The following is a 72,089-nucleotide window of genomic DNA, read 5'->3' on the forward strand; positions in this document are numbered from 1 at the left end:
CTATGAGAGACGCCGTAGTGAAGGGCTCCGGAAATGTCGACCACATGGGGTTCTTTAACGTACACTGACATCGCACAGCACACGGGCCTCTAGAATTTCTCCTCCATCGAGATTCAACCGCCGCAGCCGGGATCGAACCCGCGTCTTTCGATTCAGCAGCCGAGCGCCGTAACCACTGAGCCAACGCGCCGGGCTGCACCTTCAGTTTTCTTGGCGTTTATACTGCCTAAAAACTAGACTTTGTTGACATACAACCTTTAGATCATTATACGAACGTAGTCTTGTTCGTCACAAAATTTTGGCAATTCAGTAACAAAACGATAGCATATCAAAATGAATGGTTTAGCCCAAAATTTCAAATTGAGAAAAACTAGCAGTTCTAAGATCTGTCGAGTTTAATTTATTTGAGACGCTAACATCCTAAAATACGAGCCTTTGCTGCATCAGAAATACCTTCTCCTTCGGTGCGAGGCTGTCCTTCGGTGCGAGGCGAGGGTCTTGTCACTTTTTCTTTTATTTTTCTGTTTTTGAAGTCTCTAGCAATCTTGGTTGTGCACGGAAAGTGGCTCAAATAAACTCGACTGCAAGGGCAAACTTAGTAGACAGCAGCCAAAGGAAAAATTTATGAATAATCAGTTCTAGAAATTAGTCTTGGGAGGGGACGTGTACATTTGTTCTAATTATTGCTTGAGTTTTGTTTTTCCGGCCAATCATGGCTCGCAAGAGCAGGATTATGTCACTCGCGTTTTTAATGCTCCTCTGCAGGAGCCTTAACTGAAAGCCTGAAGAGACAGAAAGAACAAAAATAAATGGCAAGTCATGCTCTGCAAGAGCAAGGCTTGAACACTCTAGAAAGCAGCCGACTGCACTAGCGACTACTTGGCTAACTAATGCAAACACCTTTTGTTGACCATTGCAAACACTTTCTTTTATTCACTCTTAACTACCGCTGAGCCGCTGCCACCACAGGAACCACCGTCTCGTTCACACCGCATCACTGAGTGTGGTGATGTTAAAATACTCCAAAGCATTGCCCAGGAATTGCCCATAGGGCAACGCGGGCGATATTTTATAAGCGAGCGAGCGGTAGCTTTCCATGATGTCAACGGAAGCGGAGTTTGCACACGTCATCCACTGTTGCTGCCTTGGCGCACAAACTGTGTCCACCTCTATTAATCAAGCAACACGGCACGCGTCGTTGTTTTCCGCCGTCCAAAATGAGGCGACGGAAATTCCGGAGTGGCTCTCAAGAGTACAACCCTTGTTACAGCTGCGCGAATTTTAATTAGATGAAACCAACTGGTCGCTAGCTGATCACAACGTCATCAGATGTACTGTCTTGTGGTTTGGTTGCTTTTTAGGTTTTTCTTATTGCTATGTACTTTGTTACTTTTCCGAAATGGCGTGCGATGCCGAAGCCCAGCGATACACACACACGCAAAAAACGTGAGGGCTGTGACGTTCCGTACTTACTTACCATGAGAAATTCCTGGCTTCGAATGCAACACGTGGAGTTTTTTCTGGAATTTTTTCTGTTTGTGTGACGCAAAAAGAAGCACGCACAGATCGCTGGCATTTCTGACCACGACCAGCAATGCTAGCGCGTTAAAAAAAGCTACGATATGGCATTTTACCCCTGAGCGGCGCGTTGAAAAGAGCGTTTCTGGGCACTGGCGGCAACACTTCGGGCACCGCGTCCGCGAGAGAAAGCTTGATTTTCTACTGCGCAAATCAGGAACAATCATTGAATATAGGTCGCTTATGAGTTTTTCGAGCTTGTGTAACCGATATACAGAAATGCTTTTTATTGAAATCCGCGTTTTACCTTACACCTCCCATTAAGACTCTGCACGGTGTCTTACGTAAAACAATAAGAGATCCGTATTTCGGCTTTGTACAGGGCATTCAGGGTTGTTCGCCACGTACGGTCTTTCACAGCAAAGTATTTGCTCACACCGTGCACGATCGACCATTGTCAATTCCTGTGTAGTCCAGGCAGGCCGTTCGTGAATTTCTAACGCCCTAACTCGCTCAGAGGAAACATTTATGAGCCTTTGTTTATTTGAATGTTCTTATTAGCCCCCAGTGCTTATCGGTGTCCTTGTGCGGATCGCAGTTACGTGACATGCCTTTCGACGACGCTCTCCGTCATTAAATTAAGACGTCTTTTCTGTTGAATTACCACAGCTATTTATTTGCACACTTTGAATCGCCGAAAGAAATAACGGGACATGTGCTGCTGTGAACAGCATGCGCCGAGCCCTACTCAGATCCCTCTGGTCCACTACCGCACAGGGTTTCGTTGTAGGTGCTGTAAACGGGTTCACCGCAGACCTGGACATGGCCTTCCTTGCAGGCTTCAACCGTTTCCGCTGCTGTTCCTTCGTACACCCACAGACGGCAACCTGCGAGCGAAGAGTCGTGCTTCGTAGCCTTCCGCCATTTTTGAGGCTACTTGGCCTTAGAACGGCATATACAAATGCTCGAGTATTGTCAGAGTTTTCGAAGTTAAAAATAAGCACAAGAACGCCACCGACAGTCATGTTCAGTGCAACATAGGAATGAACTCTAGTAAGGCCTGAATTCGGCTAGTTGGTTCTTGTGATCAGTCATATTAAAAGTACGCGAAGAAGACAGGACAACTAGAAGGGGCACATGTGTTCCGCTTGTGCGCGCTTTTTGTGTTCCTGTTCATGCCTCTTCTTGTTGTCCTGTCTTCGCGCAGTTTAAACATGATAGGAGTGGATAAAGTTTCAACTGTTACTTGGCATGTCTTCTAGCCGTATACCGGACAAGCACCTCCTGGTCTTAGCGATGTTTGAAGTGATACGCGTATACACCCGCGACAAACATTACGAGCAGGGCTTCGACAAGGCGGTTTTAAAAGCGATTAAAGAGAGGACTCCCACGGTCGCAACTAGCTGCACGCTTTCGAGCAGACGAAATTAATCATAACTTCGCATTGCAGTTTTCTTTCTGTAGTGTCATGTACGGCTGCTCTATCACAACAAAAACAATAAAGCACAGGGATGCGTTTTCGACAGGAGTTGGCTTCTCGCGAGCAATGTTACAACTTCATACTACGTCTTGCTAGTACTAATTACTTAAGCCACTCCAAGGGATGTACCAAAACAAAGGAGTACACCAGACCACACTAACGCGTCTTGCGACGAAAGGTACTCGCTAGCAGACTAAGATCGAAATCGCTCCTTGCTTTTCGTTCAAACGAAGCAGAGAGAGGAGCATAGACAAATGAAAATCAAACGCACATGAGCGCTGACTACATACTGGTGTTTGTCCGTGTTCCTTACACTGTTTGGCTTGTTATGCAGAAACAACTAGCCCGGCATATCGCACTTGTGCCCTCTCGTTTGGCCCTAAGCCGCGCAGTTCGCGGAACTTCTTTTTGCTATTTAACTGTATAGGACTTCAATCTTCAGAAGCCCTTTCTTGCAGAACTAATGAAGATCGGCCAAGAGCTGTCTGGAGTGGATGTTTGAAATAATATGCCACAATTCTACTTGGAATTTTTAACAGGCACATGCCATGCGAACATTACTGCGGTGGTTACTTGATGATGAAGCATGTCGCAACTGAAACAGTGCTTGAACGAGAGTAGAGAAATAGCACACCCTATCGCTGGCGCTGGGTGTCGAAGAAAATGTCCTCTGATTAAAGCAGTATCAAATTAATTGCGTGCGCCATGAAGCAGCAAAATAATGCACGGCTCTTACCGATAGGTGCATCGAACCGAGTTACGAAACATGCTGAGTAGTTGGCGTAGGGCAGATCCACGTCATAAGTGGTGTCCGGATCTGTGGACGAGAAAGAGAACCACAAGATTAAACCAGCTCTCAGCTTCGATGTAGCCAATAAGAAAAGAGTCCATGGTAGAGAGAAGTTGATTCTTGATAAACACAGAGTGAAAAAAGGAGGGGAAAGCCTCGGAGTGCTTGCCAACACTTGAACAACAGGACTTGTCTTCGACTGGGCAAAGCGTTTATCGTTGACAAGATTAAAATAGGGTTTTCACTACGAGGAGGAAGGCCCTGTGATGGCGAAAAGGGTGTGAAGTGGGTAGGACGTTCGGATGGGAAGGGTGGCTGCTAACAATAATTAACCGGTTGACCTGCGAAACTGTGAAAAGAAAAAATTGCAGTAGCTTAGCTCAGCTAGGTCAGGATATGCGTAGCGAGAGCTACGTATGCACGCTTAGCCCTTCGAGCTTCATTCTTACGCTGACGGGCCTCTTCACACCAAGAAACGACTTCGGGGTCGTCCGAAGCCTGCTTCTCGTAGCCGACGTACATGCCGCGCGCAGTACACGCGCTCACCAACTGCATCTTCACCAATGGAGCACCTCACTAGTAATGTTGTTGTTATTGTTGTTGTGACTGAATGAAGCATGAAAAGGAGAGTGCCAGGGTCTGCCCACTGGCTCGTGCAGAGCCACAATCGCTGCTGCGTGCAGACAGAAGTGAGTTGGAAGATGTGAGAGGAAAGAATGAAAGAGGAAAGATCGCAACAACCGCGTCATCTGGAGCGACGACGACGGTTTAGCTAAACCCGGTGATTAGAAGCCCTCGCCACATATGCGAGAGCCCCTAGATCCCAGCCCCGTAAGGCCAAAAGGCTGGCGGTGGTTTAGCTCTGGTTAAACCTGTTGTGACGCGATGGCTACAGCTGGCCGAGTGCAACTTGCTCATTTGAATTTCAAAGTCGGTCTTTCGCCGCTGCGTTTCTCTGGGCGTTCCTTCTTCATCTTCGTCTCATTTGACACGGCGCATGCGCACAGCTGTGGCAGCTCGGTTTCGCCGGCGCGCCACGCCGCCGGCAGCAGCAGCTGCTCCACACCACGTGACCAACCACGTGACAGCGTGGCGGCGCCGTGGTGGTGCCGCCACGCTGAAGGCTCGAAATGCCGTAATGTAGCTCTCGCTACAAAAGCCACCGCTGCCTCCCCACTACACTAACAATGCGCATGCCCTCAGGGCTTCTATACGACAAGCTCCATCATCATCATCATCATCATCATCATCAGCCTGACTGCACACACTGCAGGGCAAAGCCCTCTCCCATGTCTCTCCAATTAATCCTGTCCTTTGCCGCCTGCGCCCACCCTATGCCTGCAAACTTCCTAATCTCCTCCGCCCACCTAACCTTCTGCCACCCCCTGCTACGCTTGCATTCTCTTGGAATCCACTCCGTTACCCTAAGCTCCATAGCCAGGCGCAAGTGCAACACCAGCGGAACGGCGCAGCTGGTTGCCATGGGAACGGCGCATGCACGGTAGTGAGGCGTGATGTCACGCATCGACGCAGCAATGGAGACCGGCGTGGCGAAGCGGCTAACACCAGTGGAACGGCGCATGCGCAGCTCTGGCTCCGGCTGGCCACACGAAACCCGGCTCTGACTAGCGTAGTGTGGCTCTGGCTACAAAAGGCCGGCTCAGCAGAAAGCAATCCGAGGGTGTGGAGCGTGGAGAGATAGCGAGCGTGGGCTTGAAAGGCTGTGTGTCGAGCTGCGACAGGTGGCTTGACTGGCTGTGCTGACTTGAAAAACTCAGATAAGAAATGGGTTAGCATGGCGGAACGAAATACTGGAAATAAATTGAAATAAAGGAAACAGAGAAAACATGGGGTTAGTTAATAGAGCGCGCGAAAGGAAGAGGGAGGAGGGAAGGAAGCCAAGGGTTCCTGAGAAATAATGGGAAGGAATGCTGAGCATAAGCCAAAAATAAATGAAACAAAGAGAAAAGAAAATCGGCCAAAGAAAATTGTCATTGAGGGGGGAAGCCACGACTCCGGGCGGAAGGGTAGGGTGAAACTTTCTGACAATGATAAGAATAACTCTCAGTTATTTATAACGCCTGTTTATTGTTTCTTTCACCCTATCCTTCCGCAGCAGATCCGCATAATGAGAGAGAAATAACTAGAAGAATAAGATGGGGTGGAGCGCATACGGCAGGTTCTCTCAGATCATGAATGTCACTTTACCAGTATCCCTCAAGAGTATTTTACCAGTAGTCACCTACGGGGCAGAAACTAGGAGGCTAACAAAAAGGGTTCAGCTGAAGTTAACGATAACGCAGCGAGCTATGTAAAGAAATCTGATGGGTGTGACGTTATATACCCAACCTATGCTGCACTGTTTCGATTGAACTGCAGTTGTAGCCATAAAAGTTCCTAAAATTCCTTAGAACCACTTCTTTTCCAAACATTTCCCCAGTGCTTGAGGAGAATTAAAAAACAGTTCTGCACTCACCGTTAGAGAAGACGAGGGTGATAATGTCTGGGTTCTCCGTTAAAGTTATAGCCTCTGTGACAGAAGTCCTGCAATGAAGAAATGTTAAAGTTAACACCAGAGGCCTTCTCCCACGTAATAGGCCTTCAGAAACGCTCAGTGTGGCTTCGATATATACTGAGCCTCCTAAGCCACCTAAACACCCAATAGAAATTTCGCGTTGGCGCGTTTTTTTTTTCCTTCTGGCCTCATTAAAATGCGGTCATTGTGGCAGAAATGCTTTATCAGCTATATGTGGGTTGTGACGCACTGCGCCGAGAAACGTTATGTATCTGGTTTTTCGGCACAGTGTGTGAGCCACCCCTGGGACCTTATTGCTATTCGCATCGAACTTATTCGTAAATCTGCTACGACCGCAAATTGCCAATTATTAGAGGCCAATATCGAGCACTCGTAGCTTTGCGATTGTGGTTGTTTCTGGTGGCGCTGTGTGAACCACCCTCCACAAGAGTAGCGGATGTGGCAATGAGCACAAATACAGAACTGACGCCAATCAACTTGAGCAGCGAGGCATTGATCAGCGTGTGACAATTACATTTTCAGTAAGTGGTTTTAAGCCCCTGAGATGTGAACACCGAGAGGAGATTAAATGGCAAGAAATACTCTTTTTCAAGGCTCATGACATTTTACTGTTAGGTTTGAAGGAACACAGCGGCGCCATGCTACGTGAAGAACGACGGAAAAGGCTTTGAGCTGCCATTCGAAGCCCCCAGCGGATGCTTCCGCTCTGTAATAAAAATCGTCGATGTCTGGTACCGTCCTTGCCAAAAGTAACCAAGTTACCATTACCTTTGTGGAGAGGGTTCGCAATGGAGCATAGTGGCTGCGTATACCATACCGCGGCGAGGAGTGCGCGGGAAAGCGCCGCCGCGCAAACCTTTCACGCCAAACCGGTCGAGGTCACTGCTCATGGAGGAGCACGCGCGGCTCAGTTGCCCCCTCTGGCGCGGCCGATCTCGAGAGGGGCGCGCGCGCTCTTTCATACGGCCTTCGCATTCGCCGCGGAAGCAATGCGAATTTTTCTCCGGGAGTTACCCCGCCCGCCGCCGCTAGAGGCGCGACGACCCCACCGCTCGCTTCCCGCCTGCAACTGCGGCGGCGAGTGGCTTTTGCCTGGTTTCGCGCTGTAGCCCGCTGGTTCATGCTGAGCGAACCACCGAAATCAAAGAAAACAAAATGCAGATTCTTAAGCTGCTTATCTGCAACAAAGTCTACATGTGCACAGATTCTTCGTCACTAACTTTTCTTGATGAAAACACTTAAAATGAGGAATCACTCTCCCATTCCTCAGAACTATGCCGAACATTTCTTGTTTTAAATCCAGAAGGAAATACTCTGATCATTTCCTCTCATATATATTATGGTCCGTGATTAAATCACAATTAAGTTAATGCTAAGGGGAAGGTAATGAAAACTCAGAGAATAAAAGTATACTGCTCGTCCCATAAAAGTGTATTATATCGCGGAAAAAATTCTCTACGACGCTTGAGCCGTAAATCCGATAGCGCCGTAGCTGGTGGCTTGAGACGATACTTGAGCCGTTGGAACAGTCAAATAAGTTGCAAGATTGCTGGGAGGTATATATAGTACTCAATTACGCCGATATCGCTTTTCGCACGTCCTGAATGAACTTATTTTCACCCTCATGTACGTCACAACTTCCTTAAACGAGAGGCCTGTGTAGATATCTCAAAAGAATGCTCACTCAAGAAGCATTGTAATAAATTGTTCTCTGCTCGAAGTCAATGGCACGCGGCCTTTCCGTTTTTGTCGTCATAAAGAGGTCACCAGATTTCTCTGGAATGACTGTAGCCGCGTGCTAGTCTCTCTTCATGTTCAAAATTTCTGTAAGCGCCTTAGGCGTCTAATCTTTCAAGTTCCTGGTCACCTTTAAATTTTTCAAGGCCGAGAGCGGCCGTCATTCTGACCTTCGTTGACCGAGCACTTCTTTTATCGCTGCGCCGCCAAACTGCATGTTTTCTGTTTGAGGACACGAGTTAGCCCAATAAACAATTTTCGAATCGGACGCAAGCTTCCTTGTCGCCATCTGGCCTGACTAACGTTACAGAACGTAACAGAAGCAACCAGTACAAGCTGCGTATGCTGCCATAGATATTGACGAGTACAGAGTATTGCAATTTCAGAAAGTATGTATGTCCAATGAGCGACTTCAGCTATCATAATGAGCGACATTTTTTGTTGTCCATGTATATATTCAACCTGCGGCGCATCCTGAAACTGCCTAAAATATTCGGTTTAAATATCATTGTAGAAGCTAACAAGACATCAGATTATGCACTTGAATGCCGAATGCCCTCTATTCTCTTAAATACAGGGACTTTTACTAACATGTAAGCATTGCAAGTGTTCGTTTTTAGTTCCTTACATTTTAAACTAAGCCAGCTGGTATAACGCGCATTGCTGTCAGGTATTGTGGAGCTCCCTTAAGTTTCTGAAAACTTTTTCTGGTGCTACTTTGTTTCCTGAATTGACGTGAGGGAAGTTCATGCTCACAGAAGGTTAATCGAAAGCGATGACGAGGCTACAGATATGCAGGAGAATAATGCAAAGCTGGTAGTCATCGCCTCCCAGATATGTCTGCTCGCTCCTAAAGACCGATTTTAATAAGACAGAGCGTATAGTTCCTAACCAATTTTGCTTTGCTGGCAGTTTGTTCATGCTGGCAGTTACTGTAAACTAGTGACTTATTTTTCGTGTTGTCATGGGGTGGGACGGGCAGTCATGAGACGTCGCCAAACTTCACAATGCCTTTTCAAGAGGAAATCTTGGACGTCGCGTGCTTGCAACGTGCTCTGCTCCTGCAGCCAGGGTTGGGTTCCGTCTATAGCCATTCCTTTCGCGAATGACGTGACGCGTTTTCCTGGGTAGCACCATGAATTTTTGCTAATGCCGCTGTTGTGCAAACTTAAAGCAGCTGCACTTGAAATTTCAGTAGATATATTTGCTGTGCAGAATCATTTACTCTTTGAAATTTGCCATCCAAGCATTACATAATATATATCATTCTTTACACTCATAAAGAACCTGCCGGAAGACGAACTATCAAAGCTGAAAGCCTCGCTTCTTAGTCAAATATAAGTCTATAACGTGTTGACGTCTGTGATCGAAGCATACATTCGATCATACAAAGTGGGGCTCAAGGAGAGAGCATGCAAACGTTAATCCGATTTCTCCCATGGCCAAGGGGCTGACTACGCGGTCTTTGCGTAAATCGTAAGGGGCAAAATATAAATGCTTGACGGTTACCACTGTCGCGGGCCGAACCGGGAGCGAGCGTAAGTTTTCCATCGGAGTGAACGGCGGTCATAGCGGCGGAGCGGTTAGGAGCGGTGGGGCAGTGGCGACCCCACCGAGGTGCGGCGGGAGGCGGAAACACCCCATTGCGAAGGCCGTAAGAAAAGCGCGCGCTCATACTCAAGACCGGCCGTGCCTCTAGAAGGTAACTTTGCTAGGAGCCAAGAGGTGGCAACACAGACAATGCCCACGTGACTAAGCCGGGCACCTCTCATTTTTCTCCCCGCTCCGCGGCACGCGGCAAGCCGCCGTAAATGGCTCCTTGACCCATCCACTGCGCGGCAGATCAACCCACCGCCGCGGCAGGTTTCGCGGCAAGCGGCGTGCCGCGCGCATTTTGCCGCCAGTGTGTCCGTGCCTTTACGGCCGCCAGCGCCTTCGTCTGCTGCAAGGAAAACGTTGGTGGCGTGAACCTGTGTCATCGGTGTCCTCCCTTGGACAATTAGAAGGATCCTGGCGACATGAGAAGTGGTAAGGGCTGCTTGGTTACTTTTGGCTCAGAAGACACGTATGGTCGGCGTAGAAAATTAAACTTCCACGATTTTTAGAAACAAATTAAGAGGAACGTAGAAGAGCCCGTTTCTACGTTCTCGAGGGTAGACTTAATGCTTTTTCCCGCTGCGGCGCATGTGCTCTCTTTAGCGTTTCGACTCACAAGACGTTGGAGACATGTTTTAGCGCAGACGCAGCACAGGACGTCGACGAAGTAACACACGAGTTCGCTAAAAATACGTCTCTATGCATAAAGGAATCCCCAAAACAGCCAGTCATCTGAACAATATGGAGCAGCAGGGGAAGATTATATCTGCTCTTTCTTCACTGTCTGCTAACGAAATCAAAGAACAATTCACGTAGGTCTTGCGCGGAGTGATGTTTGTTTTCTAGGATCAATTACATTTAGAGTTAGTAATATGGTGTGGTGATGCCTATTTCGACTCCGGATGGGAGTCACTGCATCGTTTTGACACGCTTCTTTTATTTTGCTATTTTCATTGCCTGCACCAGCCTCGTAGAACTGTGGACCAACGCGATAGCATGAAACGATGGGTGCAGCGGACATGCCGGAACTTCGTAGCCAGCAAAGCTGCCTGGGGGGGGTCAGGTAGTGCGCTTGTGTACTGATGGGAGGATCGAGAATACCAGTGGGTGATTGCGCATGCCCCCCTAGCTAGGGTGTCATGGGGGAGGTGTCTGCTGGGTGATGTGCGTCTCTTACTGCTGCTATCGCAGTAAAAATTGAATGAAGAAATATCAAGCCATTTCAGCAGCCTAAACGTTCCTTCAAGCCCTAACCCCTGTCATGGGAAGTTCATGAACTAGTCCATTGCCAAGAAAGAAAACTGCTGCGGGCTCCGAAATGTTGAAACCGAATGAGGCACAGCCCGTCAACAGTGTGGCTCGAGACGAATTCGCCGACAATACCAGCCAGAATTCCTTGCCCGTACTTGTTTCCATTAATGAATCTTTTAAACACTCCGGACCAAAAATTCTGCCCGCGAGTATGCCACTCTGTACATTCAAGTTCATGCTAACTTGATAGTTATTTTGCATCAGCCAAAGCAATTTTTTTTTGTGATCGGTAACGGGCGTTGTCAATATTCACGGAACAAGGCATATTAAACCTGGATTCTCCAGCTTAATTACTTTTGGCAGCAAGCCCTTCTCTTGGTGAATATTTATCAAGGCCTAAACGCCGGAGGATAGACTGCACTCAATACCTCCCTTATTTGTCCTGATGAAGGCGCACATGTGAAGAGTATTTGTGCTCATTTAGCATTCAGGACCATTAAAAAGCTACGTCCGCACCCTTGTGAAATCGTTCACATTCTCACTTCTGACATCTACTTTACGTAAGCGATGAATTTAATAAAGACGGATTGCTTCGTAGCGAAAAGCACAGCACATTAATGTGGATGGGAAAAGCGCTACCGAGTATTCCGTCTTTAGTCATGAGCCAACCAGCCTAAAAGCAAACGCTGCTAGGACTAATTTCCTCGTCAATAATGCTTTTCTTCGCCTGTATTTTTTTTATTGGGCTGACCAGAATTGTGCAGATACTTAGTTACCTTAGTGAATATTAGCTTCACTTTCGGCGATTCGAAGTTAGCGAGAGGCGATTTAATCAACCGTTTCCATCCTTGTCCGCCACTGCTAACACTACAGCTATCTTCCCTTCGGACAAATTCCTCTCCCATAACGAAGCAGCCAGTCCTTAATGCAGAAGGCCGAACATCGTGTTTGCTTATTATACTTCCAATATAAGATATTCATACGGCCCGTTGGCAAGGCAATGCTCAGTGCTTTCATTTGCGGTGAAAAGTTTGGCGAAAAGTGATATCCAGTCATAGTTCATCATCGTAAAGAGCCGTGCGCAAATGATCTCACACTCTTATTCTACGGTTGCACAAGTCGACAATGAAAGAGGAACGCTTAGCTGCTTCATCTGTTGTTATATTTTTCTCTGATACGGAATGCGATATGAAGCTACACAGGGAAGAATTTTACGCCATTCCTCGCCCTTTTGTCAGCGCAATTACACAGTTTGAGTTCAAGCTTTAGCGGCGAATACCTTGCAGCACATGAGCTTTGCGAAAATTGCGGGAAATGGAAGGGTCTAGGAATACGACTGCGTTCAAACGTCAGATATAAAGAAGCATGCTCGCTGCATTGCATAAAGGGTTTATTAATCGATTTTGGTTAAGCATGATGTTCACGGTCGTAGTTGTTCTCACAGTTTGCGTCCGCCTGGCCCTATAACCTATGCTCTAGAATTGTAGAATTTATTGCGCACATTCATAGATTGCAAATTAAGAGACACTCTCAGCGTATTTTTCTTCTTATGCTGGTCGGTGGAGCCGGATCACATTACGCACTATCTTTGCCAAAAGTAACCAGGTGTTTCTCGCTCGTATAGAGGAATACTTATGCCTCCTTCTAAGCTCTGAAAATCCGCAAAGTAAAGAGAGCACTTCGCCTCACCTCTCAATACCTTTTGGCATCTGCGGAAGACGTGAGGGTTGCATTATAGGAGTGGGAAGCAAACGACGCAGCCTGTTTATTTTTTTCAAAGGTAGTACATAAACACTTCTCAACGTGCACATTACCATCGATTAATATGCAATACACACCTCTCATATTTAAGTATTTCCCCAACCACACATACACAACAGCACCGTTATATATTTTCTTGAATGCACCTCACGCCGTAGGCATCGGTATCTTTCAGTGTACGAACTGCACTGGCATATTTAATTAATTATATTCCAAACACTGAGCTGAAAGCAGTCAGCTTATACCGACTTCTTAAGAGTCGCAATTTATAAAAAATCATGATGGCGCTTCCACGCCCATGGATCAAAGATGATGAAGACGACGGCTTCCAAACAACAGCGCGAAAGAGTGACAGTAGTGAAGCTGCGTCGATGGCGCAGTGGTCTGAAGCACGCTCGGCGGAACTGATCAGTTCGCACCGCCGCGGGGTCGAATCCCGCTGCCCCGTCTATGAAGATTGTACTTCTTTAGTTTCTTTCCCAGGTTGGACATCGGCCACCAGATTACACCTGCTTTTAGACGCAATGAGGCTCCTATGTTATGGCAAAATAAATCTCTTTTCCTGCCACGGCGATCGCGTTTCGAGAGAGGCGAAATGCTAGAGGCCGGCGCAACTGCTAGGTCAGTGCACGTTAAAGAACCCCAGGTAAGAAAACCTGTTTGATAGTGTCAGCGTTGTGCTTCGTCTTAAAGGCGCTTGTGTCTATTCCCGTGCTGGCGCCACTCAATGAATGCACAGAATGAACATGTAAACGAAGTCTTACGCAAAGAGGCCGCTACAGGGGCCCACTAACGAGATCGCGTCATACCCTTAAGATTATAAAGGAAGGAAAACTCGGGAGACGCCCTTCGTATTCACAATGCATTGATGAAACTGTGGCGGAAGTGACGTCAAAATTTAGGATTAAAAAGTGGGGCCACTAGCAATGCTCCCGTTGTTGCTACGAAGCCTCGGGTCACCAGCAACGGCGTACGGCGTCCTTGTTGCCAAAGGCTGGAGTGCCAGAGTGTGCGTATTTTTTTCTGTTAAGCGATATTTATTCCTCACAGCATCAATGGGCAAAGGTGTGATGAAAGATATAGTAATGATTAAATTAATGAAAAAAGGTTAGCTGATTTTATGCTTTTTTTTGCGGGGAGAGTCGGTGGCGGCGGATGTCCTTTCGGCATGGTGTGTTCGGCCCTGCGTAATGAAGTCTACGTGCCTCGCGTCGTGACGTTACGCACGCATCTGGGATTGTTTTTAAATGCGGCGAATGGCCGTGGATTTGATATTTTGTTCGTCAAACTTGGTGTGGTGGCGAGGAGCGATCGATGCATTGGAATGATCTCGCGAATGATCTCGTCTAGTTTTGAACCTCGCCAAACAGCTCAGAAACACCAATCCACTCTCGGCGATGCTGAGCTGCGCTTCGAAAGCCACACGGTTGTCCCGAGGAGGATGGTGCGCTGCGCTAAGCGGTGCGCGATATCGTCTTTCTAAGCCTGGCGTCGTAAAATGTTCACCGCACCTGTGCGCCGGTCTGTGTGAAGATGTGTGTTTGCAGATAACTAGGTGCAGGTGTATTGCGGTGAGTGGCTAGTTTCGAGATTTCTTCTTTCACGAAGCGCCTGAACAAAGTATCGTCGGCGGGGTCGTTGTGCGTTCGTCGTGCGTTCCGGGCGCTGGCATCGAATCACAACGGTGCATTTGATCCTAGCTGATCTTTCGTGGCCGATTTCTGCGTCGATATTTCAAAGTACTGATGTGTGTCAAATCAAATTAATTAGAAAGTAACAAATTTCGGTTCTTACAATGCACGTATATGCTATTGGTGCGGAAGTTTCGATTGTCAAGGATATATTTGCTGCCTCGCGCAATTACGAAAACAATTAGTAAGCAACTCATGCACGTGCGAAACTATATATAAACCTCTAAAATGTGCGCAGAGTTGTACAGCTACACTGGAACAGAATTTTCATTATTAATACGTGCTTCTTCTGCGGCACATTTAATACAAGACCGTCATGAAAATGTAAACTACGCCCTTACAACCTATGAAGTCCATTTGTTTACATAAAATCTCTAAGCACGATGTGCACGTGCAACCTCTACAGAACACTGCATCACTCGAAGCCTCGTGTAACAAGGGACGCCTTGGCGTAGCGCTGCTGAGCACATGTGGGTTATTTGACTCATGCGTCTTCACCCCATGCAGGGCAGATCCAACGTAGCTTATTTTTCTGTATAGTTCCAAGCGTGGTCACCTATTTTCTGCTGGCTAACGAGTGTGGCCAACTTAATGTGGAAAGACCTAGTTTTGCAATGCATTGGTTGTTTAATATCTTAAGTTGTCAAAGTAATGCTCTAACGCCACAAATGCGTTTTGGTCAAAAACATCTATTAAGGATGTCTACCAACATAAACCGCCACTGAGCACATATGCAGTGTATTGCTACAGTAGCAGTGCGCTACTGCAAATACTGGCACCCCACACAGAAAGCGGAAAAAATGCTTTGGGTAAAAAAGGGCTAAGTGTGAATGTTAATTTTTAGCTGTCATCTGCTAACATTGCTGTCCTGCAGCAAAGTGTGTGTGCATAACAGTGGCCTGCACATGTTACATTATTTGAAGAACAAAACTTGAGAACTTTCAGAGCAAACAGCTTTTAGTACCAACACAACTTTTGAATTTGTATGTGCAGCGCCAGCCTTTCTAGTTCTCAACGTCATTCCTAAAATTTTTAAAAATTCTAATCTTGAACTGACTGTACAAAGTGGCAGACCTGTTCCAGCTCTGGGTGTGTTCTTTTGCTTACATTTTTGGACTCAATACATCAAGTGAGATGGTTTCAATATACCCGAACATGGGATTTCCTCATTTTTCTTAGGACTAATGTCTCCGCTCCACTCCTCTCTGCGTTCCTATATTTTCACGCTACTTAGGCAACTTCGACGTCTAGTAAGTGAGGCTCACTGCTTACACATCTGTTCCGGCCTCAGGGCGTGTGAGAAGGGAGAAATTCGCCTTGCCGTCGACGATCTCTTCACTCTCGCGGACCAGGTAGGTGCAGACGCCTTGGCTCGACTGGGATGTAGATTCCGCCAGATAGCTCATCTCGAAGCTAGAGAATATCTGCAGACGAAGAGGGAAGATGCGCATTTTCGGCAGACAGTCTGGCTTCAAATGGGACGCTTCTAAGATGCTGGTCGCATAAAGTGCCGAATTTAAGACACTCGCACCCCCGCTCACGCCATTTGTAGTTTGCAAGAATACGTTTCCTAACAGGATGGCTCTTTTTTAAGGCTGCCGCCACATTGGCAAAATGAGGCCGAGCATAAATGGAAGCATGCATGGTGGAAGCAAGCCAAACGACAAAACAACAGAGGTTGAGGTAGGCAGGAAACTGGGGTACTATACGCACACAAGTTTACATTAAAGGGTCCTACAGACCTACCAACCTCCCCAGTACTCAGTGTTGTAACTCGAAGTTTCAGGCAAACAGCATTAATAGGAGGGCGTCGGGCAGATCATTGCAGGCGACTTTCTTTCACCCCAGATCTTAGGACCCCTCGAACAACGTGTTGCTTTCTAAAGCGAAAGCCTTATGCGCCTTATCAGCAACAGAGCCCAGCGTGTCTCCAGGTTAAGTGGTACGAAAACCCACGTGGCCTCGTGACGCCATCGACAAAGAAAAATTTTTTTTTCGAATGTGCGGGAAATTGAATCAAGGACCCTCAAATTGCGAAGAGAGCACAGAACTCATGGGTCACAAAGTCTTTTTCATTTTTAAGCATGGTATTTATTACGCTGAGCTGATGCTATGTTTATGTGAATTATTTACAAAGCTTTTAGGTAACGCCACGAAACACATATCAAAAGGACAAAGTAACAGAGCGCTATACTGGAGGTAAGTCTGAGCACGCTACCAAGAGGGAGTGCTCTTTGGCTTAAAGGGACACTGAGGAGAAATTGAAGTTGGCTTGTATCGATATAATACCAGCTCCTGGTCACAAAAACGCTGCTCTTACCGAAAGCAAAGCTCTTGTAAGGTAGAAAATATCAAGAACCAAAATACAGGTATCGCCACCACAGGCCAATCTCGCAAGTACAAGCGTGGCGACGTCATAGGACAAGAGACGCCACCTTGGAGGAAATTTCCTTCCTACATGAAGTTGCGAATCTCTGAGGCTGTCAAAAGAAGGTTGCGCGGTTCAATATTGAAGTTTTGTTTTAAAACCGATAGTGCACTTTTATCACACAAGGAAGAGACAAGACAACCTGAATGTTGGAAGCAAAGAAGACCGATGCTTGGCGGCGCCACAGGCGCCCAGGAAAGAGTCGATTTTTTATGGTGCTTCGCGTCTATGAGCTTTGCGTGCCCCGTGGTTTTGTTTTTGACGCGCCTCGATATACAAGCGCCGAATAGCAGAGGAACTCCAAGGGCCGCTTCAAGTGCTAGTTAAACTTTGAAGAGGCCTGTTAAGGCTGGTCAGATGATCGCCACGGTCGATGAAAAAGTATGATGGCACGATGGTCGGTGATCGTACAAGGCAGTTCGTACTTGTGCCTACGCACGCTCACCCGGCGAAACATTCCCGGATTTTCCAGTCAACTTGAAACTACTTAACGCAAAATCGTTTATTAGGGACGAGAGACAAGGTAAAAGGCAGTTAAGAAAAATTGCTGATGGCCTAGCTCTGTTAGGCCAGCAGATATGTAGCGAAAGAGCGGAGATTTCTGCATCGGAAGAGTGCATTCACTAGATGCGCCTTTATTGGTGGTTATAACTCGAGCCGTCGTGGTGGAGTGGCAGCGTCTCCGCCTGAAACGCCAAAGACCCTGGTTCGATTCTGAGCCTCGTCACAGAATTTTCTTTTCAGTGAGTGGGCGGGGGGCTTCAGTGGCTACCATAGATGACGTCACCGAATACGTTGGGTAGCGTTTGAGCGCAGGCACTGTTAAGGCGCGTCTGTTAAGAGCGTAACGCGCGCGCGCGCTGCACGGCGACGTCACGTCGGCCAAAGCGAGACCCTCTATACTCCAACTGCGCTTGACCGCCGACGCGCTCGGCGGCCTCGGCGCACTCTGACCGCACTGGCGGGGACCTAGAGCATGTCTCTATTTCGCGCTGAGTGCGCCAGCCGCCGCCGGCCCGGCCAGACTGATTCGGCTCCGCGGCGAGGTGCGCGTTGTGAACGTAATTCAATAGCTTCGGCAGTTGGGCGGAGCTGTTCTTTTCGAGCTCGGCTATTTTAATCCATTCACAGTACATATCTGAAGGTACATGCAAGTTGGCGAGAGAGCCAGATCCAGTGGACCCGTTGGATCTCGCGGAAGCCGTTGAAGCGTCGTGCGTCGGCTTCAGTTTCAAGCCGCCAACTTTAAACGCGACCGCCCTTGAGCACCCATCCGTTTTTTGTGGCAAAAAAAATGGATAAATAACTTGGCCCTTTCAACCGTGAGAGACCTCGACGCCGTCTGCTGCATCGTGCAACCAAGCCGTTCAAGGAATCACAATCCGTTGGCCCCAAAGCCCCGGCCAGCCCCCGATGGGCGCAACGCGCCGACCTTGTTCTGTCCCCTCGCGACTCCCTGCACTGGGAGCGGCTGCTCCCTGTCCAGGCCAATAAACAAACATATCAAGAGGCTCATCAACATACTGCACTCCGATGAGGTATCGTATTGTATAAGGAATAAAGTAAATTCGCTTTTTTAAGGTCAGTTGCAAGCCATTCCAGAACAGAATTGCGTCCCTACAGTGTATGAAGCAATGTTCAATTGTTTCAGGAACATCATAGTAGCGGCGGTACGCAGAAGACAGAAAAATGCCCTTTTCTGAAGCCAAGTCTTCACAGGCAATGTTTCTGTATGTAGCTTCTAGGAGAAAGTTTTAGTGCATAGCGAAAGTAACATTTCTTGCACCGGCGTAAGTGCATCCTGTCCCGGCAATACATATAGTGCACTGAGCGGTAAAAAGGAGGAAGGAAAAGCATAGAAATCTGTAAAAATATTTTCCTGACACTAAAAATAAGAGCTGTTTACACCACGTATTCTTCTTGCCGAATAAAAGTGAACCAAGTGTATGCTTTTCCTTATGACTATGCTAATGGCAGGTCTGTCATTTGAAAGAAAGGGAAAACATATCAATTAAAAAACTGTTGCATCACCCTTCAAAGCACATAAGTAGTCTTAAGTGTGCTCCGCCATTTTATAAAGGCGAATAAATTAATTATTGTGGTTTTTCTACTTCAAAAAGACGGAAAAAAAGAGGAGAAAACTGAGCACTTTTTTGGCAGGTAATTTAAGAGGGAAAATTATTTGTAAAAAGCCGTAAATGCACCCAAAAAGTGCTCAGTTTTCTCTAGTGCAGTCTGTCACATTTGGATGTGTTACAACTCAATCAGGAAACCAATAAAACAAAATTCCAGTTACTCTTGCACGCATAAGTAGGCGTTGCTACGTGAGTGTAGTGCCTGGAAATAAAGATTGCTTGATGTCCAGCGCAGTTCTGTCTATTTATTGTTGTCTCAAAAATAGCGCTGTATAAACTACTGTACTGAGCAGTCTCCGACCTTCAGTCAAATGTTTAATAACCGTATTTGTCAACTTTTGCAATATCGGCTGGTACCGTAGAATTAAGAATGTTCAGGACAAACATGGCCGATTTCAGCAACAACCAGGCCTACAATGCTGATACTAGGAACGCTCCATTCCATTACTGAAACTGTAAGAATTGTACAGTCTCCAGGTCTCAGCGGTGTGATACGCGTGATCACGCGTTTATGCACCCTTTCGACCTCTTGCGTTCATCATGAGCCATTGAAACAGAGCCTTCTCTGCCGCTTGTGGGAGACGGCTGTGCTCAAAAAATTCATCATGTGGTCTTTCTTTCTGCTCGCATGAAGCTGGTTGTTGGATAGTTTATTCAAAATGCCTAAGTTTCGCAGTCGCAGTCCGAAGTACAAGAAAGGTTAACAGCGGAATCCAGGAAGACTGAACACAGACAACAAAATTTCAGTGCTTTTTTTTCGTAGATAACTTCTAAAGGGCGCTCTGTGCTCTGCGTTTGGCGGAGAAGAATAAACTATGCACAACTGTGTTTTTACGAAGCTCGCCATGCAGTTGTTTGTAGGACACCAGCAGTTGGAAAAAAAAAACGATGAGATTCGTCTCCTTTATTGTATGAGCTCGTTTTTGCAGTTCAGAAAGCTTTGTGGCATCTTAATACTTCCAGTGTGAGGAAAATAAATGTCTCTTGCTTGCCCAACATTCTCGGACAAAAATTTCGAAAATTGAGAAATTGTATAATACTGCTATAAAAGATTGAAAGTAATAGTCCATCCTTCTTATATGTAGCAAAATCTTTGTTTTAAAGTGTTTCCATCGATCGCATCGAACAGTTAACACTGCCATAGACAACCAAATGGGGAACGCTTTTGATGAGAGCAAGAACGTTAATAGAAAAACAATTCAATACTACCACCCGAATATTTGCGATTATATTGACTGTTATTGTGAAGTATTTCATTATATGAAAGAAGTGTGTTCATAAACAGTTTCTCACTCAAAAGTGCTTTTGTCTGGAATTGTTGGGTACGGGGAACCGGGTCAAGCTATATTTAGTAGATTCATCGTGGACTGCCCGAATCTCGCGAAGCGATTTCGTGCGTGTGCCCTTCAACCCCATTTTCAAATGCAATAAAACTCGTCGTTTCGCTTTAAAGATGCAGGTCAGGTACCGCATTCGCTTGCCCACCAACCTACAGCCCAGTGCTCTTCCTCTTACCTGTGTAGCGTTGCAAGGCTGGTTCGCTGCCGTGCCGCATACTTGGCCTCTGACGTTGGCTAACAATACAACGGAAAGCAAGTACGCAAAAATGAAACTACCGGCCATTGTGTCAGCACCTAATTCCCGGTACAAGGAAATTTCGTTCTCTACTGACTCTGTCGTCGCGCTTTTAAAGCACCTCTGGCAGGCGCACAGCAAGAACCCTAACCAATCAGAGTGCTTCCTGTGTACCGACATGTGGGCGATATTTCGACCAATTAGCAAGAAAAACAGTACACAGCGTTTCCTGTGCAGCTAGATTTTTGCACGTGACGCAAGTGTTCTTCATATTCCTTTTGCGCTGCTGCGAGTGGTCCATTTTTGAAAACAGGCTGTGTAGTGTTTTGTTATACACGTGCCTAGCTCCACTATAAAATGGGCTTCCGTTTCATTTATTGCGCTGAAGTGTGACATAGGTTGCGGGCTTATGGAGAGCAGTTATTTTAAATTCACGGTGAAATCTTTCCTCATTTCGACGTCAAAAAAATGTGGCACTTGGACGGTTTTCGCTGTGTGTTCTGGAGGTCAGACGCTGTTAGTGTGTACCAGTCCTGTGTGTTTTTTTTAAGGGGGCTTGTGGGACAGGATAGCAGCGATGTCAGCTGAAGCAAGTGCCACCATTTCAACTCTGTTGCTATACAGCTGCAGCTGACCTTAGAGCAAAAGTGCACTGCCATGACATAGAAGTGCTGCACGTGGCAGGAATTTTACTGCCCACGAAGGACAGTGAGCGCTGTTGACATATCGCGCTCATTTAATGAATGCGACATTGGGCGCAGATTTTTACGACAGCGTTCAAATTGTGTGAGAAAAACAAATGCACTCAGGACAGAATATCGATCTTATTCACGCTTTAACGAAACCACTGAAAAAAATATGTAAAGAAGAGACATCATCTGTTTGGTCCTATCGGGTGCAACTTTTGCACAATCTTGCACTTCTTTTGTTACGTTCCAGCCGAACTATATGTATTTTTATTACATACATAGCGTGTTTTGGAGTATATTTTCAGCGCAACGGCACAACAAAGGGCAGCGCTTCAATATATCCTTCAAAAGAATATGAACCAAGAAGTCCAGCTTCAAAAAGTGTTGAGATCGGGCCAGTTGGTACATAGACGAAAAACAGTCAAAAACAGGCGAGGGACAAGAGGAGGAATACACACAACTACGAATGGACTATCAGCTGTACTTTATTGAAGAAGGCACTTTCCGAGTACGGCTCACAGAACATGAGCAGCAAAACAAAATCCATCACCAGACAGCGACATCCAACCGAGGGGGCAGGTTCCAGAACAGAGGCAGGTTCTTGGCAGAGACTACTCGGTAAGTTTCTTCAGCGACACTTGAAGTCCCTCACAGTGCTGGACCCTTGCACTGTGGCTATGTAGGTTGGCAGAGGTATATAGGTAAAATACCTCTGCAAGGTTATCGAGGGGGCCAATGCGGCTTTTTCGGCCGACATTGGAGGTTTTTTCTACAGCATGCCTCACGACCAACTTTTTCTAGCAGTGCGGGAAGATATTAAAAGTTCCGATCCCATCGGGTGTCAGAACGCGTTTGGGATGCCAGTGTACACTTTTTTTTTGAAATTCTGTTCTTTTACCTGTCTTCCGCCATTGTTGATTATAAGGGCTCCTTGCACGGGCAGAAATGAGGAATATCTATTGGCGCTAGCGTAGCTCATGTCTTGTGTAAAATTTTTTTAGCCAAATTTGACTTCCGGGCTAGCGTGTATGGAGAGCTTTTAGGCACGTTGACGATTTCTTGATACCTTTAGTGCTTTCATCTAATGAAGGCTTTTTTCTAATTACAGAAGAATTTTTAAACGATTTTAAAGCTTCTTAACTTCACCCATGAAATTCCTAGCCACCATTCCATAAGTTTCTTGGATCGTCAACTAACCTTCTATGACGAAGGCCATTTATGCTGGATATTTGCACCTGGGAGGAAGAAGGCATTGTTTCCTTTCTTAGCCGCACATTCTAAGATTGTGAAAAGACGAACTAGGTATATTAGTTTCCGCAATGCTCTGTAAAAAAGCTCCCACCACGCTATAAACAGCAGCTTTGAGAAACAACTCCTTCGTTAGGAGGCAACGGAGTTTCCAAGAGTCCTCCTCAAAGGGGTTGCTGAATCCCTACTTCAGGGGATCAAGAAGAAAAAAGAGAATGCGAGGCTGATTGATGTGTTTGCCGCTGAAGAAAAAATATTTAAAGTGATGCCCTATGTGCGTTTACTAGCCCATAACATTAAGAACATTGCCGTTATGCAGGGCGTTAACGTTAAATTCTCTGCTCCTTGCAAGCTCTCGTGGCTGTGCCCGCGTATATTACGAGGCAATTCCAGAAATCCCAGTGGTACGACGAAGCATGAAAATATTTTCACAAAGAGTTCCATAGCCCTAGTGTATAAGTTTCCCCTCACATGCGAAAAGGTTTGCTTGCGCCAAACTGGCCGGTGTATCATTGACCTGCTGCGCGAGCACCACAACTCATTGGGTTCTGCTGATGGACAAAACTCTCCTCGCCACTGTCGCGAGTTCGGCTGCTACCCGCTGTTTGGCAACGTAGGCATTCTGGGCAGAGGCAGGGGGAAACAAGAACGCGAAATTTTAGAAGCCTACTTGATCAGGTTGCATAGCGAAGATTGCATTAGCACAGTTTCGGTACGCCTGCTTGAAAAAGAACTCGTTTTTTTTTGGCGCGTGGGCGATAGTTGTGCTGCTTATCTGTTTGATATCACTGTCCGGTGATGGATTTTGTTTTGCTGCACATGCCCTGTGAGTAGCACTCGGAAAGTGTCTTCTTCAATAAAGCACAGTTGATAGTGCAGTCGTAGTTGTGTGCGTTCCTCCTCTTGTCGCTCGTCTGTTTTTGACTGTTTTTTTTTTCGCCAATCCCGCTTGAAATTTTGCTAAAAATTGTGATTCGCCTAACCTCTAGCAAGACTTCAAAACGGTGCAGTCTGCGTTTGCGAGCCCGTTCCAAACATACGATAAAAAATTCGTCATCCTGTCTTCGAGACACATCTTTCTATAGTACTGCGAAATTCTCTGTTGTGGCTACAGAACTGACTCTGTCGTTAGGACCGGAGACTGCACAATACCGCAGAAAATCTCTCTGTTACTACAAGAATTTTTGTTGTCCGTTTCCAAAATTCTACAGGAAAATCTCTTGCTGCAACAGTAAATATTATTTTTGTTGTTTTTTTTCGATATGGATACCTTGAAACAAGACATTGGCCTGAAAAAGAATCCATAAACCGAATCTTGCCCCAGGTGCTAGACACACGAAACAGAATAGAGCGTGAGTTAACCGGGCGGCCTGATTTTCAAACGGCTATAGTTCTAGGGTGCAGTGAATTAAAGGCGCGAAATAGCGCACGTTTATTGCACTTGGCACTTGGTAAGCTGATAGGATGATTTTACAGTTTTAAAGCTTTACGAAGGTGACGCCTGGAGAACCTCAGAGTTGTTTACGGCGGGAACCTTTGAAGGGGATCCAGAGGTACACTGCAGGATGGCAGGCATGGAGTTGTTGCAAGGCGCTACTTTTCCGCAGCATACACGTGCGTTAGGAAGCCAGCGATAGAATGTGTACGGCGTCATCACTACATGTGTGGCCTTACTCCACGTGCGCTTGACACAAACACAAGCGCACATGTCAAGGTATTCGCGTATGTCGAACACTTCCTCCGTCCTCATGGTATTTAATGTCGGTCAAGGCCGCCGCGCCTCAAGGACAGAGCGAAAAATCGGCCAACTTTTCATTTAGTTCTTTAGTGCAAATTCGACCCAAGTGAAAAGTTCAGTACCTCGAGCCTCTTCTTCTAGAAAATTAAAAATTAATTTTAATTGGAAAATAAATTTTGCTCGCCTCCATATCTTACAATACGGAAAGCCCCAGTCTTGAATGTGTATTTATTAACCGCTACGTGGGCGAACAGAGCCGCAGTTATTATTATTGTCGCTGCTTATTGATACGGGTCATTCTTTCTTTAGACTCATAACAAGTTGGTTTGTCACAGGTGTTCTCGTCTCCTTTTTTCGTCGTCGTTCTTTTGAGCTCGTTAATAATGAATACGTACCATCTAGCCCACCTTTCCACGTTAATGAATTTAGTATCTTTTTTAATTAATTTACCCTAAATAATTAAAGGTAACATCATGCAGGAAAAACAATGAACAAAATACAACAGTAATATAAAAGCTATATATTGTTTCCAGATGTTTCAGTGAAGGCCCCGACTATTTTTTTAATCCTGCCTTTTTATTTATCAAGATGGCTTTCCTGGTACAGCGATACCAGTGTATGGGCCTACATCAAAATATAAATCATGTCAAACAGTGGTGTGGTAAAAACATTTCGAATGGCTAGCTTTGCCGCAGCGGTGGCCTAGCGGGTCTGAGCATTCGCCTCAGATGCGGGAGGCGCGGGGTTCGATCCCCAGTGCCGCCGGGTAGCCACCGGTGAAACAATGGGCACACGCTACCCCTGGTCTGGTGCTCGGCTCCTTAAGGGTGAGCTGCTTGGTAAATGTGTCGCTCACCCCACCTTGAGTAGAAGAAAATAACTTTGTGTCATGGCGCTCTTTGGCCACAGACGCCCTTGGGCCATAAAAAAAATCCATCATCCCCTAATAGCTATAGGCAATGAATGTTGTCAGCCAAACGCAGGTATCTAATCGCGCAGAATGTGTTCTCGCGTTTGCAGCGGCCCAAGCGGCTGCCAAAAGCAGTTTTGAGTCACCGCATGGAACAATTGCAGTGCCACTTTGGCAGCGCAGGTTCCCCATGCCATGTGAGAAGTCAAGCAGATGGCTCACAGAGCCGCAGACCAGCTGATGTGAACGCAAACGCATGATATCGTGCGGGAAGGCATGGAGAAGCACACGGAGTCTAACGAAGTATGCCCGCCAGCATTCTGCGTTACTTTCTGGGAAATTGTCGTGTTCTAAGACGCGCGCTCAATCCAAGCGCAGTTCTATGTCGCACTGTTAAGGCGCACGCCGCACTGCCTTTTTTGCGGCTTTGTTATCAAGGGTAGCAAGAAAGAGAGGGACTCACGCTCTCTCACCGTACACTCTCGAAGCCGGTGCGCGCCCAGGCCCGCATGCGATGGCAGCGCCGCGGCAACAGAGAGCAGACGCTCCTGGCTCGGTCGGAGCGGCCTGGGAACTTTTGTCCTCCCCTGTATGTCTCTCCCTTTACCTAGCTCTTCCTATGTGCGGAAATAATATTTTTGTACAAGGTTTAAAACACGGAGCGGTAACTACAACACAGTATACAAGCACACATGCGAAGGATTTAAAGTGCACTATGTTGTGGCAGCGCATTCGTATCATCGCTCATTTGCGTGTTAATTGCAAGGTGATATAATGGGTCGCTACCGTATTTCCGTCTCCTAATTCGCCAAGCAGTTGCTGTGTACAGCGGCACTATTTGTAAGACATTCATTAAAATACAGAGCCTTGTTCACTCCATGCCGAGTACTCAACGTATCGCGTTTCATACAATCCATGCTCTGGTGGCGCCATCTCTCGGCGTCGACATGATATGCTTCACCATCTGCTCCTCCCTAAACCCACAACCCACATTCTAGTTCACTGTAGCTTCGGTTTGTCGAATCCAAAATGGCGGCCATTAAAATTGGTTGTGCCCTCCCATCCCTTTGTGATGGGATGTGATATGATGCATCCGTGTATAATATGCACCCTTCAGGCAGATACGCGGCTGATTTCGACGGAGAAGCAGTGGGGCGATTGTGAGCTGGCAATGCAACCACGGAGGAAGTGTCTTTAAACGATGAAGTTGGAGAGACTGTTTTCGAGCTCTGTTTGCCAACCGTTGGTCGACGAGTTCACTGAGTGCGTTAAGTGCGAACTCCTTTAGCACAGGTATGGGTTTAAAGGGGGCAAATATGTTATGGCGCTCATAGCCTCACGATTGATAGCTTCAAGGGAGCCCCACTGTCTGCGGGTGAGGCGTTGAAATTGTGCTTGATATACTGTCCGTGGCTGAAGGATAGAGCGCACAAGCTGGCATATAGCATATATATATATGAGCGCGCGCGCCACCAGAGCGCATTGCTACGCGACGAATCAGACCTAGAGTAGCGTGAGCCGATTTACGAGTGACTGTCAGCCACGGGGTGTCAGTCCTAGATGTATGAGGAGCAGGCCAAGAATGCGAACAGTGTCTACCTGAGGAATCGCAGAATTATCTATCGTAAAATTTAAAGGGGGAGCTTTCCGTATGCCGGCTTCATTTCCAATGCGAATGAGTCATGATTTAGAGTGTTAGACCCAGTGGTGGGAGGCGAGTTGTCAATAAATCCAGTGCGTGCTGGACGACGGACTGATGGATAGGCGCATCTTAATGACAGCACCATAAGATTACATAATCGGCATACACACGGATAGAAGGGATGGTCTCTAGGGCTCGAACAATAGAAATAAAAGCCACATTAAATAATGTCTGGACGAGAACGGAGCACTGGGGCACTCCTCTATTTGAAGTGCAGTTACCAAAGGTTTTTCCGTGTACACGCACACTGAAGGTTCGATTTGCTAAAAAGGCGGGAATAGAGAGGAGGAACCGGTCAGGGAGACCAAGAATTTGAAGGGAGTTAAGAATGGCAGAGTGAAGGACGTTATCATATGCCTTTGTTATGTCTGCAGCAATCACAATTCGAACAAGGTGACTCTGGTGAGAGTGTTGAAGCACGTCAGCGGCCTAAGTAGCAAGACCTTCCTCCGTTCCAATTTGTGGGTGGAAACCGATTTCGGAATCTTGGTAACAGTCACGAGATTCCAGCCACCACGACAAGCGTGCGGCGAGCATGTTTTCATAAAGCTTACAGATGGCAGGCGCGAGGGAAATTGGACGAACGGTCGAAAAAGATACTGGAGGCTGACCTTACTTGGGTATTGGAACTACAATAGAATGCTTCCGCTCTCCCGGCGTGACGCCAGAATGCCACACTTCATTGAAAGTATCAAGTAGGCTTTGGAAAGCCGTCCCTTCAAGTTAAGGAATGAGGAGCTATTTATGGCGTCGTGCCCGGAAGTAGTGGTAGTTTTTATGCGTTGAATGGAGGCCAGCAGTTCTGCCATGGTTAGGTCAGAATAAATCCCATCGTAGGGCTCTGTAACCGATAAGTCAGGAGGAGACGTAGAGGTACAGTTATGGTGTGGAAAAAACTGACGGGCCGCTTGTGCAATTGCATCCTCATCCACATTCAACCCGAGGCGAATGCTCTCTGTGCAATCTGCAACCTGAGAAGGGCGCTCCATGGCGTGAAACACTCTGCAAATATGCCGATTGCCCTTCTTAGCGACAGGCGGGCAGACCATTAAACCCAGCGTTGCCCGCCTAGCCGCTTTGCATAGCGCCGCGCACGTGCGCTAGTGCGGTGAAGAGTGGGAGGAGCCGATGGGTCATCGGGGTGACGAGTACCATAAAGATCCGCCTGGCGACGAAGAGCCCACCGGATTCAGGAGGTGTATATCCGGGTTTGGGTCGTCTTCATTTACAGTAGTGGTAATAGTGTGAGTCGCGAGAACAGCAGAGAGAGTAACAGTGCTGAAGACGGTTGAATGTAGATAAATGATTGTCTGCGCGTGCAGAGTCCCATGATGTTACGCGTACGCTGCGGCCGATTTGGATGATGATAGTGAATTTTTATGGCGCAAGGGCATCTGTGGCCAAATAGCGCCATGGCACAAGGTATTTTCGTTCGCTCAAGGTAGGGTCAAAAGCTTATTCCTAGCATTTCACCCTGATTAAGCCGAGCATCACTCCAGGGGAACCTTGTACCCATTGTATCAGCTGTGGGTACCAGGCGGCACTGGGGATCGAACCTCGCCCCTCCCGCATGCAAGGCGGATGCTCAACCACTGGGCCACCGCTGCGGTACGGCGTATTTTCCGTAGACGTGTAGGAGTGAGGGAGATAAAAATAGGGCTTTGGTCACTACCCCAAGTATCTGAATCAACAGCCCAACGAGGGTTACTGGGGCCTAAACACAAAGTCCGATCAGGTAAATACGAATACCTCGTGGGCGGGTAGAGGTGTTCGGGTGGTTTAAGAGTTGAAAGGAATGATCGGAAAAGCACCCTTGGATGAGTGCGCCTCTTGAGGAACCCGATGGGTAACCCCACGCAGTGTGTGCGCCGTTGAGGTCAGCACCAACTAGAATAGGGATATCCGAGTCGGTAGAGCGTAGAAAACGAACCCATCCCAGATTCGGACATGCAGAGCCAGGACGACCATAAAATGAAACTAAAGTAAGGGGTGTGCGTGCAGGTTTTACGGGAAGGGCGACAACCTCTTGACGTGTGTTGCACCACCGTGAAAAGTCGAGCGGTGTATGCGGAAATGAACTGTGAATAAAAATTGCAGATTTACCTGGGCTGAAGGAGGAGGCGATGCGACGGCGATCAGGGGTAGAGGGTGTATGGTACGCGCAGAAACCTGAAAGGTGCGGAAGTGGATTATGCTCTTGGGGTAGGAATACCCATACCTTCAGCTTTCCGTCGCGAAGGCGGATGTTCACTTCAGAGGCCTTATTAGCGAATCCTCGACAGTTCCACTGCACCACCACCGATGATGATGCGTATCCATGACGAGGCCGAAGAGCTTCTACAATGAGGGATGTCACCTGTTCATGAGCGCTAATATCTTATCCACTGTCGGTGTAGTCACGGCTAATACGTGGTCGGCACCTGATTGTGGCCCAGTGCTTACTCGAGGTGCTTCCTGTGATGATTGCTCCCGAGTTATTAGAATTCTTCGAGAGGATTGAGAACGACGCTGTTCCCGGCGCTGGGTGAGTTCGTCTAGACGGCGGCGAGCCTCCGCGATTACATTGTCTAAAGCTTTGTCTTCATCTGTGGTATCCGCATGTGATGGATGCACTAGTCATTTTGGGGTACCATTTGATCCGGGAAGGTAAGCCGCCGCTTGTGCATATGAACGCTGGTGAGGAGAGGTAGGGTGAGCAGAGGGATCAGATAAAGGAAGTTCAGGGAAGTCGTTATCGTTTTGCCACCGCTTGGTGCGGCAAGCGATACTACGCAACCATGGCGGCAGGACGTGTGTGAAGTTCCTGTGTAATCTTTTTATAATCGGAATACATAAGTTAAGTTACCTACCCACGTAGGTGCTTTCCTTGGCCAGAACAGCGAGTACAGTTACCTGTAAATGGTGCCACGCACATGCGGGTACCACAGGCAAAATATTCCGGTGCATGGCCCCAGCATGCATGTACATTGAGATCATTGCATGCATTTCTTGTAACAAGCACATTATGTTCACATTCGTGCTGCTTTTTTCTTGGCTAGGCAGTAATCTACCCAGTTCATTCGCGACTCATAAGTGATCCTACTCGCGGTGGGGGCACACGCTGCCGCCGTATGCATTTATTATCGCTTGCGCCTCACAAATAATCCGAATGGAGCGCTGCTTACCCAAAGGTAAAAAGCAAGAATGCACGCATAATGTGTTTGTTTCAGGAACTGCTCACAAATATTGTATACACGTGGGCTGAGCCCGTTCACCGGTAGGTTTCATTTGTGGCATCCATATGTGCGGGGTACCATTTTAAGCTCATTGAGCTGTGTTTCAGTGCTTGGCCATGGAAGATGTCCAAGAGGGCAGGTAACACATTTGTTTCAGCAAAATGATTGCACATAAACGTCCGTGGCAGCAGCCTCTGCTGATACGCGTGCAAATATCGCAGTGTAACAGTCCCTCACACATTGGCTATTTCACATGTAACAGGCGTCGACTGCACCAAACAGGACTGCTGTTCAGAGCTGGATGGTTTTGGCAAGAGAGTACGGCAGCGAGGATTGTTGGGTGGGATGAAGTGAGGTGTGCAAGGCTGTGCAGTGACACGAAAATAAGCAGCAGCGTTGAGATAGAGTGAGAGAAGGGGTTGGTTTCTTACACACACTGACTTACTTCGACACACTTCTGGCCTCGGAAGCCGTGAGGAGTAGAGCGGAGATTTCGCAGAAGCAGAGGTGTGAGAATAACCGGCAGTGTTCAGTAGAGGGTGGAGGGAGGTTGAAAGATTATAATGTGTGGAGTTTTAATGGCGCAAAGGCAGCTTTGGCTAAGCAGTGCTTTTTTTAACACAAGGTGAGGTCACCTTAGCGAAAACTAATATGTTAAAATATACGGCGGGATGTTTATAATGTATTTTGAACATAATTTTCATTCATAAATTCACTAAAAGTATGCCGGAAATATGTTCTAGAATTTTGATGCTTGGTATTTGAAATATATTCTTAAAATTTTACAAAAATACGTCCCTTAAAACATGCCTCGAGCACATTTCAAATACGTTAAAAATATATATGTGGTTTTAGTATCTTGTCAGTGTGTTAAAAGTGTACTTTCGTAAACATGAAATTAATTCCTCTGAAGCATACTTCAAGTTTAACAAACGAGAAGTCCTTTTAAGCATATTTAAAGCACACTTTTAGCTGCCGTAGAACAATCCAGTACTCGAAATCTCGTTTCGGGAAATGGCCTTAGCATGTTGCCAATGTATTGAAAGTCTACTTTCGCAAATACGACAATAATACGTACAAAGTATACTTCAAGTACGAATGGGCTGTCCGCGAAACATATTTTCAGCCCACTTCAAGCTGCCGTTGAAGAGTTAGGGCTCCAAATCGCGTTTCGGGAAATGACATATTAATGTATTTTAAGTGTGCTTTCGTAAATACGAAATTAATTCGTCCAAAGAGTACTTGAATTATAACGAATGAGCTGTCCGCGTAAACATATTTGCAGCACACTGCAAGCTGCCGTTGAACAGCCTGGTGCTGGAAATCGCGTTTCGGGAAATGGCATGTTGGTAATGCATTTAAAGTGTACTTTCGTAAATAAGAAATTAATTCGTCCAAAGTATAGTTCAGTTCAAACAATTGGATAGTCCACGTCAGCACATTTTGCAGCATACTTCAAGTTGCCGTGCAGCAAACTAGTGCTCGTAATCACGTTGTCGGGAACAGTGAAAAGTCTCCCTTTTCTGGCGTCCATTCGTTTATGGTAACTTCTAGCAGGAAGGCAATCATTAAATTACGTGTTGACAGCGTGATAGCAATGTACCGGCAAGGGCGCAATTCGCGCCTCCGGGCCCAAACATGCCAGCAGAAGGACCCCGACTAGCGGGGCCGACCGGGTTCTATAGACGCCCATGTACTTGTTGGTTGACAGTTAGACTCCTGAACGATGCCTGATGCAAGTTACGACTAGCAGTTCGGTTGTACATAGACCTCAGATTTGAAAGCAACCACACTGACACTTGCGCTACAATTTGGAGGCCTGCAGTCTTTGCGCAAAAAGCGCCTCACCGGGCAAGACAAGCCAAGTTTCAAGCTTGTCGAAGCAGTTCCTGTTTGGTGACGTCACATTCCGTCGACATTCACTGTGTGGCGACATTTTTCACGTTCAGGTCCAACCACCTGATCTTATATTTTCATAGACTTCTTGGTGACAACGCGTTTTCTCTTGGATTGTCTGTCCCCTGATGCGTACGGGCAGGCACACTTTGCTTTTAGTTGTTTTTATCGTCCCACAATAAATTTTGTCTCCTGATGCTTATAACGAGTTCAGTGACTACTTTTGCTGTTGACAACGTTGATCAGTATTATCCTGTGAATCCGACTAATACACATTTTTCAAGCCGAGCCAAAGTGAATATATTTTTAATCTATTAATTCGATATTTTAGTGTCTTTTTAATGTACTGTAATGTATTCAATGTATATTTTAGTGTATTTTTAATGTTCTTTAATGTACTGAATGTACATTTTAGTATTTTTTATGTATTATTTGTATATTTAATATATTTTAATGCATTAATTATATGTTTTAGTGTATTTTAATGTATAATAGATATACTAAGCGAACAGAAAATGCATTTTTGACGCATTTGTAAGAATATTGAAAATATTATTGCTAGCATACTTAGAAAACACAATTAAGCATAGGGACCAAAAAATGCAAAATTAATATGAAATTAATACAATGTGTCCAAAATGCATGTTTAGCACAGACCATGCGCTAAATATAGCGTTGACTATCACCGTTGCCATACTCCTGAAAAGCAACCGCTGAAGCCTCTCTTCCTTCCCTTCACGTCTATCTCGGATCCAGGAGGTGCTGGTTTGAATCCACAGTGCCGCCGGGTACACACCGGTGACAAAATGGGTACAAGCTTTCCTCTGCATTGTCGCCATGGGGTGAAATGTTTCGAAAATAGGTCTATTTTCGAAACATGTCAAAGGTGTCCCAATGAAGCTTCCAACTACCTCTGCTATGTCAATCACCCTTGTCGTGCCTGTGACGTCCATGAAGAATGACGGCACCGTAAAAATGCGCAGCTTCGGGTTGGCTCAACAGTAAAACTGCATGCAAGCTCCTGCTGCCTGTGTGCAATACGCGATCTTTCGTGTTGGCGTTGTGATTTGTTGAAAGAAAATTTCAAAGGCGAAAAACATGAAAGAAAGGTCGCCGGCAGCGGCAAATCTATCTTAAGCATCAGATGCTCTTTTAAGCACCATAGCTGTTGCCGATGGAAATCAAAAGTACAGAGAGAGGACAGGGAGGAGAGGAGAGAGGGAAAGATAGCGAGAAAGGAGAGGGGAGAGCTATGTGCACTATTTTTTTAAGCACAAAAGCGAAACAAGTTTGCGCCGCTGCATGCTCCGATCTGAGTTATTTTTGACCTCGTGTCTGGAACGCATGACGAACCTTTTCGACTAATGAAAAAAAAAGCTGATGTGCCCCTTTCAGAGCAGGAAAGCATCCAAATGCATTGCATCAGTAACGACTCTTTTTATTGCTAGTTTTATGTTTGACAGGAATAAAGCTCCCGATCCACGCTGTTTTTTTTTTTTTGCGGCGCTGCATGAATGGCTACGAAAGAAGCCGTCTGCAGCTTGGGCTACCATGGAAACCGCGTTCAGCCGCTGTCATCCTACTGGTGGCAGATATGTACTAGCCAGTAGATTTATCCACTACTAGTAGAGGCATGTAGTAGAATGTACTCGTAAGTATTGTTTTACCATGAAAAACGTTTAAACTTCGAGAACATCAACAATGTCTGTTTCAATGAAAATGTTGCCCGATTTTTTTGTGCGTACATGACTCAAACTACACTAGAAGCATCTGATATACGTCGAGCTTTTTAAAGGTGCAATGGCTTTCATGTGTGTTTTTATTTCATTCTTTCTTCTTCAGCGTCATGCCTTGTGACCAGCGATAGCAAGACATGCCTGTATGTGTAGAGCCAATGCCTTTCAAGATTTCCTCCTTGCTTGCAAGGGCGACGTACCTATTTTCTCTCTTAAGGGTAGGTCAAACTCAATGCCTCAAAAGAGCGCGGGTTGAGACGCTCCTCTTATTTACTACAGGGGCCAAGGCACTGTATCTGTGAACATCCAAAGCCAGCTGCTGGGCACTTGGCTCGAAAGTTTTATATCCAATTAAAGCATTGTAAGTAAAATCAGTGGCTATAATTTAAATTAAGCATGTACTCTGAAAAACAAAGCTCTAAAATAAGGCGTGCATAGGAGTAGTAATTCCACTTTATGATGATAATGATGGAGTATTTATTTACTCCCAAAAATAGGAGAAATAAGAGGAGGTCGGCAGGGATCCCTTGCGAATTTGCGGCCTCTAGTGCGCTCGAGATCACCTGGCGCTGCTGGGCCAGCTCCGTGGTACGCAGGAGGGGCTCCCACGCATCTACAATAGTTGAACTGTCAGCGTTGCGTTGTGTGCATTTCGACATCATGTGAAGGAATGTGGCCGGCTGTGAGCTGTGTTCGCCGCGTCATAGGAAGCGGCAGGCTGAGGAGAGCCCTCCGCCCCGTAGTTTGGTTCTCGGGCTAAAGCACGCGTTCATATCAGAAGACGAGGGGTAGACGGTAAGGGGAAAGATCGGAAGATATCGTGTGCCTGTCGGAAGATACGGCCAGCACCAAAGTTACGAATGACTTGTTCAGAGTCACCAACAACTACTTTGTTGTTGGGGTCAGTGGCAGCTGGCGCGATGGCAACCTGTTCCTAGTCGGTAACAGTTCTGGGATTCAGGACGCTTAAGGCATGGTGTCAATTTCTGTATAGTGCCAATGCGACCAGAACCACATGAGGTGCCTTATGAAGTGAAATATACTCCTCTGGGCGTAATAAATGCTACCTTGTAATAGAAACAATTACTCCTTCCAAAAACAACTGCACAAATTACTTAGTCATATACAAAGCAGCATATAGCACTTTTGTTAGTTGTCTTTACTTTCCTCAAAGTAGGCTCTGCAGGGCGGCAACACTTTTGAAACTTCCCTTATACTTCACCCTTAGGAGTAGAAGGGGTGCTCCTTTTCTCTAGTGTATACGAACCACTCTTTCAGGAGTGCGCTTCACCACAAGCCGCTTAATCCTATTCTGATCTATCTGTGCTTGTTGTACGAACTGCACTGTTTTATTGTCTTGAGGTATAAAAGTTTGATAGCTGGTAGAGCATTACAATAGTAAAAAATAGAAAGTAGCCAAATATCGGACAATAGTACAAAAGAAAGATATTAACTGGTGGTCATGGCTCCCGGGTGTCATTGCCGTTCACCTGTTTACAACGTGAACACTGTGCGTGTCATTAGTCGAAAATGCTAACGAACCATAAAGTTGTGATCACCGGCTCTATTAAATGTATAACCTTTTCATTGACGATGTGCATGGCATCTACGAAGTGGGTGAAATGGAAACGGAGCCAGAAGCAGGGCTCAAGACAAGTTTGTATTTTTAAAGGCAAGAATAGATGCTCCGTGCACATGAACGGCAGCAACAATGAAAGTTTGGGTCATCGAAGGCGCTGGCCACTTTTTTTTGAAGATAGCTTTATTGCTTGCTTCGTATATGACATTCTTCTTAGCGGAAATTCTATCCCCCAAATGATCGAGCAATGTAATTAATACTGATTCTTCTCTATATGGAACAGCTGCACGCTTCACTGTGTATTGCGCTATCAAAAAAAATACAAATAGGCGTTTTGAGAAACCTTTCCGCCCACACGAAGAGATACCTAATACAACTAGGTATAAATTTTGTTTTCAGTAACTTTCAACTGTTTGACTTTTCGTGACTTGTGATGAAATGTCAGTCGAATTTATTGGAGATAAATTGCTATCTAAATTTTTTGGAGAAAAATATTATGTTCTACAGAGGACACTGTCGGCTTGGATCATCTTTACAGTTCTTCCATAGAAGATCCCTGGTTCACGAGGCTGAAGCCATGAAATTTGAAGCATGAGAGCTTCGATGTGCTCACTCGTGGAACAATAAAGCCTCGGCTTCCCTTGAGAAAGCCAGGGCCACGACGGTGGACAAGAGAGTGGCAAACCTGGAGGCAGCTTCCGTAGCTTAGTTGCTCCCAATCAATGAAAACAACTTGTTCAAATAGGCGTCCATCCACTTTAGAACTGGAAGAATGCTGACCCCGTCACACACTTGTGCCTTGTTTCGAGCCTCCTCGGCGCAAATGAAGAACATAGCCTCTAATCTGTAACGAAGACCAAAAGCACAATAAATCTGTGCTCTTCATGAATGGCGAATGAAAAGTAGAGACGATCTCTATTACATTGACATTGAAAATCAGGTTCTGAGACACCTTCTCTCTGGCGACAGTCAACGGTGGCACTGTTAGTCGCAATGTGAACTTCAATAATTTCTCATAAGCAGAGAAAATTGCTGCTTCAAAGCCTGGTGTCAGATCAATTTGCACAAAGAAGCAAGGAGGAGATAAGAAGCTCATACCCCGATCTGCTTTCAGGCCGCTCTGTAGAGTCGCGATGTTTAGCACAGCTGCCCAACGTTTCTGCATCCCAACAGTTCTTGATAAGCACAAGCTCTGCAAACAACAGGTGACATAGGTGATTGAGGCTTTTATTAGCGTGATGGAATTAAGGCAAGTGTTTGGCAGAAAGTCCAGCGTCATGTTAGGGTAAAGTAGTTGGCACAGCTGCACCTAGGCCACATGGCGTTGTGGCTCTATCACAGTGTGTCCACTGTGGCGGGTGGCAACGCGGCCATCGGATCGTGAGCACACTTCCCACCGTGTCAGGCGACAGTTAAGTTAATGATTTCTCTCGGCAGGTTGCTCGGGGAGAAAACCCTGGATCTCAGAAACCCCACACATAGTTCTGTTATAAACAGCTCCTTGCCGGGGCAGTATCACGTGCCTTAACTGCTGCACCATTGCGCCAGGAGTGGTATGAGGTCGGCCCGTGATCTATGAATGTATAGAATGGCCATGTCAGCGAACTGATACGCAAAGGCGTCCCCAGGCCGCTAAAGGGACCTATTAACGCTGTCGCGTCATACACTTAAGCAGAGCATAAGTGTACGCGCAAGTTTTTTTCACCAGCATGCAGGGTTTAAAATGTAGCAGATATAAGAAATATTGTAAACTGGGAAAACTCCATGCGCATGTTCGGAGCGAAGACAGGGGGAGCTGAGGTGGACCCAAACGCTTGTGGCATGGCTGCTTTATCTGCCCTTCTAAAGACGCGCGCGCAGAAAGGTGCAGAAAAGGAAATGGGTGAGGTGAAGCTAGTAGCCGACACGCTTCTTGGCATGCCGTAGAGCACAGAAACGGTATGGTCATGTATTCTTGTGACGTAAGCAAGATATGGTGACTCTGCGGTTCCAGGAGGCGGTAACGGCGGGAATACGGCTAAAGAGAGTGAATAATGACATAACTTTTCAGCGTAGATTATTAATTTATGTACCCATAGGGTTGTCCTTATGTTGTGAATGAGAAAGCATTGGAAGTTGTTACAAAATTTATGCACTTTAGTGGTGCCACAGTGCGTGTCCCTGCTACCCCTGGAGAGGTGTACCGGATTGGAGCGCGGCCCACTGAAACAGGTGAAATGGAACAGTTTTCAAAAGATTGTTGACATTTAACAGTGCTTTTATGAAGACTACCGCTTGTTAACGGCTGGCGAGGTCCTTTAATAAGAGGCTGAAAAGATATGCAACGTCGTGTTGACGATAATATTGCTTTACAACGTGGTGATAAATGGGTCCTGTGGTGATGAACATACCCGAACAGACCCAGGCGCTACTAATCTGGATAGTTATTCGAATTGATCAAGTTTGCACTGTCAGATAAGCTGTCGCATGTGTTACATATGCTCGCAAACGATTTGGCAGCTATGCATGGAAGGCAGTTCTCAAAAGGCATGGCAAGCAAAACGCGCACTGAACAGACGATGTCGCCACCTTCACATGCGGCTAACCCGAACGCCTCCGGCGACCGCCAGTGCCAACTCTATATTTCTAAGCAAAATGTTCGGCTATAGAATATCTACAACAAAGTGAGGAAGACTCTCCTGGAACAGGCAGCTTTCAAGCAGTCAAAGTGCGCTACAGAATTTAACACATTTGTTTTCATGATCTACAAGAGAACATCAGGCCGCGTTACTTCCACTTCTATACAGTAAAATAATGATGATGATGATGATGATGATGATGGTGATCGGAGTGGTTTCCTTTTTTAATGGCGCAAGGGCATCTGTGGCCAAATAGCGCCATGGCACAAGATAATTCTCTTTTACTCAAGGTGCGGTCAGAGAAAAATTTCTTAAGCGATTCCCCCTAAATAAGCCGCGCATTAGACCAGGGGAAATCTTGTACCCACTGTATTAGCGGTGGGCACGCGGCGGCGCTACGGACCGAATATCGCCCCTCCTTCATGCGAGGCGGATGCTCAGACCGCTAGGCCACCGCTACGGTATGAAAGAAAATGGGCACAGCAGTGTGGGATGGCGCATGAAGCATGGAAGGCACAAATGAAAAAACAAATGACTAGTACAAGAACTAAATAATCTCAGAGCGAGGGTGCAGACGTGAAGGCTGTATCGTTCCGTACGGATGTGCTTCGAAAGTGGCATCCTTAACACGGCGCCACACACATTGCGAGGAATTCGAGACAAGCGTTTCTGGTCCCCTTGGCTGCCGTCGCGTGCTGCATGGGTTTTAACACGAAACAACCGCGTACTGGATTCCTCCGTGACGAAAGAAAGAAAATGATCGAATGTCTGCAGAATAGAAATGAATTGGCCTCTAGGCCTAGCGGCACTGGCTGAGAATAGTCCCAAATTCCAGGTACTGTTGTACGGCCCCGACAAACAGCGCATCAGTTTTTGAAAAATTCTGGGCGGCGTACGGTGATCCATACCCACCCTTGGATTCCAGGATTGTGAGTTGCATGTCCATGCTAAAGATCGTAGTAGCGTGCATGCGTGCCCTACTGCCACTCAGTATGAATGCGGAAAAGATGGCGTGCATTCCCAACACGGTGGGAAGTTTTTCGCTATTATGCGTTAGCGGATTATCATCAGTGGTGCTGAGAAGCATGTCATTCAACATCTTCTGAATATCACGTCCATAGACGAGACGCAATGGTGTTGTTTAAGATGGGGAAAGAGTAGGCACTTAAACACTCAGCTCTAGGACGGTTGACGGAAAAGGGGTTTTAATGCGTTCATTTTAGGCAAATATGGTCTCCAGAACATCCAGGCGTGGCTGTCCGCGCTTCTTTAGTTGGAGCAGTAAAAGGGGCGATGGGAAAGATTTAGGTGCTAACGAGTCGCCTCCTGAATGGCGGTGCTGTAGGCGTATGTCTCGCAAGAAAATAGCTTATCCCAGCATTTGTGGTACGAGCTATAATATAGCAGGTGTTTCAGCGAACGCTTTTAAAAATTTTCAAAGATAGGTTTTTGGGATAAAAATGTAGCGTTTGCGGCCTAATATTTTCAGTTGTCGGACAGCAGAAAACCAGTGAATCGTCTTCAGTAGTAAGCTGGGTAATTAATTTTTAGAAATCAACTTTTAACTATTAAACTTAGGCGCCTTGTTGAAATTAGAGATTTGTAGCCGGTCGTTGGTAATAGCCATATCAGTCTTCAGAATTTCGTAAACGCGATTACCGTTGGCGCTGTGGCTCGACGAAATTTGCCTTTTTCGACTAGTTAAGTGCACTGGAGGAGCTGCTTTGCCTGCATGCTTTCGAAAGAGCAAGTATGTATGTACATACTTTCGCACAATGCAGCCAAATTTTGTCGACCCACAGCGGCGAGAGTGATCGCGTTTTCTGAATTCTAAAAACTGATATGCCTATTACAAACGACCGGCTACAAATATCTAATTTCAACAACGAGCCTAACTATAATAGTTCAAAAGTCAATTATTAAAAATTAGTTAACCAGCTTACTACTTAAGACGATTCACCAGTTTTCTGGTGTCTGCCAACGCTAAAAATATTATGTCGCAAAAGCTACATTTTTACCAAAAAATCCTATCTTTTTAAATTTTCTAAGTTTTCGCTGAAGCACCCGGTATATTGGGATAATGACAGTGAAAGTTCTGTTGTTGCTCTGGGAGTACATAGGTCTGGGGGTCATATGCAATCGTTTTGAGATGAGTAGTATGACTAAGTTTGAAGACGTTTTGCATGATGTTGTGCGTTAACGGCTTACCTCTCTTGGTAATCACATGCGACCATGCGCCATGACGTGCATTAAAACTGGGTGATCTCAAGCGACCTGCCACGCTGCACCGCCTTGGTTTCCACATGCCGTGTCAAATAGCGGCCGCGGCTACAATCGATTTGTTTCCGGCTGGTGGTAGAGGGACAGGGCCCAGGAAGTCGCTGCCGACTTGGATGAATGGCATCCGAGGCTAGACAATAGTTTGGAGCAAACCTCACTCCTGCCCTTTTGTTGCTTTTTCTTTGTCGTTGTATCCTGCCAGGACGACGCCTTAAAGGGACACTGAGGAGAACCCTATCAAAATTTTTTTTGTTAGCAATATCTGATAGTTCGGCATTTCATGGCTTTGTTGACGCTTGTCCGGGAGCGAAATATGCATTTATTTCAAAGAAAACTGGATTCGAAGTTGAAAACTTTTTTCCCGCCGCTCCGATTGAAACTCGAGAACTCTTATGACGACACAGAACGGAGTGACGTGAAACGTGACGTAAACTGAGACTCCGTGATTTCGGCGGCTAGCGGTGCGGTCTAGCAGCTGCCGAAATGAAAGCTACCGCTGCCTCACGTTGAAGGCATCTATCGGGGGTCGCCACTGTCGCTTCGTTTACGTTTGCACCGGCGTCTTGCCAGCGTTACGATGGATCCCGTTCCCGAACCCGACGACGTAGTTCTCGCAAAAACTCTGGCTTGCATTTCAGCGACCTCAGCCCCACAGTGCGTGCGAGGCATTTGAGGGAGCACAGTTAGGTTAGGCTCCGGCGGGTGGTTTCCCCCTTCATCAGAGAGCAGCCGTTGCAAACTAAATATCATAACTCCAGTGCGGGGAGTCGCGAGGGGCGAGGACAACGCCGGCGCCTTGCGCCCATCGGAGGCTGGCCGGGGCTTTGGGGCCAACGGATTGTGATTCCTTGAACGGCGCGGTTGCACGACGCAGCAGGCGGCGTCGAGGTCTCCCATGGTTGCAAGGGCCCAGTTATTTATTTTTTTGGCACAAAAACAAATGTGTGCTCGAGGGCGGTCGCGTTTAAAGTTGGCGGCTTGAAACCAAAGCCGGCGCACGACGCTTCAACGGCTTCCGCTAGATCCAACGGGTCCACTGGATCTGGCTCTCTCGCCAACTTGCATGTACATTAAGATATGTACTGTGAATGGATTAAAATAACCGAGCTCGAAAAGAACAGCCCCGCCAAACTGCCGCAGCTATTGAATATAACGCGCACCTCGCCGCGGAGCCAAATCAGTCTGGCCGGGCCGGCGGCGGCTGGCGCACTCGGCGCGAAATAGATGCATGCTCCAATCTCCCCGCCAGTGCGGTCAGAGTGCGCCGAAGCCGCCGAACGCGTCGGCGGTCAAGCGCAGTTGGAGTATTGAGGGTCTCGCTTTGACCGACGTGACTTCGCCGTGCAGCGCGCGCCTCGCCGCAGCATAAACGTGCCTTAACAGAGCCTGCGCTTAACCGCTAACCAACGTATTCAGCGGCGGAATCCATGGGAGCCACTGAAACCCCCCGCCCACTCACTGAATAAAAGAAGTCTGGTGTCGAGGTTCGGAATCGAACCAGGGCCTTCGGCTTTTGAGGCGGAAACGCTGCCGCTCCGCCACGACGACTCAAGTTACAGCCGTCAATAAAGGCGCATGTAGTGAATGCGCTCTTCTGATGCAGAAATCTCCGCGCTTTCGCTAGGTATATCCTGGCCTAACAGAGCTAGGCCATCAGCAATTTTTCTGAACTGCCTTGTACCTTGTCTCCCGTCCCTAACAAACGATTTCCGTTAAGTAGTTTGAAGTTGACTGGCACAGCCGGGAATGTTTCGCCGTGCAAGCGTGCGAATACACAAGTGCTGCCTTGTACGATCACCGACCATCGTGCCATCATAGCTTTTCATTGACCGTGGCGATCATCTGACAAGCCTTAACAGGCTCCTTCAAAGGCTAACTAGCACTTTAAGCGGTACTTGGAGTTCCTCTGCTGTTCGGCGCTTGTAAATCGAAGCGCGTCAAAAACAAAACCACGGGGCACGCAAAGCTCATAGACGCGAAGCGCCATAAATCGAAACTCTCCTGGCCGCCTGTGGAGCCGCCAAGCATCCGTTTTCTTTGCTTCCAACATTCAGGTTGTCTTTTGCCTGTCTTCCTTGTATGATAAAAGTGCACTACCGGTTTTTAAACAAAACTTACTTCAATATTGATCTGCGCAACACACCTTTGTCAGCCTCAGAGATTCGTGAAACCAAGTAGGATGGAAAATTCCTCCAAGGTGGCGTCTCTTGTTTTATGGCGTCACCACGCTTGCACTTGCGAGATTGGCCGGTGGTGGCGATACCTGTATTTTGGTTTTTTTCTATTTTCTACCTTACAAGAGCTTTGTTTTCTGTAAGAGCGGCGTTTTTGTGATCAGGAGCTGGTATTCTATCGATACAAGCCAACTTCAATTTCTCCTCAGTGTCCCTTTAATGTCTGTTTCTTTTGCTCCGCGCTGAATTCTTTTTGTTTCTTTTGAATTAATTTTGAGCACCGCAGAGTCTTCCTGGTACCGGCTCCCTCTCTCTTTTATGTCAGTCTTCTTTTTAATCTTTGAGGAGACTGATGAAATTGGAAAACGGGGTTCTCATGGTGGGAAGGAGTATGGCACATATGCTCGAAAAATTATGCAGGGCGTGCTCCAAAAACATTCGACAGAGACATTTAAGACCCCTTACTAACGAGAATGCGAAAGCATTAGTTTTTTTTTTTAATGGGGGTTTAACGTCCCAAAGCGACTCAGGCTATGGGTGACGCCGTAGTGGAAGGCTCCGGAAATTCCGACCACCTGGGGTTCATTAACGTGCACTGACATCGCACAGCACACGGGCCTGTAGAACTCCGCCTCCATCAAAATTGGACCGCCGCGGCCGGGATCGAACCCGCGTCTTTCGGGCCAGCAGCCGAGCGCCATAACCACTGAGCCACCGCGGCGGCAGCATTAGCTATTGCACTGCCGAATTTCTTCTTTCGATTGCAACGCACGAGTTTCATTTAACTTCTCTCTGCGAGGTGGTTCTTCGGCGTGGTTCATTGTGGACGAAGGGCGGCACACGTTCGTAACTTGGAGGTGCACACAGTGACTCTAGTAGAGTACAAGCGCGATATAGGAAGAGCAGGTGGTGTCGCATAGGGCGACATTCGCGGCAAGGACCCTTCGTGGCCATGCGCTCTGGAGCTGTCAGCATAGATGAGAGTCCACGACAGAGCGCCTTGCGCGCGGGCGATCCCATCATGCCTCAGACTCAGGGGGGCACCACTACACGTGCGATCCTGTGTCTCCTCACCTGCCGCCTCCCCCCCCCCCCCCACGAGTCGGAGCAGGAGTGCTATCGCCCGCGCGATGAGTCGGTGCCTTAACGTCCGCCGAAATACATGCGCCATTTATGAGCGCAACACGTGCGGCTTCCTTGGGGATGGCATGATGACGTCATTTTTCAGGGACCATCCCTAGGGATCAACAAAAATTACGTCCGAATGGGGCAAATAATGCTTTCGCGTAAAAAATGTACTGCGGAAGGCAGGGAGGCAGCCCTGCAATAAGCAGTGTTCCAGCAGAATAGAGGGCGAGACACTTCAACTCCTTCGCCTTGTTGCGGCACCTGAGCACACCATATCGCAATAAGTACGCTTCATCAAACGTTTATAAAGCGCGCAAGGCCTTGGAAAAGTTCCACCACCTCCCCCCCACTCCCCCTCCCCCCACAAGGAGCCGTCAAGCACGAAAGCAAGCCAGCGGTTTTAGTACAACATCACTGTCATTCACGTGTGATTCTGACGCCATGGGCACAGGCTGTAACCAACTTTATTTGATTTCAACTGTTGTCCACAGCATACTTTTCGTGCGCCTTCTGCGCTAGAACTGAGAAACAACATTATAAAGAGAGCAAATTAAAGAGTAGCGTCCGGAATTATGGTAACTGAGGCGTTAGGTATACTCACGGGGGCACAACTTCGCAAAACGCCACATGCCGTTAATTTGACCTTCAAGATCAACAAAGGTGAGAGCGGGACTGTACATTTCGCTAAAGTCTAGCTAGGTGTGTAAGCATTATATGTCACGCGATCAAGCATAAGTTTGGACCTTGAGTTTCGACCACTGGTTAATTATGCTGTTATGTTGACTAATTACTAGGCAAATTAATTAGCATTAATTAGTTTTTACAATTGAAACGAACGTTTGCGCTATAGCACAAAGTGCTATATACCGTTGGAAAGCTTAGCTCAAGTGCAAATGCACTGTGCTAATTAGCGACATGAAATAATTACCATCTTTAGTTTTCTGTAGTTAATACCAATACCAACCATAGCCAAAGAGCTAAACCTCTACTAAATAGTGTTTAAGGAGTTAAACCGTAGGTAATTTTGGTATTTTGCACCGAAGTTAGCACGCATGCAGGGAACATGCACGGAAGTTTGCCGTGTCGATAAAAGCAAAATAATACCCCTGTCACACGGGCATTTCGAAGGCCCTCGAACCGATAGTCTATCGACTCAAAGGCGATCGAGCGCTGCCACACGGGCAGTTTCAATGGCGATCGAGTCAATAGCCTATCGAGTCAACGGAGCAGCGCAGAACTCCATCGAGATTTCGAGGGCCTTCGAGCGCTGCCCAAGGTTGCTAGCGTTGCTTCGAGCGGCGCCAAGCGCACTTTCGTACACGACACATTCACGATGCAAAAGCATGAACAAACATTATTCGCATGAAATTTAATGCAAGCAGCCTGTAAAATTATTTTAAAATTATATTAGACTGGTTTTAAGCGTATTAAGCGCATTAATTTTGCGTTGCAGTCTTTGCGTTGCTTGCGTACTTAACGTTGACAACATGGCGGCACCCTGCCCGCCCGCTTCACGGCGATAACAGCTTCGTCGCTAATCCCTCAAAGCAATATCGTGTTCTAAGCTGTTGTATTCGCCTTCGATTTGCCCATTCTTACCCTCGCATAAAGTTTCAAGAGGCAAATAGCTCTTGTTTTTCAGATATCACGGCGATTTCCCAGGTCTTAAGCCTGACGAAGCAGCGCTCCGACGCAGTTGGACTGGCTTGGTTTTGGCTCGTATTGTATTAGTGTGGCTACAGCAGTGTATGCATTTGTCCGTCGCGTACGTGCAATTAAAAGGGTTTTGAACGACTTTCGCGTATGCCTGTATTTCAGCATTTAGTATACATTTATCAAATATTTTTGTTATTTTTGCAAAATCCAAAGTAGCGATTGTGGCGCCACACATCCGTGGCGTAAGACACGAGAACCATTTGAATGGCCATTGAGATTTGCCGTGTAGCAGCGGCGAGTTCGATGGCGATTGAGAATCTCGAAGACCCTCGACTCGAGGGTGATTGAAACTGGCCGTGTGACAGGGGTATAACACTCTGCCTAGCCGGAGGAGGACGCAGTTTTTGGTGCATTATTCGTCGTGCTTTTCCACGCCACCTTAACGCGCTCACTGGCATGAGCTCATACGCTCTGTCGAAGTTACACCTGCCACCGCGCGTCGGCTATCTGGGCTACACCGAGAGAGGCGGAGCAATGAATGCTATCTCCAAAACGCCGGCATCTAATCATTGAGACTGTTATCTTGCGATTGGTGCGGCCCTAACGGCTGGCGACAGTAGGCTTTAGTCGTCGAATGGAACAAGTGCAGTGCCACCTGGGCAGTGCAGTTCCCCCAGCTCTTCCAGCTATAAAAGTCTGTTCTACTTTTTTTTCTTCACTGTCCTATCGAAAGGTCGCGGTGTCAACGTAGAGGATAAAATACTATTCGCGTGAGTACAAAATGAAGGATAACTGCTGGGCGCCAATCACAGCGGCGCTTGCGCCGTAAATGCGCAAGGAAGAATTTACTCCATAGGCGGTTTACGTTATTTCAGTCAGGCACTTCATTTTACAGAACTGTTCATTTTCGTGCCTTCAACTCTTTCCATACTTTAAGAAAGATGGCTGTACTTCATGGGTTTCTGAAAGAAATATTGGTTCAAGAATTATGATGTTTAAAATTTAATGCTATGCACTAAAATGCAGCCTATTGAACAGGCCATTTTGCAATAAGTGCTTCATTGAAAAAATTCATCAGTTAAGTCATCAGTTCATTCATCAGGTAAAGGTGGGAAAAAGGATATTTCATTTCTCAATGCTCCAACGTACAGAAATTACTTTCGTCTACATTGCGCAGTCTTCCATTTATGTAAAACTTAGAAAGTTATACTTATAATGATAAAGTATACACACAAATAAACAGTGCAATATTCATGATGTCTCCCTGTTCAATAATCGAAGTTCTTGCTCGCACAGTTTTCAAGCATGAAACAAAATCACTTAGGGCACTATAATTGGGCACGCAGTTGGCAGTAACGGTCGGGCGGACCCTTCGCATAGCAAGCGGTATCAATTTCTGCCCGTGTGGTGAAACTCTAGAAATCACACACGTAACGAGGATAACGTCAAGATACTTTACAAAACGGTCGCTGAGAGCATCATAATCATCATCACCAGCAGCACGAACAGCAGCAGCAACAGCCTGAATATATGATACGCCAACTGAAGGGCAAATTCTCTCCCATGCCTCTCCGATTAACCCTGTCTTTTGCTATCTGCGGCCAGCGTATCCCTGTAAACTTATCTCATCCGCCAACCTAACTTTCTGCCGCCCCTGCTACGCCTGCCTTTTCTTGGAATCTATTACATTACCCTCAAGAACGAGCGGTTGTCTTGTCTTTGCATTACATACTCTGCTGCCCAGGCCCATTTCTTCCTGTTTATTTCAGCTAGAGTGTCATTCACCCGGGTATCTTCCCTCAACCTCCCAGCCCGCACAAATAAGAAACTAAGCGAGTCACTGTCAGCAATGTTCTCAGCTGGTCACTGGTATTTTTATCGCTCCCTGAACTAAGGTTTGATGACGAGGCAGAGTTCTTATTGCCACTTCTATCTAGATGGACAACAAAATCAACCATGCACGCAGTTGAACTACGAGATTTTCAGCCTTTTAGGGCGTGTGCCACGTTGGCGGGGAGGGCCATTCTCAACTCCTGCACTCTGCACGGAGAGCTCGGTGCTCACCTTGTAGGTTTGGTTTATAAAGTTTAACGCCCGAAATGTGCTTAGGCTATGGGGGCTCTAGTGAAGGGCTCCAGATAATATCGACCGCATGGGGTTCTTTAACGTGCAATGATATCGCGCTGTACACGGTGCTTTAGCATTTCGCCTCCACTGAAATGCGTACGACGCGACCGGGATCAAATTTTCTTCTCTCGGGTCGGCAGCCGAGCATCATGACAACTGAGCCAATGCGATGGCTTCCTCACCTTTTAGAATGGCCGCATCGTTGACGCAGAGGGCATCAAATATGGCGAAGGTTGCTTTTTCTATCAATACCAGTTCTTTCTTCTTCTCTTCGGGACAGGATGGTTTAACGTAGATGCCGGTGCAGGGATTTGTCTGGTGACTGTAAGAACTTAAAGAAGTCAGCGAAGAAGTCCTCAGTGCCGGTTTTTTTTTCCACTGCGCAAGCGGCATTAACCCTTGCGCATAGAAAGCAGTGCTCAAAAGCAAGGGTGCTCATAAAATACCGATTCGACGAAAAGAAAGCACGGGCGCTCATTTTTCAAACAGCAGTGGATGAGAGATTGGTGAGACGATCCTTGGTTAAGCGAAGAACGCTGGCCTGCTCCTGCCTGCTGGCTGCAGTTAAAATTCAGGGCGCGGACTTACCTGCAGAAGAAAGCGACGGAGGCAGAATCGTTAAGTTGTAGGCGTAATTGCTCAGCAAGTATTTTGCCGTAGATTCTGAAGCATGTCCTCACTTCAATCTCCTGGCACCCGTCGAACTGCGGCACGACAGCCGCACCTGCGAATTTTGTTCAAAGGGAGCAATTTCAGCGCCAAACGACCTCGCCTCTATCATGCCTTGCACTAATGAAAGCGCAGTTGACCGTAAAAATAATAAATACTGCTTTTCGGAACATTAAGCCTATGTACGTGTCGTTGTTTTTAATAACTAGGACGTTACCTCAAGATATGACTAACGACGTGGTCCAGGCAAGGTTGATAGAGAACAGTTTTCGCAGAGCTGCCGCCTTCTCCACTCGATGCCGTTCCACGTGGCATTTTAAGTATTTCGGAAAATACCGACAGAATCGCTGTCAAGCGCTTCTGTTCGTGTCGTGTCGTTGTCCTTTTGCGCTAGTTCTTCCGAGATTCTTACAGTATTGCGGAACAAGACTGAGCCTGATGCACACTCTCAAAATTAGACTGCGTTATCAAAAACCCATTCTAAAAAATTCAAGGAGGCGCATAAGACAACTTACGCGCGGTAATGCGAAAGGATTTGCGCTTGCATTATGGCAACATCTGCTGGGCCAGCGTCGTACACAGTGAGGGGGGTTTTCAATGGATGCCGCATGAAGGCGTTACGACACGCCAAGCAAGAATTAAATTTACCAGAAACGTACTTTTGTGCTCGGTTAAATGCGACATCTGCAATTTGTATGCTCATAATTACTCATGTGCGCTTCTAAGACAAATTTACATTCGCTAGCCACGCCATTATTTAGCTGGGAACGTCGAACTGTAGTGTCGCAGAAAAGAACAAGAAAAAAAACTTGGCTATTGAAGCCTCAGAAAGAATCGCGTATTTGAAGAGACATCACCCTCATGAGCTCGGGAGTACTTTAGATTGGCTACATGAGTGAGAAGAGATTAGCCCATGTGCCTGTGTAGAAGATATCACTACCGGAAAAGGAGACTTACAAACAGTTTGAAACCGAAAGATACAAGGGGGCCTTGATAAGCTCTAGACCATGTAGGTTTCTGGATGAGAAACCATCTCTTCCGGCCCTGAGTGATGAAGGGCAGACTGCTCTTGCTAAAGCGATATTGGACATTCAGTATGGAGTCTGCGCATGCAGCAATGCACCTGGTGTTATTGGTGCTTTCTTTGACTCTAATCGGAAGCTGTTTGTAGGGTGTGGCCACAGAAATCGAAGATCAGATTACATTTGCTTACTCGAGGCCTTTCCTTGACTTGACGATAAGCAGGATGCTTTAGTATTGACCTATAAATTTGGACGAAATTAAATGTGCCATTTCTGACCTAACGGCTCAGAAATCTTCTAGTCCAGATGGCATTACTAGCGAGTTCTATAAAACATTTTCCATTTGCCTTGCGCCTGTCTTGATGGAGGTTTTCCAGGCTTCTTACGATGTTGGTTTCTTGCCCCGCACTTTCAATTCTGAGCATACTATATTAATTCCAAAAAGTACACATACAAATCGGCTGCAAACAGTTGAAGGATATCATCAAAGTTCCCTCTTTAATGTAGATTACTAACTTCTTGCAAAGGTTCTTTGTAATTGTCTGCACCTAATTGTCACTGACTTACTAAGCTTGCATCAGGTCTGCGGTATCAGGGGCCGCTGCATTCAAGCACATAATTATATTGAACGTTCGGTATTGGAAACAGCATCAGTGAGCCCGGCCAAGTAGCTCTTCTTCAGATTGACCTTACGAATGCATTTTATGAAGTTCGTCACGATTTCTTGTTCGTGGTCTGAGAGCAAGCAGATATTGAAGATGTGGGGCTCAGGGACAAAAGAATTTGCTATAAGGAGTCCTGTATAAGGCTAAATGTTAATCAAGAGCTAACTAAACCTATACCAGCAAAATTATCTGCTCGCCAAGGCTGCCTACTATCACCTTTGTTGTTTGCAATATACCTTTAACTTCCTTTGCCTCAGTATGATTAGTATATCCGTGGCTTCACCCTCGCACAATGTGAAATTAACACTTAAGCTTATCATGATGATGTCGCCTTCTTTTGTTCTGACAAAAGAGTGTACTTGAGGCGCAGTGGAATCGTCCCCGTCTCGCACGCCGTGAGCCCGGATTCTATCCCAGCCTAGATCCAAATTTCCTTCTTTCTTCATTCACAGTTCGTGCTGTTTTCGATTTTGGATTGGCTTGTTTGATGGCTATGGGTTAGATTGTGGATTTTCTATGAATTGGTAAAAGCTTGGCACGGTATATCCACGCCACTCATGCGCCTTAAAATGCTTCCGCCTTAATAGAATGCTGGACAGCCGTCACCTTAGTTCAATTGGTAGAGCACCACAAGGTACGTGAGGAGATGGTGTGCTCAGTCCCCACCGTCTGCATGTGGTTGTATTGTTTCTTCGGTTTCCTGTTAAACAGTCTCAAAATAAAAAGTCCTTACCCTACATAATTCTATCGATGACCGTCACGAAAAAGCTACCTCTTATGCACTCTTCGGTTTCACCGACTGTTGGCTTCATTCCTATCGTAACGCAGACGAGACCTTTCTACTCCGGATTTTTATTTTGGCTCTTTTATTGTTCTGTGTTTTTACAATGTCTCAGGGCCCATAACCATGCACTAAAAATTTGAAGCTCCTAGTCCTGTATTAATAGATGCAGAGGCATGTAGTCAAAGTAGGTCATCAGGACACCGCGGCTGTAAAATGTTAAAAGGGCCGCTTTCTGTACCGCAAATTACATCAAAGCAGTGAAGGAAAAAAATGCTTATTTTCCAGCGGCGAGAACTGTCAAGAAGCATTTTTTTTTACTTTTTAAGGGATACATGGTTCTTGTTCTCGAAACACAAGATGCCGCTCTCTATGGTTCACATTACGTTATTTATAATTTTTCCTCGTTATGTCGCAGACAAGTTAGAATTCCAGCTGATAATGGGTCACGTCAACAACAAAGATGCTCACTACTCAGATAGCTTTCCTGGAAGGCACCTGTGGACAAGGTGAAGGCTTTCTCAATATCTGTAATTCACTATTCTATGGAGCTTCATTAAGTGCTTCAGTAAAACTATCCGCGAAGCCAAGCCCATCGACGGGCTCAGCAGGCACGAGGAACAACGCAGGTGGCTCGCGCCAGTTCTCAAACCTGGTGTTCAAAATAGATGACTTCTTAAAATCAAAGATAATCGATAGATGATAAAAGGTATTCAAAGACAAAATGCAGTTCTTTCCAGGCGACAAGAAATTACATCTCATCCAATGTCCTAAGCGGCACGGATATCTCTCAGCCAGGAAGAAAACAGTACATGCGTATATATAAGCACACCGAATAAAAAGTAGCCAGAAACGATGCATTGTTCCAAGGATCGAGATCAGATTACCACATCCCCTTATACACTCGGAGAGCTCAGAACCCCTCAAGGGGCGGCCCTTTCTGCCATTTTCTTTAACGTTGCTTTCATCCCCCTAGCTCACAAACTGGCTCTAATCCCACACCTAAAGCATACCCTGTACGCTGATGATATTACCACGTGGACCACTCATGGCTCTGACGGGGAAATTGAGGAAACTCTTCAGTTAGCAGCAGACACCATCTCCTCTCACGCGTCATCCATCGGGCTCGAATGTTCCCCATCTAAGTCCGCGCTCTTCCTAATTAGGCCAAAATCTAGCGCTAACTCGCCCATTCAAATCAATTTAAAAGGATCCCCTATCCCCATCACACCCGCCCTCCGCATCCTTGGCCTCCACTTGCAGGATTCTGGACGAAATGAACATACCCTTAAAAGGCTGAAGGCCTCCACGCAATCCGTGTTGCACCTTCTACGCCGAGTGTCCTCCCTTAACAAGGGTTTAGACGAAGCGGACAACATGAAAGTAGTGCACGCATTTACGCTTAGCCGCATTCTATATGCAACCCCATATCTCAAATTGAACCGCACGGAAACCGAACGCGTGAACGCAATGATCCGCCTTGCGACTAAGGCAGCCCTAAACCTACCTCGCAGCACTAGCACAGCCAAACGTCTTGCACTAGGCATGCATAACACCATTCAGGAACTAGTTGACGCACACCTTCAGACACAGTACCTTAGACTTGCCACGAGCGCCACTGGCCGCCATATACTCTCCTCCCTTCGCATCAACATACCCGCTAACCAGTCAACCCTTATAGCCATCCCTCGACACATCCATACACCTCTCGTTGTGAAACCCCTTCCTCGAAACGTCCATCCCCAATATCACATCCCTCGCCACGTAGCTCGCGCTAATGCCCTCCATAAGTATTATGGGCAAGCCCACGATGCCGTTTGGGTAGACGCCGCATGTACAGCGCATCAAGCTGTAGCAGTTGCCTACAATCCAACCCTACCTCACCCCCTAACTCACCGTCTTCCGTCGGGCTCTACGCCTGAGGAGGCAGAGGAGACTGCCATCGCCCTAGCCCTTGCACATTCGGACGCCCAATACATCTTCAGCGACTCCAAAACGGCTCTGTCCAACTTTGCCAGGGGCAGGATTCACGACCCTGCCTGGCAATTGTTGAACACTGCTACCTAAAATTTACCGCGCAGGGTAGAGCTTCAGTGGGTGCCGGCTCACTCTGGGAACCCTGGAAACGAGGCTGCCGATAAATTGGCCCGAGGTCTGATTTTCCGGGCTCAGGACAGTCTCAATCCAGGATTCTCGAGGGAGCGGGCGCACACCTTTGCGGAGCTCACGCAAATACCCCGTTTGGACCGTCGGACTTACCCTCCCCCCACCTCTCTCTTACGCACTCCCAACAAATCCTCTTCAGACGCCTCCAGACCCGCTCTCTGTCATCCCATCAGCTTTTATCCCACTATTGCGGCACATCCCCTGCATGCTCCCTATGCGGTGACCCCCACGCCACTCTCCCATATCCTTTTCGGCTGCCCTGCTGACCCTCCCCCGCGGGGACAGCACGCCATCTCGAGCTGGGAGGACTGGGAGGTCCTGCTCATGTCTGCAGACCCGACATCGCAGCTGGCTGCGGTGACTCGGGCTGCCGACGTCATGTCACGGCATGACCTACTTGATGCAGTGCGGGACCACGCAGTGGCCCAGGGACCCAGCTGGGTCTAAAACTCACGTGCTCAATAAAGTTTTTCTGTCTGTCTGTCGAGTGCAGGCAGGAGCTTATTGGTTTACATTCTTTTTATGGCAGCTCCACCATACTATTTATATATACATACATATATATATATATATATATATATATATATATATAGTATGGTGGAGCTGCCATAAAAAGAATGTAAAAGAATGTATATATATATATATATATATATATATATATATATATATATATATATATATATATATATATATATATATATATATATATATATATATATATATATATATATATATATATATATATATATATATATATATATATATATATATATATATATATATATATATGTCTGTCGAGGGCACGCTACACGTGCTGCATGAGTGGCGGTGCGCGGGTTGCTTTGTGCATGCCCCGGTCGCTTCCTGCAGCTGCCTCCCGATAATCACAGGAGGAAGAAAATGGTATAAATAAATAAATAAATAAATAAATAAAAAGTAAATAAGTAAATAAATAAACAAACAAACAAAAGCTCAAGGTCAGGAATTCATTTATTCCCACTCCTGCTTTGATGCTGTTGCTGTTCCCGAACGTCCCAACTCTCACGTTTTACGATAGCTGAAATTTCATTTACGGTTCATCTCAAAGGTAACCGAAGAGTTTGTCTTTGTTTCTGCTAGTAATATTCATGTCGGTCGTCCAGCAAACTCATTAATATAGGTGCACCTGCAAAAAAGCTAGCGGATGTCCCCTAGAAACGTTGCCTTTCATCAACCACGGGCAACTGTTGAGCCCTGGTGATGTCAAAATTGCGCATGTCGAAATCGAGGTGAAGAGAAGCCTCTAAGCATTCAACAATATTTATAACGCGGACGTGAGCTTTCATAAGCGTTTCACAAAACATTTAAAAATCTTACCGTAAAAGAATGAATGCACAGTGGGGTATAAATCAACAAATTTTATTATACCTTGGCATCTTCAGCCTAGTGTACCCGTCTGTTGCTTGTCATTCCTTCGACCACACAGCTTTGTGGTAGTGTCAGAAAAGTGATGCCGATAGCAACAGGGATACCTGAGGAATTCTTGGTATTTTTCCTTGTTACTGAGGCTCGAGTTCAACATTTGTGTCCCAGGGCTGAAAGGGCTACTACTTCAAGCCCAGGTCCCCAGTTGCATACCGCAAGCAATTAATTCTCCCTAGTCTGGGCAATGAGAGTTCTTCTGGAGATGTGGCGCTGGGAATGGGCCCCGTCAATCCTATTCCTTTCTCGCACACGGGTTCGTTTTCGTCGCGTTACAATATTATCGGCAGGAACGGAAGTGAGACAGAAATAAAAAATTCCTTTTGGGCAACCTCAAAGTATGGTCGTGCGCTAAAAAAGCATACCTCTGTTAAAATAATGTTACAGTGAAACTAGACTGCTTATTGCGGCCCACCTTGCAAACTAAGTGTGTGTTGCGTCATATCTGTGCACCAAAAGCTGGCAGCTTTTGACGCTAGCATAGTGTTGTAAAACATCTCGCGAAGCAGCGGTTTCTCAACCAGCTGAAGAAGAGGGAAGCAGGGGGAAGGGGAATGAAAAGAGGGAAATATATTTTGAGACGTTCAGTAACAAACAACTGCATTAGTACTTTGTAACCTATTAAGCTACCTATGTACAATAACCATTTTCAGATTGCGATTACAGTCAGACTGACATACACAAATACCGCAGTGTTTTCCAGTCTACATTGTGAATTGAGGCAGAACGCTAATTCCTTGATATTTTTTATATAGCTATTGTTTTGTTAATATTGTGAGGCAGATGAACGCACCAGCAAATTCACCTTTTTACTCCTGATCCCAGCGTCCTCAACGCGGCACCCCCTGGAGCTCCGTTCCGGTCGTGTTCTTGGCGGCACATCAACCGCCATGGCGCAGTCACATCCCCCTGCTCTCACCGTTCCGGCGCCTGTAGCTACCGATGGGCATCCCACGGCTGCCCATGCCACCTCTGCACCACTGACGTCCCAAGGTGCACTTGCTCAGCACCATTTGACCCACCCAACTTGGTCAGTTACCTCACGTCAGCGCGACCCTCCGGTTTTCGCCGGTCTCCGCGGTGACGACGTCGAAGACTGGCTACAGCAGTACGATCGGGTGAGCGCTTTTAACGGTTGGGACGCTTCTATGAAGCTACTCAACGTCTCATTCTACCTGAGTGACGTGGCTAAGACGTGGTTCCTCAACCATGAGGACGCCATTCCTGACTGGCCTCAATTCACGACACAGATCCGCCAGATATTTGGAACTGTTGGTGCTGGTCCGACCTCTTTTCAAAAGAAGCTAGAGACCCGTGTGCAGCTTCCAGGAGAGACATACACATCATACATTGAGGACGTACTCGCCCTTTGCCGGCGAGTTAACAATGGCATGGTCGAGGCTGAACGTGTCGGACATATTTTAAAAGGAATTGGCTCTTTTGCCTACGCAGCTCTAGCTGCCCAAAATCCCGTCACGGTGGCAGACATTCGTGCCACTTGCCAGCGACTTGACTATCTACAGTCGCGCCGCCTCAACAACACCTGGGATCCGAGCCAAATTCCCGAAACTGATCTGCGCACCATCATACGATCTATAATACGGGAAGAGCTCCACAATGATATTTCGTCGGTTCCTGCCTTCTCACGCCCACCTGCTCAATCTACTGGGTTGCGTGGCATTATCAAGGAGGAGCTTACTTCACTCAATCGTCCCATGGCTACAGAACCACCAGCCCCTCCCTACGTTCCGACGTATGCTGAAGTCACTGCGGCTCCTCCTCCTTGTCCTCCTGTCCATCACGCGCCCGTCCCACCCAGCCTCGCCGCCCTGTCCCCGCGACCACCGGTGTATGGTAATTGGCGGCCTCTCCCACCTCGTCCAGTATGTTTCTACTGCGGAATCCGCGGCCATGTAACACGCGTTTGTCGCCGACGACTGCGAGATGAACGTGCGAGCTATGGGTACGTTCGACGTGACGACGCCTACCAGCTTCCTCCTCGCCAGTACTACACCGATAATGACCTCCGTCCCTCTTCCTCCCCGTCGACTTCTCCTGACCGGTCTAGGACAGCACGGCCATCGCGTCGTCGCTCCCCGTCACCCTTTCGCCGGACTTCGTCGCCCCTTCGCCCTCCATCTTCAGCTTCTGCCCGCCAAACGGAAAACTAACCTGTGCAGTTTCCGGAGGTAAAACTGCACCGCCTGTCGTCGCTCCAATTCCTCCTCTGCTCCCATCAAACATGTTGACTGTATTCCTTGAGGGACATGAACTGGAAGCTTTAATTGATACCGGCGCCGCTATTTCTATTATGAAACTTGACTTGTGTTTAAAACTGCGAAAAGTGCGCACACCTTATACCGGTCCTCCTTTACGTGCTGCAAATGGACAGAATATTAACCCTTGTGGAGCGTGTACAGCCCGAGTCACCATTGATGGCATCTTGCACTTCATTGAGTTTGCTGTCCTATCCTCCTGTGTCCATCAACTCATCTTCGGCTGGGATTTCCTCCAAAACGCCTCAGCAGTCATTACGTGTTCCCCTCCCACTATTGAAGTCACTGAATGCAACATTCTTGCCGATAGAAAACCACTTTCTTCCCGTGTAGTTATGCTTGCCGATCACGTCCTCTATCCGGGCAACGAAGATATTCTATCTGTGACTTCTGACGCCGTCACCGATGGCGACGTCCTGATTACACCCAGCCCTCGTCTCCTGTCAAGAGGTATTATCATCATCGTGTCCCTTCTTCGCTTCTCCAGCGGTTCTTCTCTTCTCGCCGCATTCAACACCACATCAGAGCCCATTCTTCTGCGACGCGACTCTACTGTTGCATCAATTGCTTCCGCCCAGCCTGTCACACTTCTTCCCATTTCCACCTCCGATCGCTCTGATTCATCCCCTGCCTCGCTCAGTGCAGCACTTCGCCACACGATCAGCACCGACCTGACAACAGACCAGACAGACGCATTGCTCGCTGTATTGAACAAGCACGCAGACTCGTTCGACGTCAATTCCGGCACACTGGGTCAAACCGCTGCAGCAACGCATCGCATACTCACCGACGGATCAAGCATAGTTAGACGCCGGCCTTATCGTGTTTCTCCAACCGAGCGCAAAGTTATTCAGGAAAATGTTGCTGACATGCTTGCACGCAACATCATACGCCCATCGTCTAGTTCCTGGTCATCGCCTGTTGTGCTAGTGCAAAAAAAAGACGGTTCGGTTCGTTTTTGTGTAGATTACCGTGCTCTAAACAGAATAACTCGTAAGGATGTGTATCCCCTCCCTCGAATTGACGACGCCCTCGATTGTTTGCAAGGTGCCCAATTTTTCTCCAGCCTTGACTTAAGATCAGGCTACTGGCAGATCCCCATGAATGAAGATGATAAAGAGAAGACCGCCTTTGCAACACCGGACGGTTTATACGAATTCAATGTAATGCCTTTTGGACTCTGCAACGCTCCTGCTACATTCGAGCGTATGATTGACACAGTTCTCCGCGGCCTCAAATGGAAAACATGTCTCTGTTACTTAGATGACATCGTCATTTTTTCTTCGTCATTTCCTGATCACCTTACTCGTCTCGATGAAGTTTTGACAGCACTTTCCAGCGCTGGCCTACAGCTAAACACGAAGAAATGCCGTTTTGCATCAAAATCCATTAAAGTTCTTGGCCATCTCGTAAGCAGCGAAGGAATTAAGCCTGACCCTGAAAAAATCGCTGCTGCGCTGCACTTTCCCCGTCCAACTCGGGTCAAAGATCTCCGCAGTTTCCTCGGCTTGGCATCATACTTCCGCAGATTCATCCGCAATTTCGCCTCTATTGCCTCACCTTTACATGCGCTTCTTCACAACGACACGCCTTTCATCTGGTCTCCTGCTTGCGAAGAAGCATTTGAAACTCTGAAGCGTGCTCTGACTTCGGGTCCCGTCCTCTGCCATTTTGATGATAAAGCACCGACAATTTTGCACACCGACGCCAGTAGCCATGGCATTGGCGCTGTCCTTCTGCAACGCCAAAACACCTCTACAGAAAATGTTGTTGCCTATGCGAGCCGAACTCTGACTTCTGCGGAACAAAACTACACTATTACCGAACAAGAATGTCTCGCCGTCGTCTGGGCTGTTCAGAAGTTTCGTCCTTACCTGTACGGCCGTCACTTCACAGTCGTCACTGACCACCACGCCCTATGCTGGTTATCCACTTTGAAAAATCTGTCCGGTCGTCTCGGGCGGTGGATCCTCCGCCTTCAAGAGTACGACTTTACTGTCACTTACAAATCGGGCAAGAAGCACAAGGACGCCGACGCTCTCTCTCGTTGCCCTATTGCTTTGCCGTCGCAACCCATGTCCTCGCATTCCTCTCCTGTCCCAACGGAGTCAAGCCATTTAAACCCTACAGTTATGCAGTCTTTGAGCGCCGCCTCTATTGCTCCCATGCCAGATATACACTGCAATCTTGCTCACCACCAGAGTGCTGACCCTTACTGTCAAAAGCTGATTGATAGTCTCAGCGGTGTTCTTAGACCTCCAAATGCCCGTCTCCGTCGTCGGCTCAAAAATTTCAAGTTACAGGATGGCACATTATTTTGGCACAACTACAGCCCACTGGGCCACACATGGGTTCCCGTAATTCCTTCTTCCCTGCGTCCTCAAGTTCTACAAGCCTTCCACGACGACCCCACCGCAGGTCACCTTGGGTACCACAAAACCTATGACCGCATCAAACGTCGTTTCTTCTGGCCTGGCCTTTCAACCTCAGTATTAAAATACGTAGCGTCTTGCATCCCTTGTCAACGACGCAAGCGGTCTACGTAGCCTCCTGCCGGTCTCTTGCAACCTCTCCCATGTCCTTCCACACCTTTCGAAGTCGTCGGAATCGACTTGTATGGACCCCTGCCCTTGACTCCAGCTGGCAACCGCTGGGTCGTTACTGCCGTTGACCACCTCACCCGATACGCTGAAACCGCAGCACTTCCTTCCGGCTCCGCTTCCGAAATCGCCAACTTCTTCCTCCACACCATACTTCTTCGCCACGGCGCCCCTCGCCTCCTCCTTAGCGATCGTGGCAAGTCGTTCCTCTCCACCGTCCTCGCCGCAGTGCTTCATGCTTCAGGCACGGTGCATAAAACTACATCTCCTTACCACCCTCAGACCAATGGCCTCACAGAACGCTTTCATCGCACCCTTTCTGATATGCTATCCACCTACATTCACCCTCAGCACAACAACTGGGACTCTTTACTCCCCTTTGTAACCTTCGCCTACAACACTGCCGTTCAACGAACCACCACCTACTCTCCGTTTTTTCTTGTTTATGCCCGCCATCCTACCTTCTCCCTCGAAGCATCTTTCTTCACAGCTTCTACTCCTTCTGCCGCGCCTTCCCACGAACAGTTCGTGTCTCGTATCGCCCACTGCCGTGATCGTGCCCGCCTTCAAACTGAAGCCACTCAAGCTTCCAGGAAAAGCACGTATGATGCGACTCATCGCTCAGTGTCTTTCCGCCCTGGAGACGAAGTGCTACTCTGGACACCTACTCGCATCCCCGGCCTGTGTGAAAAGTTTCTGAGCCGTTTTATTGGCCCGTACACGGTTCTGGAACAAACTTCCCCTGTAAACTATCTCATCACACCTGCATCGCCTGTTCGCGATCGTCGGTGTCGCGGCACCGAGATTGTGCACGTGTCGCGCTTGAAACCCTTTAACCGCCGACCTTAAGATTTAATTTGCGACCAGGATGGTCGCTTTCGTTCGGGAGGGGGAATGTTGTAAGCACTGTGAGTGACCTTCATCTTCATCTCAGCGTAATCATCATCGGTCATCGGGTCGTGCGAAGAAGACGAAGTGTTGCTAAGCTGTGACTAGTCGGTAGCTGCTGCTTCGGCCTACCTGAAGTAAAAAGGTGAATTTGCTGGTGCGTTCTTCTGCCTCACAATATTAGTATTTTAAATTTGATTCAAATTTTGTTTAAAGGATTGAACTTGCACTGTAATTTATTCGGTGACCAATGCTACCTTGTATGGTTCCCCGGACAATTTTGAATGTGCCACAAAAAAGCTTTTCCCCGGGGGGGCCTTCACCCTCGAGTTGAAAATTGATTTGCACTAGCAATAAATTTCGAGCCAGTCTTCCGTTAGGTGAGCCTCACTGACTTGTCAGCCGACTGATGGAGTGTCCTCTTTCGGCTTCATTTCCGCCTCAATGACAAATAGGGACGTCACCCGCATCGAAATATGCCTTAATAGCTTGATGTAAATGATGATGTCTGGCGCCGATCACCAACGGCGTGCCATGTCATGCCAAGCTACGATGGAACCTGTCCGTAAGGAGTACTAAATTAGCGAACATTGCGACTAAAATTATGCTCTTGTCGTGCGTTCCAGGGACATCCAAGGGGAAGACTAAGTCAGGCCTGACTGACGGGCAACATTCACCTGGTAGCAAAAATGCTATTTTTACCGAAAACAATGCTTTTTAAAGCAAGAAAATTACATAAATGCGAGTTACCTGTGACGCCGCCAATGGTAGCTTCGTGCCGCGGAGAGGAGTAATGTGTTGGTGAACGAACGCTATTTTTTCGCCGTCTCGGTGGGCAATTACCGTCGAGACACGATGAAAGTAGCGCGGAGAGCTCAGCCACACAGCGCGAAGGTTCTCGTAATTAAACTAGCCCAAAACAGACCACGGATATAACAGTTATTTGCAGGCAAGAGCCCTGAATGTGTCGCCTAGGATTCAGCGCACTCTGCCTGTAGCCTTTGTACGCAAAAAATTCCGAACCACAAGCTGCCAAAGGCATTCACGATGTGTATGCTTCCTAGGCGGCTGGCGAAGCGGTTTCGTTCCCACTTCAGCCGTCGAGTCGGCTACTTTGTGCAAGCTGAGGGTGTAATGATATGGCAGTGTTTGTTTATTAATGTTATGCATGCATTTATGCAGACACGCGGGTGCATGCACGTCGTCATTGTGTAAAGCGCGGTGCGAGTGCGTGCTTTTCAGTGATTTTCGTGAAATGGGAAGAAGAATACCATTTTAGATAGCCCGAAAAAATGTCTTAAGCGTGCTACATGTACGCATCATCACCTCTCAAATGTCTCACTAAAGAAAACGTTTCCCATCACGGGTGATCATGCGAGCGGTATGTGAGGCGCCGACACGGCGCAGCAGGGTTCTCCGCGAGAAAAAAAATAAGTGGCTGCGGCTGAACTGAGCTGAGCCAGGATATACAGAGTGAAAGCTCTGTTTAAGCATGGTTATACACGGTTTAGCTTTGGTTCATCTTTATTGTTTCAAGATTTCAGCAATAGCAAATTGTTTCAGCGACAGGAAATCACGTGATGCATCACGTGCTGCTAGTGCAAAAGCGAGCGTCCAGATCGGCGGTCGGACATGACGGCCAAGATAAAGAGCGAATCAAGTGACACATAACATGTCATAACTGGCGAGGAGCGGCCGAGGAGCAGCTAGCGCACAGGCGGACGTGGCTGCCAAGCGCCAAGCTATGGCGTCCATGATGTAGATCGAGACACCTGCCCCGCGCGATTTTGCACGTGCGACGCGTCTCCCGTTAGAGGTCAAATCTAAGAGCCAGACGACCTTCAGGCTCAGCAGGAGAAGGGTTATGCGTACGCCCCTGCCGAAAGCTATAGCCGGCAGGTACAGCTGGGCGGAATGTACCATGCTTCGTGTCTGCTTGCAACATATAGGAAGCAATTCACGAACGTACGAATCGCGATGACGATAGAGGATTGAATCACAAGGGTTGCCTACGTTCATTCTTATTTGCGGCGCAGTTTGTAAATGAACACGCGGTAATCGACAGCATTGTGCGCTGTTTAATGAGAAGAGCGCGTGAAATTTTCCACTCATATATGCTACTGAAAGACTACGTTAGAGAGCGACAGCTGCTCGCTTCCTTTTGAGTATCCCTCGAAAACCTACGTGTACATTTGAAGTCACCTCACAGCGTACCGAAGCCACACTTTGGCGTTCTTGCCACCAATGTATGCATGTTTGAGCGTGATCAGCAAAATTTTCTGCAGTCTGCGGCTGCCCACCATTACATCACGCAGCTTCTTTCGTATCTACGGAGCCTGCGACGACACGTAGACGCACAATATTCAGCAGAGAACCAATGACGAAATAGTCGAGAACAGAGGCGCCCTGCATTCCACCTCACCGCCTTGATCACTGATTGCTGATTTTCAGTTTTCAATTTCCGGCCGTGTTTCCGGTCTTTGATACTGGACCTCTGATGCGGCGGATTGCAAAGACTCCATCGCCGTGGGAGACGTCGGGGCAGTTCATTTTCTTGGGAGCTTTGAATTCGGAAGGGTTTCGGGAGTTTCCATAGAGGTTATCTTCCTAACGCAACCAAATTTTCGCATAGAAAAAACGCCGTTCGTGTCCCCGAGGAATAGACTATCCGTTTTGCCTTGTGTGATTTTTTATTTTAATGCTGCTCTTAGAACCTTCGCTTTCTTCGCAATCGTGCTGGACCATATACTTCTCTTGTATATGAAGTCTGACGGAATGAGAAATGTTTTGCATCAGCGTTCCTCTGTAAAGTGAAAAAGAGACAACTTCAGCGAGCCTCGTGTTAGAGCGCATCTCTGTACCAGCCATCAAGAGAGGAATGCAGTTTTAAATGCTTCCTACAAGAATTAATGCTGACATTTCAGCATCGGTATTGAACGATGCCATATTTTGCCCGAATTTCCGAAGTGCACCTGCTAAGAGTGGAGCGCGAAGTATTCTATTTTTGGCTTTTAATAACTTCTTCCTCTGCCGCAAACAGCTCCGAGTAAACCTCCACCTATGGTATTGATCTATATGAGGCTACGTGCGCAAACTGTCCATTTTTACACTTCTAATGACTGCATGTGCAGTGCCTGGTGTAGGCATCTCAAATTGGTGCTTCGTGGCTATCTTCAGATTATATGAGGGCTCTCCTTTTTAGATAAAATCTATCGGCTCTGAAAAGAAGGAAAGAAAAGCGCCCAATATTGGCTACTCGACCGATCGAAAGACATACATTAGGCGATCGATTATCCGATACGGTCCTGTTGATAAAGGACTTCATAGCATAGTGAAGTTTACAATTCGCTTTGCGTCTGTGTGGATAGCTACTGGCTTAGTTTTCACTGCACCCGTACATCCACTTGTTACTCGGAATTTTGATGCATGCACAAAAGACACTAGACTGCCCCGCCGTAGGTACAATAAAAATCTCGCAGTCAATGAAATGACGCAAGTTTTGAACAACGAAGAAGAAACGGCTACATGCCATCGCACGTTATGCGAGTTCATGACCATTAAAAGTCGCCTGGAGTGCTCCACCGTCTGCGCTAGGTTTACGCCATCACCTCCACTTTTTCTCGACTGCAATAAAGAATATATTTCAATCAGTATTATGTTAGTGTATTTCTGCTGCACGTAGGCTGAGCTTGAGAGTCCAACAGAACCATCCATCACCGTCATCATCATCAGCCTGACTACGCTCACTGCAGGTGAAAGGCCTCTCTCATATCTGTTTAATTAACCGTCTTTACTTTCCATTAGTCTCAATGGATTTTTTCGTTGTGCACACACACTAATGAGCACCTGATCACCTTACCTTTACCCGTAGAAAGTAAGCCTCTTTGCTGGCAGTCAGTGAACAGCATAGAAAATGCGAGGGAGCTCACCTGCGAAAGAGGCAGCGAAGGCAAAGATCGCCAAGACGCACAGGGGCCCAACCTCCATGGTGAACGCTCTGAAATGCACCTTCGCTGCTGCAGCCGCCAGCTATATAAGGCCTCCATGCGTAAAGGCCATGGGGGGCGGCTGCATGGGCCGGCAAAGGAAAAAACCGAACTTTGAACATGTTTTTCTCATTAAAATGGGCGGCAAAGGAAGATATCACACAAAATGAACACTATACGGGGTTTCTGATAAGCGCTTTCTGAGTGTGTCGACGTTAAGAGACTGTTCCGCTTCCATTGACGTCAAGGTGGGTAAAGGTGTCGTGCAATAGCTCAGGACCATCTGAAATCTCCACCCGGAGTTCCTCTATTGCTGAGGGGGGCTCTGCAAACATCTCACTGAGAGTGTGAACTTGTTATCCGTACATCCGAAGTACCCATCCATAAATTCGTCAACACGGCTCAATTTAGCTTATAGAGTTATTGACACCCTATCATTAGATTTTTTTAGAGCGAAAAGCTCTTCTCTTATTAACACACTATCATTAGATTTTTTTTTAGAGCGAAAAGCTCTTCTCCTTCCATGCTGAGCCTGAAAGTCAACTGTCTCTTCGATTTTATCTCTTACGGGAGGGGCGCCGCATATGTTCAAAATCGCACGAGGCAGGTGCCTCGATCCTCATCTTCATCTTCACCTTCGTCGCCACAGATGCGCGTTTGGCAGCCACGTCCGCCGCTGCGCTGGCTGCTCTGCCACTACTCCTATCAAGTTGGGGAATGAGAGGTATCACGTGATTCACTCTTGGTCTTGGCAGTTACGTCAGCCGACCACCGCTCTGGACGCTCGCTCTTGCGCTTGTGGTACGTATATGCATCACATGATTTGCCCTCGTTGAAACAATTTGCTCCCACTGAAGTGTGGAAACAATAAAGATGAACCAAAGCTAAACCGTGTCTAACCGTGCTTAACAGAGCTTTCGCTCCGTATATCTTGGCTCAGCTGAGTTGTGCCACAGCCACTTTTTTATGATAACGGTGCGCAGGCCCTTATGAATTAGAGAACTGTGGGCGATGTGGCCTTGAGCGCGTACATACTTGATCAAACGGCTTTATTCTTTCCTTCACTTTCAATGTCGGATTCACTGGCCGTGCCGTCACGTTTTGTTTGTTCCTTCTTGACTTCGTCATTTCGCGCTGTGGTTACCGCCAATTACCCATGCATCAACTGGCCCAGACAAAAGCCCTTACTTGAAGCAGACATAGCGCCCGTGAAGAAGCGCCAGAAGTCACAAGTGCTCAGAAAAGCGGCGCGTTGGCTGCTCCAAGACCGGCTGGAAGGAGCAGGCCCATTACGTGGCTTCGGTGCAGACGTCCTCGGCTGCTCATTCCCGGTACTGGGCGTGATGGCATAACGGGGTGCCACATCTCGACAGCGCCCCGATGAGGCTGGAAAGAGGACCACGTGTGTTGCCCTCTTCTCTTGCAATGCGTTTCAGGCCGTTTGTTTTTCGTTTATGGTTTCGTGGTCATGAAGCATTAGATAGACGTTTTCGACCACAAAGCACCTAGCCACGAGAAGGAGCTGCCGCCATGACACGGTGAGTTTTATCTGCCGTTAAAAGGATGTAGCTACCAAAGTTCCTCAGATGTCATATTGGTGCATGCATTTGTGCAATCGAATTTTTTTGCGTCTTTATTTTTTGTATTATGCTCGTCTACTTTGATGCACCTTCTTTATTTATTTATTTATTTATTTATTTATTTATTTATTTATTTATTTATTTATTTATTTATTTATTTATTTCAGTACCCTCAGGGCCCGAGGGCATTACAGAGGGGAGTGGGGTACAATAGACAAAATAACGAAGGAACAGCAGTCACAAGTAACACAAAAATGTGAACAAAAATATGGCGCGCGCCAATCAGTTGGTTACAGCAAATACAATCAAACAAATTAACAGTCATTTAACACGAAATTATGAGCAAAGAATAAAAGTAAGCATAAAAGTAAGCATACCACGCAAACAAGCATACCACGCAGACCAGGTCTGTTTGAACTACCACATAAGCTGAAAAGAATAAACGGCAGGGCGCAAGAATTACATGTACTATGTTACCATCAAGTTAGTTAAAGCCGATTTAAACACAGAATGGTCGCTTATTTCGACGACCGATCGGGGAAGGTGATTCCATTGTGCCAATGTGCTGGGGATGAATGAGTTGTAAAAGTGGTTTGTTTGGCATGAAAGAATACCAACTTTATGACGATGATCGATCTGAGCTGAAACGTAGCAAGGTGGCGTTATAAATTTTGTCTTAAGGATGGGGTTATTGTAGTAACTCTTATGGAATAGACAAATGCGGGATATATTTCTACGTTGGGACAGTAGTGGGAGTGATAAGCTTGATTTCATGGCACTGACACTGGAGTTACTGTGATAATTCGAGAGAATGGAACGGGCCGCACGGTTCTGTATAGATTCGAGTTGGTATATTAGTGTCTCTTGATAGGGGTCCCAGATAGATGCAGCATATTCTAGTTTACTACGAACCAACGACTTGTAGAGAAGCAGTTTTACGGAGATAGAAGAAAGATTAAAGTTACGGCGTATGTAGCCCAGCATGCGGTTAGCGTTATTGCTTACATAGTCTATGTGTACTTTCCAAAAAAGATTATGGGAAATGAAGACACATAAATATTTGTAAAAAGGCACAGACTCAAGGCTGAAATTAATAAGGCGATATGAAGGCAATGTGGTGTTACGACGAGAAACCCGCATGTACTTGCGCTTTTTTATGTTTAGTTCCATGTTCCATTTGTTATTCCATTCAAGAGCATGATCAATATCCGATTGAAGAAGAGCTATATCATTGTCACTGTTAATTTCGCGGTATATGACGTAGTCATCAGCAAAAAGATTTATTGTTGAACATAGATTGTCAGGTAAGTCATTGATATATATAAGAAAAAGCAGACGAAAAACATGACGAAAATTTCGCGCATAACTGCATCAATAATACATTGGTATCGGCAGCTCTCGTTATGAAAAGGCAGGATGATCGGTGCTCGATTAAGGTAACGGAGTGGGTTCCAAGAAAAGGGAAGCGTAGCAAGGGGCGACACAAAGTAATGGGGGCAGACGACATAAGGAAGTATGCTAAAGGAAATTGGCCACAATTGGGAGGGTTAAGTGAAGATTAAGTGGCGAGGTATAGGAGAGGCCTTTGCTTTGCAGCGAAAGCAGCTAGGCTGATGATAGCTTCCCAATGAGAGATTTCGCCGAAGAGCTACAGGGTGACGTATAGTTTTATTGCCAAATCAGCATACAGCTTCGCTTCATTGTACATTAGGAAAAACATTATTGCTGCTTAATTGGCAATAAACCTCATTTTCGTCGCTGGCATGAGTGCCTAAACAGTGTTGCGACATGAACTGGGTGGTAAGTTTTCGAAACTTATTTTCCAGCTGTTATGTTTTTAAGAATTATTTGAGAATAAGGTGCCAGAGATGACGAGTACGTGTTTTTATTTTTAGCACGAACGCAATACAAAAACTAACAAACATCACCGTTCGTTAGTGCCGCAGCTTAAAGGAAAGTACTAAGGAAAAAGTAGAACCATTTAAGTGTAGGCTACAGAAGGAAAGGCGACACTTACGACGTTTGAAGGCGCCTTGCGTTTCGACTATATCTTGAATGCGTCCTGGCAGTGAGGCGTACAAACGTGACATGATGCTCCTGTCACTCTTGAGTTCGACCCACTCTTCATGGATGACAGTCCAAAGGGCCTCCTTTGTTTCGGCCTGAATAGTACGCCGCGAGACGCGGCGCCTCATCAGGCTCCAGACATTCTCGATGATATTAGTATCTGCTCCCTTGGGTGCCCATTCCAATGTCTGGGTTCCAAGATCATCCAAAGTAGAGCGGACGAGCCTAAGGAAAAAAAAAAGGGGGGGGGGGGGGTAGGTGAGAGCTTGCAATGAAAATGCACCAACAAATATTTCCCTAACGAAACATGTTTACACATTAAGTAACTATAATCCGGGAAAGTCAACTTTAGTGGCTCAAAAACGCGTAGTTTTAGCTTACATATTTCGAACTACAATGCCGATTATGAAATCCAGAAAACGGGGCTCCCGTTTCATACTAACAACCTTCAATTTTCCATTTTAATTTTTCTCCTTAAGGAGAATATTGCCATTTCATTAGTTTTATTAACTGTTGTTTATTTAAGTTCTGTTCCGTGCAAAATATCCATCCGGTTGTATAGTGTAGCTGCAGAAATTGCAACGACCTATCTGTCACTGCGTTTGAAACATATATCTGTAAACTTAAAAAAAACACCTTGTATACACAACCTTTCGTGTTTTTTTTTCTCACTTGGGTGGCGACGTCAAAGTGCGCTGCAGCTAAGTTCATTTCAGCCGTTCAGTCGTGTCCGACTCTTCGTGACTCTCTAAACCATATCACGTCATGCTTTCCGATCTCCCACTATCTTTGGAGTATCACACAGAATCATCTTCAATGCCTCGAAGACGCCATCCAGCCATCGCGTTCGCTGCCTACCCCTTCTCCTTTGTCCCACAATCTTTCCCAACACCAAAGTCTTCTCCGCCGACTCCTCTCTTCTATCGGATGATCAAAGTAGTTGGGCTTTAACTTTAGAATTTGACCTTCCAATGAGAAAGCATGGTTTATGGTCGCCAATATCGACTGATTTGATCGTCTGGCAGTCCAAGGAACTCTCAAAAGTCTCCGCCAGCACCATAATTCAAAAGTGTCAACTCTTCGGCGGTCAGCCTTCTTCACGGTCCAGCTCTCGCATCCATACATCACAACTGGAAGCACCATAGAACGAATTATCCAGAAATTGGTTTACTTTGACGTATGAACAGGGCTCCGGTCATGTTGAAAAAGAAAGAGGCCGTCGGGAAACAGTCCCTTGACAACAAATGGCAGTATCACCTGCTGAATTATGTCTAAATAATCATTTGAAGCCAGGGTGCCGTCGATGCGATGGAGCGGTCCAAGTCCATCATGTCCAATAGCTCCCCCCACGCTGATTCCACATCGTTCACTGGCAGCAACTTTCTGGGTGCATATTGGATCATACCTAGAACAAATCAATTGCTAAAAAGAGTTTGGAAGAACAGGATTCAAGCGCAAACACAGATTGAAACTCGTGAATGATCACATGGATTTTTGCTGTCAAGATTCACTAAACTGGCAGGTTCCCTATGGTAGCACAGGCTTGCTCTTTCTGTATAGGTTAAGTCACCATTTCTTTCAATCTGAATATTTTCTCTAACGCTTACATCAGTTAAAATGCATTCTAAAAACCTTATACGCACAAGAATCCCAAACCCGAACTGATTCGATATCCGGAGTTATTGCATATTACTTCACGCTCATTATAAATTTAGCTCCTCCGATGCATTTCAACAGTCACTGTGCAGCAGGATGCGTTGTTGCGCAAGTTGATTCATTGCAATAGGAAACATTGGTTGCGCTTTCTAGACAATAACATGTAAGAAGACAGGACAGGCGCAAACAAATGAGATTTATTCCAGAAAAAACACTTGCCATCATGCCATACCAGCGCAGGCGCATCAGGGTATCAGCAGCGCTACAAAAGAACAACCCAAAATCAGAAAAAAACCAAAGGCGTTGCTCACCTGAACATACTATCAAGAAAACGTGCCTCCCTATTGTAAAGTATGACTGATGTGTCACTGATGCATGCTTGTCCCTTCTTTTTTATATAATATGACTCAAGAAGTTCACGTGCTTTTTCATTACTGCACTTGCGCAGGATCTTAACTTGGTGGAGCAGGGGCCTGCATTTATGTTCTAAGCAGTGCATGGGTAAATGACGTTGCCCCTGGTTTTTAATTGATCTTTCGTGTTCTCGGATTCGCACGTTCAAACATCGGCCCGTCTGGCCTATGTAGGTTTTGCCGCATGTCAGGGGAATCTGATAAACAACGCCAACTTGGCAATCTAACTAGCGGTTCTTGTGTTTCACGCCGCAGCTACCTTGCTTCGTTCTGGCGTGAAGTCTCCCAATGCGGGCGCAAAGACGACTCAGCTTGCAGGGAGCCGAGAAAACGAGTGGGACACCATGCTTGGTTGCTATCTTCTTCAGATTATGTGCAGTTCTGTGAACATATGGAATTACAACTGGCTTTGAAGCTTTGTTGGCAACATCAGAGTTTACTTTTTGGGGAGCTTTTAGCCTCTTTTCGAGCGTTTCAACCACTGCCAGCACAACCACATCGGGGAAGCCAGCCTCTTTCAGCCTGGAAATTTGCATGTCGAAGCTAGCCGGCATGGCATGCGTACATGACTTCTTCAAAGATTGCTCAATAATCTGTTTAGCAATGGCCCTTTTGGTGATTTCAGAGTGGGCTGAATCATATGGTAATAGTTGTTTTTGTGTGCGAGGGCAGAAACAGCTACAAACATGCTATTTTCCAAAGGTAAGTTTGAGGTCAAGGAACTGCAGAGTGTTATTAACAGGGAGCTCATGTGTAAAGGTTAGACCTAAGGCATTATTCTTAAAGAGATTTAAAATGTCTGCAATGGCATCGTCATACATACGTGTATGGTGTACTTGACAATGACAAAGTAGCACACGTTTTCAGGTATGTTGACTATTTTGTTGTGCTGCTGAAAGTACGAAATGATTGTATGTATGACGATGCCATTGCAGACATTTTAAATCTCTTTGAGAATAATGCCTTAGGTCTAACCATTACACATGAGCTCCCTGTTAATAACACTCTGCAGTTCCTTGACCTCAAACTTACCTTTTGAAAAGAGCATGTTTGTAGCTGTTTCTGCCCTCGCACACAAAAACAACTATTACCATATGATTCAGCCCACTCTAAAATCACCAAAAGGGCCATTGCTAAACAGATTATTGAGCAATCTTTGAAGAAGTCATGTACGCATGCCATGCAGGCTAGCTTCGACATGCAAATTTCAGGCTGAAATAGGCTGGCTTCCCCGATGTGGTTGTGCTGGCAGTGGTTGAAACGCTCGAAAAGAGGCTAAAAGCGCCCCAAAAAGTAAACTCTGATGTTGCCAACAAAGCTTCAAAGCCAGTTGTAATTCCATATGTTCACAGAACTGTACATAATCTGAAGAAGATAGCAACCAAGCATGGTGTCCCACTCGTTTTCTCGGCTCCCTGCAAGCTGAGTCGCCTTTGCGCCCGCATTGGGAGACTTCACGCCAGAACGAAGCAAGGTGGCTGCGGCGTGAAACACAAAAACCGCTATTTAGATTGCCAAGTTGGCGTTGTTTATCAGATTCCCCTGGCATGCGGCAAAACCTACATGTGCCAGACGGGCCGATGTTTGAACGTGCGAATCCGAGAACACGAAAGATCAATTAAAAACCAGGAGCAACGTCATTTACCCATGCACTGCTTAGAACATAAATGCAGGCCCCTGCTCCACCAAGTTAAGATCCTGCGCAAGTGCAGTAATGAAAAAGCACGTGAACTTCTTGAGTCATATTATATAAAAAAGAAGGGACAAGCATGCATCAGTGACACATCAGTCATACTTTACAATAGGGAGGCACGTTTTCTTGATAGTATGTTTAGGTGAGCCACGCCTTTGGTTTTTTTCTGATTTTGGGTTGTTCTTTTGTTACGCTGCTGATACCCTGATGCGCCTGCGCTGGTATGGCATGATATATAAGTGTTTTTTCTGGAATAAACCTCAGTTGTTAGTTTGCGCCTGTCCTGTCTTCTTACATGTGATTGTCTAGAAAGCGCAACCAAAGTCACTGTGCAATTCATTAAAAAAAAGAAGGTGATTTTGCCTTGTCCCGACAATTATCCGCACCCGTTGTTGCTGATCCCAGCGGGTGACGAACGTTGACTCGTCGCTGGAAACGACGGATTTCCACTTGTCTGCAACCCACGCTTGATGCTCTCGCGCAAACTGTAGACAGACAATACGGTCTACTGAACATCTGCTGCAACGCACAGTCCTGGCGATATTCCATCGGCTCATTCCTCCAATAGCAAGACCTATTATTTTAAGCCTTTTTTTCGCGGTCAATTCGCACCATCTCCCTCTTGAGGGCAGCGAACAGATGCGTGAAAGGCTTGCCTTTAACTGGAAGAAAAGAAATCATCGCACACTCAGGCGCACAAAGTGAAAACGATTTATCAGGGGCAAAAGACGATGTCATATTTTAATGTTTTTTTACACAGAGCTGCGAATGCCCGTACGGGGATTTTATTCCCAGACGATGAACCGAACCGCGCACGACAGCCAATTGCTAATGCACAGCTTGACTTAGATGAGCAAACCATTTTACAGCGCAGCCCTATGTTGCCCGTTTGTGGGTTTGTATCGCCGTCGGTTTAGCCAAGCGGCTAAACGAGCCGGGGCAGCGAGTGAAAGAGAGCGAACACGGCACATT

General features: G+C 46.7%; 1 protein-coding gene across 1 annotated transcript; it reads right to left on the minus strand.

The window, feature by feature from the left end:
* Positions 1-2,166: 2,166 nt before the first annotated feature.
* On the minus strand, positions 2,167-20,597 carry LOC144124707 (uncharacterized). Its single transcript, XM_077657550.1, has 5 exons — positions 20,439-20,597; positions 15,633-15,784; positions 6,265-6,332; positions 3,735-3,815; positions 2,167-2,405 (listed from the first exon to the last, which is right to left on the minus strand). The coding sequence occupies exons 1-5, from the start codon at positions 20,544-20,546 to the stop codon at positions 2,263-2,265; spliced, it is 552 nt and encodes a 183-aa protein (XP_077513676.1). The 5' UTR covers positions 20,547-20,597; the 3' UTR covers positions 2,167-2,262.
* Positions 20,598-72,089: the final 51,492 nt, after the last annotated feature.

The sequence above is a fragment of the Amblyomma americanum genome, chromosome 3, assembly GCF_052857255.1.
Source record: "Amblyomma americanum isolate KBUSLIRL-KWMA chromosome 3, ASM5285725v1, whole genome shotgun sequence".
Taxonomy (NCBI): Eukaryota; Metazoa; Arthropoda; class Arachnida; order Ixodida; family Ixodidae; genus Amblyomma; species Amblyomma americanum.

Excerpts from the sequence above, each read along its gene's own strand:
- LOC144124707 (XM_077657550.1), bottom strand. The coding sequence starts at position 20,546 with ATGGCCGGTAGTTTCATTTTTGCGTACTTGCTTTCCGTTGTATTGTTA. Across the intron at positions 15,785-20,438 it reads AGCCTTGCAACGCTACACAG|ATATTCTCTAGCTTCGAGAT; the intron begins GTAAGAGGAAGA and ends CTTCGTCTGCAG. Across the intron at positions 2,406-3,734 it reads TCGGTTCGATGCACCTATCG|GTTGCCGTCTGTGGGTGTAC; the intron begins GTAAGAGCCGTG and ends CTTCGCTCGCAG.